This window comes from Bicyclus anynana, chromosome 22 (assembly GCF_947172395.1).
Source record: "Bicyclus anynana chromosome 22, ilBicAnyn1.1, whole genome shotgun sequence".
Lineage (NCBI taxonomy): Eukaryota > Metazoa > Arthropoda > Insecta > Lepidoptera > Nymphalidae > Bicyclus > Bicyclus anynana.
The window spans coordinates 2,536,046-2,608,134 of NC_069104.1; the positions used below are offsets into that span (position 1 = coordinate 2,536,046).

Here is a 72,089-nt window from a genome sequence, read left to right on the forward strand (position 1 = left end):
GCAACTCAGGCAGGTCATCTCCTCCCGGACAAAAATCCAGGTGGGGGTACGGGCCTCGAGGCTACGCCTCCTTGCCTGGGTATGGCGCGGGGGATCTTGTTCCCCCGGTCATGTTCTTCCAGCCACTTTCGGGGCTGAGACCTTTCGGCCTAAGGGTAGTAGACGATGTCAATCAAAGTTCCCCGCGTGGACTGCAATTACTCGCTATCCTGCGCTGGGGCGGTGTCAAGTCCGGTATGTGCGTCATCCATCTCGTCGCCATCTTCGTTGCCGTAAGCGTCTGCGCCTGCAGGTTCGGCCACTAGAAGAAGCTCGCGAGGTAGGGGACGCCCGTTCGGCGGTCTCTCGCGGTGGGGTGCGATGCCATGGAGATGTTGGTATGGTCCGTTATCTGCGCGCACGAACATACGGTGCGCTAGATTCCGGACGAATTCTTCCACGGCGGGCGTCCTGGTGTCTCGGTGTATGACGTCATTCCTGACGTACCTTGGAGCTCCGGTGGCAAGGCGCAAGCACTTGTTCTGCTGGACCTGGAGCCGGTTCTTCTAATACGCGGAGCACAGGGCGTACCAGGCTGGCGCCGCGTACGTGAGACGGGAGCGGACATAGGTGCTGATGATCTTCAGCTTGGTCCTCAGTGGGAGTCGAGATATTAGTACCTGGTGCAACATCGACCGGGCCGCCGCAGCCTGACACACAGTGTGGTCCACCATGCGGATCATATTCAGGCTGGCGTCGATGTAGCATCCCAGGTAACGGACTGAGGTCTGCCATGCTATGCCCTGCCCTCGTAGCTGGAGATTACGTAGCGGCCTCCGAATGTTGAATGCTATGGCGGCCGTCTTTCCCACATTGACTGCCATTCTCCACTTGTCCAACCATTCGGGTAATAAGTCCAGCAACGTAACTCTCATTTCAGTTAAAAAAGTTATATACCGTGATCACTAGATGGCGCATTCTAATTAGATTTATTGGCTACCCATAGATGGCGTTCTCTCTACGAGTACAATCTATATTTTAGTTGTATGACTATTGCTGTTTGTTTTCCTTAATTCTTATATATTATTAATGAAAAAAATTTAACATAAACATAATATTTACAAAATCACCTATTTCACTAAAAATAGTAATCGACTAAGCATTCGCGCTCGCACCTATAGTGGACTTTCGATGTGTCTGGCAAGATGTAAAAACCACGAAAACTGTCCGGCTATTGAGGTAACATCTTTTTATAAGTCCCCAAGTAACATATATAAAATTTAGCTTTTATACTATAACGAAAGTATAATTATAATTTATTAAAGTTTAGGGGTGTCTGGCAGGGGGTAGCAACTGTCATAAGTGTCCGGCAATGGATGACGAGATTTTTAAAGTTATCCCGAAGGAAATATTAAAAAATTGACCTTTATACTTTAACGAATTTTAAGTACTATTTTATACACCTTTACTACCTGTTACCTGCCCAGGTAACCACAACCCAAACTTTATAGTCGCTGGTCGTTCTTACCTGTATAGGAGACATCTACAGAGAAACTTTCAACTTTTATAAAATAACGAAGGTCTGGCTGTCGTGGGCTCTTGCTCTATTAGGAAATGTATGAAAACATATTGTGTCAAGTTGTAGGGACTGGTGTAAAATGACGTATTATGCGAGAAATCGTCTTAAGCGGGTCCTACTATATTTGCATCTGATAAACTGGGTGACAAAACTAAATACAACTTACAACTCCCTAAGCCGACCTACATCAGGTGTCTATGAACTCGCACAATTAATCAACGTTCCATAATCCGAAACTAATTAAAACACGCATGGCCCGGTCCACTGTACCATAATACCGCGGGGCCTGAGGGACCCTATCAAAATAATTGGTAAGACGCCGGATTATCTGTAACCCTTTACGTCAATTAATTTACATCGACTTTTTGTGTGTTAATTACCTACACTAATTGAGGGTTATACTGTCTGACCTCATGTGTAATGTTAACTCTATATCACATTTGCTCGTAAGATAAAATATAATAAAAAAACATTTAATTATTTCGTTTTGATAATATTGACAAAAAATATCAACCATTTACCGGTAAAAGAAACACAAAAATATTAATTTATTTTGGTGTATTTGCCTAAAAAAAAAGCACGCATTGTAGTGAAATTCGTGCTTTTTTTAGGCAAATACACACTATACAAAAATAACAAGCGTATCAAAATGTCGTCGGAAAACAAAGATGTAAATTCATTTTCAGAAAGTGTGTTTCCTCGCAATGTGTTATAAAACATCATATAGGTGCGTTTTGACAACTATATTGCTCAGTAACCTTCTCTATCTTTCAGTGAAAGACCATGTAAAATTGGTTTAGCCTTAGAAAAACTAGCCAAGCCAAACAAACAGAGAAACAAAATTAAAAAAAAAGCTAAATAAAATTGTCATAATTATTTGAAATCACAGGCAAACACTTCAACTCTATTTATATGTAATGATTTGATATAGGATTATTCTTGATGAAAATGAAATGAGGATTAAAAAAAAACCAAAAAACCAAATGCCAGTATTGGACAATTCAACCTCTCTGATATGGAGCCCAGGATGTTATTGTGATATACCTAAATATGTAGGCATTTCAGTTAATTTGAAAGGCAATTAGTTAAAAGTCAATTAAGCAGCGATATCGCATCTGATAGCAACAAATCCTCTTAGCTGTACAGTAATTAATTCACGATAATTAAGCAAAGTTCGCGCTAAGTCGACTTTGTGATGCGATGGGGTTCATTCTACTTGACGTTATTGTGTTTTGATTCTAAGCTTCTAGTTGTATTTTTAACCGCCGAAGCAAAATGAGGGGTGTTATGAGTTTGACGTGTCTGTCTGTCTGTGATACCATAGCTATCAAACGGATGAAACGATTTCTATTTAGTTTATTTTGTATGAAGGCTGAAATAAATTGTTCCAACAAGCTTTGACGATTTTCCGGATGCGGTAAAGAATCTTCTAAAAGATACCAATTCACGAACGTACATAAGCGGAAACTAAAGAATTATTTTTTGGGACAGCCTGTGTAGCGTCGCAGCACCGGTTCACTCACACTTTTATTTAACTACCCTATAATGATTATTCTTGGTATTTATCCTCTTCTGTTTGTTAATCTGTTTATTTATCCTCTTCTGTTTGTTAATAATGTTCTGTTTGTTCCTAAATATTGTAATATGCAATAATAACCAGTGCACAGTAAAACCAACTGTGGTTTGTGTTGCACTATGGTTAGGCTTAATTTAAATGTGTAGTTTGTTGAATAATAAATAAATAAAAAAAAAAAAAAAAATAATGAAAGGTGACTCGTGCGAATGTTTCTTTCGTCCTACAACTAAGTTTTTACATTTAGACGCTAAATGTCTAAGAAAGCCAAATACCTGGTTAAAAATATTTACGGTTTCTCTGTGTTTAAAAATTTCATGCTAAAATTTCAAGCCATAAACAAACGGTTAAAAAAACAACAGACAGTTATTTGCAAGCGAAGTTATAATTGTCGCTCACATCAGAACTTTAGTTAATATCTAACTGTAAGATGCGGAAGTTTCAGCAGAAACGGATTCCATGCTGCATAAACTAGCGAAACACATGAAGTTTATTCTCTAAATATTCTCCAGAGACAAGTCTGGCTCTTTTGTACTGAGGTGATATTCCCCTACTATTTGCAATCGACTCATTTTTGTATACTTCTTGAGGATCTACTTTGGATCGAGATTTTTAAATAGCAGCTATGTATATTTGTTTGCAACGGTCGATCACAATGGAATGGAACAGAAGAAAGGAGTTAAATTTGGTCTTAGTACTGATGCTGCACGAGTTTGGTTTTCGAGGAGAATACCAAAATAAATTAGGTATAACAATTTCTCACAGTTTGAGGTTCAGCCAACGGAAAATCAAGCCAACTAAAAAAATATTAGGTTTCAAGATATTTTCAGTAAATAGTGGCCAGGAATTAAAACGTAGGTACGTATATTACTGTATGTACATCTTCACGTTTAAGCACAAATCACCTAATCTACGAGTATCTATTTTTTTGTATCGTTTCATTCATTTATCCGGTCCGTTGGTATATACATCAGACCAAGTCCAGCTGACCTATTCACTATTTTGGTTTTCATTATCATTATCAACCTATTGAATTAGATAACAAAGTGTACATACTATATGATATCCACCGTAAGCACCGGAAGACATTCGTAATTTGTATTATATTATGTGGATGACATTTTGTCAATTTATTTGTTTTTAATTTGGCGGTTTGATAATAAATACCAAAATGGGAAATAGGCCTCAGAAGCACCTTTAAACTGTATATTATTACTCGAATTGAATTCACTCTGAAATAAAATCGAGAACTCAAAGTAATGGTGTTCCATACTATTATCATATGTCCCTGGGAGTAACAAAACGTTTGTCTTTTTAGCACATTTGTTTAAGCGATAGTTGTATTTCTTCCTCGCGTATATTTCCTTGAGAAATAACAAGTAGAACAAAAAGAAGACGGTAAGGAATTGGACACTCAGTCTATGTAAATAAAGATAATATACTCCCGTGGTAAGAGAAAATATGATTTTGTATTTTCTACCTTGAAGTTTTAAGGAAAAATTTCAGTTTATTTCTTTAGGTAAAGTTTATTCCTTCATAAGCTTTCCTTCCCAAATCATCATCATCATCATCATCATCAATCCATATTTAGCTCACTGCTGAGCTCGAGTCATCTCTCAGAATTAGAAGGGTTATTCCTTAGTCCACCACGCTGGCCCAATGCGGATTGGCAGATTTTACACACGCAGAGAATTTAGAAAATTTTCTGGTATGCAAGTTTCCTCACGATGTTGTGTCATTGGTCACACGAAGCCGTGATAGCCCAGTGGATATGACATCTCCCTCCGATTCCGGAGGGTGTGGGTTCGAATCCGGTAAAAGGGCATGCACCTCCAACTTTTTAGTTGTGTGACTTTTAAGAAAGTAAATATCACGTGTCTCAAACGGTGAAGGAAAACATCGTGAGGAAACCTGCATACCAGAGAATTTTCTTAAGTCTCTGCGTCTCTGCTGGGATTGGCAGACTTCACAAGTCTGCCAATCCCAGCGTGCCAGGGCCAGCTTGGTGGACTATTAGCCTAACCCCTCTCATTCTGAGAAATAAGTATGCCCGGCAATTTGAATTTGGAACATAAAGTATGATGGAATTGTGTGATCAACGAAAATCATCACAATAATCGTTATAAGCAGTACGCAATTATCAGTCACAGTAGGGTGACCACGACCATTCAATCAGCGGTGGGACATAATCGTAAACCGTCGACTCGCGTCCGACGAACGTTCTCGCAGACATTTATAGCTTACACGCGGATGTTATGACGGTAGGGTGATTGTAATTGTCGGAGAAGCGGTGTTTTGAAAATTAATACACATTACTATACATGTATACATACGCGATCGTATTTTTTTTTTTTAATTCTTTACAAGTTAGCTCTTGACTACAATCTCACCTGATGGTAAGTGATGATGTAGTCTTAGATGGAAGCGGGCTAACTTGTTAGGAGGAGGATAAAAATCCACACCCCTTTCGGTTTCTACATGGCATCGTAAAGGAACGCTAAATGGCTTGGCGGTACGTCTTTGCCGGTAAGGTGGTAACTAGCCACGACCGAAGCCTCCCACCAGCTAGACCTGGACCAATTAAGAAAATCTCAATCTGCCCAGCTGGGGATCGAACCCAGGACCTCCGTTTTGTAAATCCACCGCGCATACCACTGCGCCACGGAGGCCGTCAAATATGCACGATAATCTAAACAGTAACTGTCTCGTTTATCCAGATCAGTGCCAGGAGGTCCTGCATTTTAGTTCTAGTTTGGTTTTCAAATTACTGAGATTTTCCTCCATCCAAAATATTCGAAGTTTAAAAGTTTGTAACATAAAAACTTTACAGTGTTTTAAAGACCATATTACACAACAATCGGTACTTTGTCACCCTTGTGTCAGTTTACCACAGTGTATAGTCACCTTTTCATACATCATATTACAAACATTACTATCATTCTAAGACTGATGACCATTGAACGAATTGGTTAAGGCTACCAAGTCGTTATGCCCCTTTTCTATAGGAGAGAGGCGGCAAAGACCGTGCAGAAAACCATTAAAAATTTGCTAATAATGATGATGATATACTGTTAAAACACATGAACAAACATCTCAATATTAACTGAGGCCGGTTATAACAAAACTGACATCGTTACGTTTAACACACAGGGGTATTGTTAACCATCATAGCGGAGATTAATAAACCTAGGTTCCCTAACAATAAACCTTTTACGATCCGCGCGCCGTGCATTCGTAAAAATATTTCGGAAACGCGCTCATGACGTCATCATCCCCCTGACGTTTATTGGAGCGTCCGTGCCGTACGTTTAACGTTTTATCGATAGTCGTAATTCACGCTACACTGCCCTATTTTCGAGTTCGTTTCGAATAGCTTTTAATAAGCATGTGCCTTATTATGTTTTCATTATTTTTTTTTTCAGATTCATTTTTGCTGTCAATTCCTAATTGAACCTGTGGTTTTATATGATTGAAATGAGGGCAGAAACTCTGCCAGTGTTGAGTTCGGGCTAATGCAACGATTGTGGACAGTACTTCTCTCTAACACAGACAGAGTTTTTAGGTAAGTAAGGTATATATTTTTTTTGATTATTACGTATCCTGACTTATTAGCAATACTTATATTTTTGGCCGACTACTCCCCAGTCATGACTCCAGTTATGTGTCAGAATAGCTATAGGTTATGGATGGTCTCACGTTGCCTCCTTTTATGGTATCGTCATCGGCTTGAAGGAGGCAGCAGAGCAGCAGAGAGAGCGGGCGCCTTATGCTGACCCGCTACGCAGAAGAAGAACGGGTGGTAGAAGGCGTTGCTATGCACATCTCCTCCCACTCTTGTATACACCACTGCATGAAACGACGAGCGCGTCGGGATATGAGTGCCTGCACTCGCGATCCTTTTAAGTACATCTCAATAGGACGCAGATGGCCCCGCTTGGTTTTAGTGGGTATTCTGGTTCAGTAAGTCCCACATACCCAGCCGTAGCTCTGCCTGTGCAGCCTCCAGGCTGGATGCGTAAACCCATTTCCCAGCGAAAAAAAAGCTAATTGGATAAAATTTGGATGTTAGATGTTAGAATAAGAAAAGGACAAGTTTCAGCTTACCTTAAAATATCTACCCAAAAATGTCAACCAGCTTTTCGATCATAACTGACATAGGTTCATACACATGCGCCAATTTTGAGGGTTTCAAATAATTAAGGGTCAAATAAACAACAAACCAGCTCGTAAAACATAGAACAAAGCCACGCCTAACACATAGTATAACGTTAGTTATAGCAATTATCTATGAGCCTTTTGACAAGAATCTGACAAAGGACGTACGTAATTAAATACCGGAAACACAAATGCCTGAAATCACGAATACACAGCAAATGCCACCTAATGAGAGGACATGCAAACAAACAGTCCAGCAATTTCTGTTCACTAATTAAGTGTAATTCAAAATGATCGCATTCAAATCGGGTCGCAAATCAAAATGCCCGTATCTTCGAGCTATGGGCGCTATGGGAAAGTGGACGGTGAATAGATGATTATTATTTGGGGTCATTTGGGTGGGACAAAGAGATGGACGGCGCACACCCCTTTTATTGAGATCAGTTGGGATGGAATGGAGTCGCTCAAATGTAGTTTATGTCAAATATTTGTGTTTTATTTAAATATTTTTTGTTAAGAGTTACTAATAATAATTAATTGATTATTAGGTTCACCGACAAAAAAACCGAGAGTCTTTCACCTTCCCAATGGGAAGACCAGCTAGTAGAAAACAAAAAAAAATGTTTTTTTTCACGAGAGTGAAAGTGGCTGCAATAGAAACCGGTAGAGTTTTAATCTTCACAGGACTACGATCTTCAGAAATTAACGAATGTCAAGAAAGACAGAGTAAGTATGATATTATGTTACATACATCATACTTACTTACTTACTTATGTTGGTACATAATCATTATGAAACTAAAAGTAAAGTCATTGTTACAGAGTGTCTTCGAAATGGAAAAAACCTCAGCTATCAAATACCTGCGGTTCGATATTGCTTTGTTTGTCTTTGAAATATAATTAATCTGAAAGTAGATATAACCTTTACTTCTAATTTCATAATAAGACTCGAAATACTAATAATACTAAAAAAAACTTAAATGTAGTACGGAAGCTTCTCAAAGGATTTCTCTGTTGTAAATTCCTAAAACTCATTCACAACAACCAATGGAGTGGACAGTTTTTTCCTATTTCGCAATTGATAGCCAGCAAAGAGCAATTAAGCGAGCGCGCGCCGCATATTTTAAACATTCCTTTTATTATGTAGATTACCGTATTGACTCGCCACGCCTAATATCGTCGGACTTAACGCAACTACAGTGACCTAAGTTACAAATTAATATTTTTAACAAAAATTAAATTTTGCTCTTGTGTAACAATATTTTTAATTAATTTTGACACAATCGTCTGTTATCGCCGTTTAGTGTTGGAAATAGTAGTCTGTGAGTGGAAAAGGGGAGTGTTTGTATACAGTCAAAGGTACCTTTAACCCTACACACATCGTTCGCAAGTACGTGACTCCACTCAAGGTCATTCTCTGCCATTCTAGGGTCTTATTTTGGTTACAGTTTGATTTGTTAATTAAGTTGTCCTGACTAATGTTGTGAATCATAACCTTTGTTCGACATTAGTTTTCTTATATTTGTAATCACCTTTTGAGTCCTATAATACGTCTGGGATATACTTAGCCTCTGTTTCCAAGAAAAACCTATTTATTTCAATTTGGCTGAGTTTAAGCACTTTCAAAACGTCAGGTAATAATATTATTAGTTGATGGTGGTAATAATTGGTCGAAAACTTAAAATTAATGTTACGAGGGTTCAAAATACTGTTTGTACTAAATAGTGATTTTTTTAATACAAAATTAAATAAATAAAATGTATCTAAAGTTTCTGTTTCAAAATAATGGTTAATTGATTCAGTCCATCAAAATCAGGTCTGGTTAATAATAAGCAATCTCATATTGCGGTATACCTGACTGACTGACTGAAAGATGTCTGTACCCTTGCTCTGAAATTCTTGAAAAGCTATGAGAAAATAAATTAAGATAATTTTAATATAAGATTAAATATGTGATGTGGACATTTTATAAAACGCAAGATATTTCCATAAAACTCTCTTTTTTTTTTCAAAATTGTTGAATTCTGACTTAGCTCACTTTTTCCATAAGTTCGGTCAACTCTTTATACTTCTGACCCCTGTTCCATATGTTAATGTTGACTATAATTGTTCATGTATTTACATACATACAGTCTAATTTAGCACAACTATTTATTTTTATAATGAGACACACTTGAGAACTTTTATGTGTAATCTTAATCAGAACTTAAACCATTAATTAAAGCAATAATGTCTTTTTATTTATTGGAGAAGCTGTGTGATTAATCGAGAAAATTATTATTTTATTGTGGTTTGGATTCACCGAATAGAAAATTATGGTCGTGGACAGGTGCAATCTTCCAAGTAGATGACCTATGGATATGAGATAATATCGCAAGCAATGGGTCTAATAAAAAGCCACTTAGCGGGAAATAGAGCGATGGGCTATACTCAAAGTATCCTTGTACTGAGTGAATCAGAATGAGAAGAAGAGAGAAAAGTTGAATGAGGAATGAGGAGTAAAACACAAACATTAGGCAAAGGGTTAAATATACCTTGTAACCCGTCTAGATAGTTTTGCACTGTAATAAAGTTTTTTTTATTTGTCACCAAATAAGATTGCTGTGTTTAATACAATGCTGGTAAATTACAACATAAGAACACCTACGGTAAGGTGCCATGGCACGTTTGGAACCCTCGTAACTTTAATTTTAAGTTTCGACTTAAATTACATTAACTCATGACTTAACTTGACGTGCTTGTAAATTATGCCTAATTGTGAAAAAATTAATTAAGTCTAATTGTGCAAAAAATTAAAAAAACCTTCATACCTGAGAATTTTCTTAATTCTCTGCTTGTGGAAAGTCTGCCAATCCGCATTGGGCCAGCGTGGTGGACTATTAGCCTAACCCCTCTCACTCTGAGAGGAGACTCGTGCTCAACAATGAGCCCAATATAGGATATTAATAATGATATGATAATCGTTGGCAGTAAGAAAAAAATAAAGACATTGTTACGTAACAATTTTTTTTTATTTTCACGCTACATTGCATTGCAAAAAGCTGACCACGTGCCGTCTTGACCTTAAGAACACGTGAGTCATAACAATACTATGCACCCTTTGCCGTGTCTTACCGACCGTGAATACACCTGGTCACCCTACGTATACCATACATACCATTTAAAACTCAATTTCAAACAAGATAAAGTTCATTTTCAATTAACAAAACTTGTTATTGAATCTTAGGCATGGAAGATACTTTCATTTTCAATTTCAGACCTTATAAAATGGGTGTTAAAGTATAATTTTGTTAATTATGATGATCTAGGTTTTGACAGGTGTGAAGAACGGAACTAGAATAGTCGTTGTATTAAAATAGGCGCTGTTTTTCAAGTAATTAATTATCTATAATGTTGGGTACGGAATGCTTAGGAATTAACTAATTGAAAAGCTATTTAAAATATGTATTTATAAAAAAATATTTATTTAGTTACCAGTGACACATACATCTAATAATGATCATTTATCTCATGGTTAGGTACAATTAATCATTAAAAATTTTGATTTATACAACGTTCTAAGACAGACTAAATTACTGTATGTAGGTAACTATGTCGTTATCAATCCATATTCGGCTTACTGCTGAGCTCGAGTCTCCTCTTAGAATGAGAGGGGTTAGGCCAATAGTCCACCACGCTAGCCCAATGCGGACTGGCAGACTTCACACACGCAGAGAATTAAGAGAATTCTCTGGTATGCAGGTTTCCTCACGATGATTTCCTTCACCGTTTGAGACACGAGATATTTAATTTCATAACATTTAAACATGTACCTTAATAACCATTAAATTTGCAATAAGGAAAAACTATTATTGTTAAAAAATATATGTATACTAAACTATAGTTAATATTGAACGTTAAAATTAAAACCTAATTTATAACGTTAAGTTTTATATAACGAAGAAAAACCGCCAAAGAAAAGCTTGTTAACTCGTGCGTTACGTCTAACTTTACCGTAGCGCAAACATCTGTCCTAACCTTTACCCGCTCGACCGGTCGCACCTTGCTTTAATGACACACGTTATGTGGGCAAAAACATGGCAGAAAGTTATACGAGAAATTATAATTAGTACTGACCTAACTGTCAAGAAATTACCGTATTAACTCAGTGGTTAAAGTATGCGGCTTTGAGTCGAGAAGTCCTCGGTTCAATCACTTGGTCAAGCTGTTAAAAATCGTCGTGTATTCTACGTAACGTAAATGTAATTTTGTAACTACCCGCATTTATAATAATTATTTGTATGTATAATTTAAATCTAATTAGATGTGTATACTCGTAAATAATTATTATCTTAATTGAGTTAATTGTATTTCTCATATAAGCCTCCTCCTAATTTTATGTAATTCTTTTGAGAAAATTAAGATTAAACCATAAATATAGATGAAACTATAATTACTGCTGCCTTAATTTCCACTAAGTTACCTTGTTGGTTCAGTGGTTACACTAGACTTTGGATCATGTCCAGGTTCCAGCCCCGAGTTGGGCTATATAGAACTCTCATTTTTTTCTAATGCGATTTGAGTGCCAGCTCGTAGTAAATAATCTGGTTGTCATTGTCACTAAGTTACCGCGTAGGTCTAATGATTACACTATTCAGCTTTGGATCGTGAAGTCTTTGATTCAATTACTAGGTCGGATTATAATGTGTTCAGCTCTGATTTTCTCAAAATTGTAGTGCCAGCTCGTAATTGGGAATGGTTCGTAATAATATCTGAGAACAAGGTACAAACAACCTGGAACATAATTAATAAAGAATCAGGCAAAATTAGACCACGTGATATGAGTTTTGAATTAATTGTCAATGATAAAAAGATAAACACCGATAACGAGGTTGTTAATGCCTTTGAAGACTTTTTCCAGAATGTTCCTATCTTGTTAACAGATTCACTGGACTCTTCTGCTACGGAAGCCCAGAGGATATTAAGAGGCCATGTTAAAGAGTGCAACGTTCTTTTTGAATTTCATCATATAACTGTATCAGACATTAAAAAAACTTTTAAACTGTTAAAATTAAAAAGAACTGGAGACATGTGGGGCATGTCAGTGAAAGTAATATCTAACATCATTGATGTCATTGCTCCCCACTTAGCTATTATTTTTAATGAATGCGTGGATTTGGGTATCTTTCCGAACCTAATGAAACATGGCAAACTGTTACCACTTTTTAAATCAGGTGACAAAACTGATGTTAATAATTATAGACCAATTACAATACTGCCAACACTTAGTAAGGTTTTTGAAAAAATCATTTTAAATCAACTTTTAAGTCATTTTAATTTAAATAATTTATTTCACCCTGAACAGTATGGTTTTACTAAAGGTCGCAGTACAACTGATGCAGGTGCTAAACTTTTAAAACATATATATGATGCATGGGAAAATGCTAAGAATGCTATTGGTGTATTTTGTGATTTGTCCAAAGCATTCGATTGTGTTGACCATAACATTCTTTTACTTAAGTTAAGCCACTATGGCATAAAAAGTGTTGCACTCGATCTCATCGCCTCTTATCTTAGTGATAGAACACAAAAGGTATGCATAAATGATTCAAAGTCTCGCGGTTTTTCTAACACAATGGGCGTCCCACAGGGTTCAATTCTGGGTCCTTTTCTATTCCTAGTGTACATAAACGATTTACCACACCATGTTAGCGGCATCTGTGAGATAGTACTGTTTGCTGACGACACATCCCTAATTTTTAAGAGTGACAGAAGTAAAGATAATTCCGACGATGTAAACCGTGCCATATCGCATGTGTCGCATTGGTTCACTGTTAACAACTTACTTTTAAATGCAAAGAAAACTAAATGTATTGAGTTTTCATTACCAAATGTTATAAAATTAGATAAGTCTATAATGATCAATGGTGAAACACTAGAAATAGAGAATTCCACAGTTTTCCTGGGAGTGACCTTGGATTCTAAACTTCAGTGGGGTGCTCATATAGAAAAACTGTCAGGTAAACTCAGCTCAGCTGCTTTTGCAGTGAGAAAAATAAGACAGTTTACTGATGTTGATACAGCTAGACTTGTTTATTTTGCGTACTTTCACAGCGTAATGTCTTACGGTATTTTGTTGTGGGGCAAGGCTGCTGATATACATTCTATATTTGTACTTCAAAAAAGAGCAATTCGAGCAATATATCAACTAAAATCACGCGAGTCCCTTCGTCAAAAGTTTAAAGAAATAGGCATTTTAACAGTAGCCTGTCAGTATATATATAACAGTATAGTTTATGTGAGACAAAATATTAATTTGTACAAACGAAAAGGAGATCTAAACCCACGTCTTACTAGACACGGGCATAAGTTAGTTATTTCTGCATATCGTCTCCAAAGAGTTAAAAAATCTTTTGTGGGTTTGGGTGTACTCTTCTATAACAAGATCCCCAAGACTGTGATGGACTTGCCAATGCACAACTTTAAGCAATGTGTTAAAAAACATTTACTTAGTCAAGGTTACTACACTATTGATGAGTTCCTTAACGACAAAGGTGCATGGAGGCCATTGGATCAGCTTCCACCTTCACACAGGAAATAAAACTATAAGAAATTGTAATTTAATTGTTATCAAATGTAAATTGTAATACTGTATGACTTTTTCAAAAGAGCAACTGTTGAGTTTCTTGCCGGTATCTTCTCAGCAGAACCTGCCTTCCGAACCGGTGGTAGAATCTTTACAAATAGTCAACTGACGTGTCAAAAGTGCTTGTAAACTGAGCCTACTTGAAATAAATGAATTTTGAATTTTGAATTTTGGAATCCAATTACGATTTTTTAATATGTTTACCGCTACCTATGTACCTACACATTTGCAACGCATTTATAAATACTCAACGTAGGCATGTTAACTTCTGTATCGGATCATCAATGATGTCGAATAACAGCTACACCATATCTATAGCAAAAATAATCCACAATTTAAAGCAAAAGCTACATTCCAATTTGAACTTAGGGGATTCAAATTCTACGAAGTACCCGCAAAAATGCAAAACACAAAGCGCGCAATCAGCAATCCTGCCCAGATTAGTCGCCCCACTGCAATCCCATCCCAAATTAAATCCATCCCAGAAAATTGTGACAAACGCCATCCGTCATCCAACCCCTCATTTGCATGAGAAAAACTGTTGAAGAACAACTATTTATCAAATGGCGAGAGGACTTCCGGCGGCCATGACAGTAGGCGCGACGTGTTTCCGCCCGCCATCTTTGACGCTGCTACGCTGAATGCGTTTCTTCCGGCGTTTCTGAAAATTTTCGTTGTTAATGAAAACTAGAAGTGGCATTGCAGTTAATTAAAATTCTCTAACACATAAAATAAAACGAATAATTCCAAATTTCGAATACAGCAGCTAATTCTACCTTGAAACTTGAGCCATATACGTTTGAGATATTATAAAAATTAAAAATATACTTTTTGTAAGTAGTCCATATAAAATTTTGTACAAAATAATAATTAAATATCTTGATTTTTACTTAATCATAGCAGACAGTCAGATGTTTTTAAAACCCGCGACTCCATCTGCTAGTGATTTTGTTTTTATTTCTTTTTTTATAAAGAATATTGCCGTATTTTTAAATATGACCAATACCTATTCCCAATCTTCTCCAACTAGTCGGAAAAGACTGTATTAGGCGTGGGTACGACCATAGACCCCTCGATGATGAGTCCGACCGCTCTTACCGTTGAGCTATTGAAGCTAAACGGTATGTCACATTTTTTTCTAATGTCTAACATTAATATTAATCAAACAAAGCCGTTTCATTCTAGACTTTAATCAGTCTCCCTGCAAAAACCATATAAAAATAAGCTGTTTCGGAGAGAAAAATGAAGTTAATTTGACATTGATATTTTGAGGTCCTCAGCTCATTTTTGATTGAGGCCTTTAAATTGACGTTTTTTTCTAGTCTCTTTATTCTCAACTTTTACTAGTAGTTGTAGTACTTGCCACTTCTAGACACTTTATCTCATGTAGCGTTGATTCTTGTGATTGGGGAGCGATCTCCATTTAGATAATTTAGTGGTTCTCTCGCGATGAAATATTCGCGCTGTGGACCCTGATTGCGGCCTGATGTTGTTATCTTGATGGACGCCATTTTGTTTCTACCTGATCTCCTAATCGGACTGATTTCCTGTAATAGACTAACAGATTTCTCAACTGATTTAAGAACAGATATTTTACTTCTCACACAAAAAAATTACACATTACAATATTGGTCACATCGCGTTAATACTTTTATTTAATAACTAGCGGACCCCGCGACTTCGTCCGCGTTTAATTCAGTTTTTCACAAACACCGCAGGAGTCATCAATTTTTCCGGGATGAAAAAAAGCCTATGTGTTAATCCAGAGTAAAATCTATTTCCATTAAAAATTTTAGACAAATCGCTTCAGCAGTCGCAGCGTAAAAGAGTAACAAACATACACACTCACACACATACAAACTTTCGCCTTTATAATAATAGTGTGATTTTTTACATAGTTATGTGACGGTGTAAAGTTAATTTCGTTAACAAAAATTTACACTGGATGTCATAGAGAAACAAGAAATGTATCTAATTCTAAGCAAACGCTATAATAACACTATACTTTCGAAAGCAGATATTCATAGACCGGCCTAGTATTTGAACCGAAGACCTCATAATCAGTGGCAAACATATTGTTAATCACTGGACCAACAAGGTAATACGTTTGTTTGATTACATAAAATCATTATATTTTGATACAAGTAAAATATTTTTATCGCCATTATGCAATATTTATCACGATTCATGAACCACATTCACCTCAAGTGGAACAAACCCATTATATAATTACGTAAGTAAATTAACCACAATTTCGGCTGTGCGTTCAAGCCTTCGATAGCTCAGTTGGTAGAGCGGTGGACTGTAGTTGGTAACAAATTGGTAATCCATAGGTCGCTGGTTCAAATCCGGCTCGAAGGAATTCTTTTGTTAAAATTTTAATTTATTTTATTTCTGACACAAGTTTTTGTTTTGATTGTACAATTCATCATCATCATATCAGCCGATGGACGTCCACTGCAGGACATAGGCCTTTTGTAGGGACTTCCAAACATCACGATACTGAGCCAACTGCATCCAGCGAATCCCTGCGACTCGCTTGATGTCGTCAGTCCACCTGGTGGGGGGTCGGCCAACACTGCGCTTACTAGTGCGGGGTCGCCATTCCAGCACTTTGGGACCCCAACGTCCATCGGCTCTTCGCACTATGTGCCCCGCCCATTGCCACTTCAGCTTCGCAACTCGTTGAGCTATGTCGGTGACTTTGGTTCTTCTGCGGATCTCCTCATTTCTGATTCGATCACGCAGAGATACACAATTGTACAATTACTAACACATAATTGTACAATTATTAAAAAAATACATTTCCCGATGTATCCCGTGTTAAAAACAAGCAAAGTCGCATTATACTACTAATTACTTATTCGTCTTTTGATTGAATTTCTAGAGATAAAAATAAAACACGAAAATATTAGGTAGGTACAGCATGACTAAAAATCTAATTTACCTACTTCGTTTTAATTCAAAACCGTCTCCATTCTTCCTCGAAAAAAGGAAACCACAATTAAATTATCCAGTATTGAATACAACAGAAAAGATTTTAACCCTCCAAATGCAATGGCATTTCTGACTCTTGGAACCGTGTGAATCAATTACAGGAAGATACGAAAGACCCTATTATACCGGATGTCGCAGTAAAAAATTTTTTTTTTGTATATTTTGTTACAGTTTTTTTTTACATTAAAGGTATATTCATAATTTTTAGCCTATTTTAATGAACTACTACAAATAAGAAACAGGCTACCTCCCTCCTATAAAAAACGGGAATTTGTTGTTACAACCCTCCTCGCAGCAACAGTTCAAATTGGTTAGTAAAATCTAATCTAATATTTGTAGTGACGGATAATAAAAATATAATCATATGTAGGTCATGACCTTATCTATATTGATACCGTATTAGTTGGTTCCACTGCAAAATACAAAAACACAATTTTACCGATAGTAAATTATTTTATATATAATTGAAACCGATGTGAAAAATCTAATATTTTCTTGATTTGAGAAAAAAAAATTGAACGCAAGAAATTCAAAATATAGAATTATGTACCGCTAAATTAAAGTATACAATAAAACAGTTATTATTAAATGCAAAAAACAAAAACAAAAAATCCCTAAGTACATAAATATAGGTACCCTTAAAACTTCCTTAAGCTTGAATCTTTACCGTATCTGAATCTTCTCGTGACTATAAAAAACTCCAATCTCGCCAATGAACAAGACCAATTATACGCAAATGAAGTTAACCCTTTAGATGCTTTGTAAAACTTTTTAATTGCTGCTAAATCGAAAAGGGATCTCACAAAAAGCGGGCATTGTTGGTCGGTATGTCATTAATCTATGTGGGTGGGTACAATTTCATGCCATCGAGTATTGTTACAGTGATTCTTGATTTATTTGATGATGATGTTCAAGAATTTCTACCAGTTAATGTGAAATAATAAAAGTAATTAAATAAAACTTTAACAGGTACTCGTATCTATATAGAAAACTAGTTGGTTTAATTTCATATTGTACAATTAAAAAAATGAAATTTGTTCAAAGAAACGATTAATTATTATATAGAATAGTACCTACAGGCTACTTTATTTTTAAGGAAATGGGATGTAAGTGAATGATACCGTGGGATACTACTTAGTAAATATTTTAGTAATGTACTAAATATTTATTTTAAAAAGTAAATGTAGGAAGCACAAATTAGCTCCACGATCTAACGACCCGACTAATTCGAGTGGTTCAATTATTATGCTGTTGGAAATACTTGTTATTTCTTTCTAATTTTTCCGTTCTACTTAAATTATTAAAATGTTATTAAAGTTTTTTAACACTATAATATTTATATATTTACTAAAATATTTACTAAGTTTTTTTTTAAAGTATATATATCAAGCATAATTAGCTCCACGATCTAACGACAGGACTAATTCGTGTGGTTCAATTATTATGCCATTGGAAATACGTTTAATTGTTTTTAATTTTTTAATTATATTAAGATTTTTATTGAAGTTTATTATTAAAGAAGGTTCTACGTTTCACTAACTAAATAATTTGGTATAGCTATTCAAAGGTCTTAATTACTGTAACGTGTCAAAAAGAATCCCAGCCATCAGTCATGTGTTGGGATACAATTAATATGCATAGAAAGGGTTATCGTTGGCCAGATTCGCCACGCATTCGGTATTAATATCTTGATCCATCAGCGGTGACGGGTTAAGATGAATCAGTGGCAGTGCCAGGATACAGAGATTTTCAAACTTTGTCCTTTTTAATTTAATATTTTTCATTATTTCTTTCTTTAAGTGCCTCCCCAAATAGCGAGTTTTAGAATAAGCTTTAAGAAAAAAGCTTCATACTCCCCAATATTTGCGAGGTATTATTCTGTTCCGTTCACTAATAAATAAAACGATTATATTTACTCTTCTAAAATTCTAAAATTCTATTTGTTAACATTTCATTGCGGCTTGGAACACCATTACGACATAAACGGACAGAGAAAAAAATATTATATTATACTCTTTATAATAATTATGGCCCCATGTTAATATTTAGTGATTTTGTCAAAGTGTCAGCCATATTAAAACGCACGATTTAATGGTGTTTTAATATTTTCCTATTCTCTCGGGTACCTATTTGGAAATATTTATTATTTTAAATGAAGCAGTATTTTCTTTTGTTACAACATACTGTTGGTACCTATCTCTTTTGAATGTTTCGTCACGAATGTTTGGGAAGCACTGATGACTGGTGATTTATTTGGCGCAACAGACGAAGGGTTAAGTCGCCATTAATTAACGGGATTCGCGCATCACTTCGTGAAAAGAAGGGATTATAACTGTAATTTGATAGAAACTTTTTTGTTATTATATGGAAAAAATGTCATTTCTCGTCTAAATAATTACAGGGTTGAGAATCCTACCTACCAGTGTATTATTACAATAATTCTGTGGCTATAGTATTCAATTAAAGCCCATTTTGTGTTTGAAGAAATGACTGATAGTAATGAAGTCCAAAATAGTCATTACTTTGTATTTATACCATATTTTATGAGATTTACATTACTCTTAAAATACGTTACATTTTACAAAAAAATATATTAACGTTAATGGAGTTATTCTACAATTTCAACTTAAATACTATTTATATAACATTATTATTCTAAAATTATTATACATCATATTTAACATTGATAAAAAAACTAAAAAAACATTTCAATTGAGTAGAAAAAATGACCCTCTATTACGAAAGGGTTAAAATGGATCATTCACGTCTTATTAAGAACGGGAATTCGATATAACGTATGCAAATTAGCTAAATTAGAGTGAATTTGATTGACTGGCTCGTTACTTGGCGCATAATAGACCCGCATGATTTGGAGTTTGCTCATTAAACTACTTGGTCAAAACAATAATATTTTTCTATTTGTTTTGGAGGAGCTAACATCAAATTATATAAGATAAAGTATGATATCTATATAAATTTACACAATAATAATAATTAGTACAATAATAACACACAGAGAACCCTAGGCTTTCCGCATTGTCGTAAAGCTATTGAGGTTTTTGCAATATTGTCAATACATCAAATTGAAAAAAGATTGACACGTCGTTTAATTTTTATTAAATACATTGAATATTGAAAATGCTAATCTAGACGTATCAAATGATACCAATTTGTGATGGATGTCAAAGAAAAATTTGAATGATATTGATATACATAATTCATAATTTATTTATTGAATGATTGATGATGTTTTTGATCCCTAACGCACACTGAGGGTTAAAATAATAGTATAATGTAAAATTATACTTTATTGAAATCGACTTAATTTAATTTAGAAAAGTATCAAATTAAATCAAAAAGCCAAGATCACGCGGTGTTCCCTAGCGGTCACCCATCCAAGTACTGACCGCGCCCGACGTTGCTTAACTTCGGTGATCAGACGAGAACCGGTGTGTTCAACGTGGTATGGACGTTGGCGATAGAAAATCTATAAATAAAGAAAACAAGACATGGAAATGCTAACAGCATGAAAAATAACTGGAGAAAATCTCAAAAAATAAAATCAAAAATTTAAAATGGTTTAAAAATACCTACTATCAAAAGTAATTTACCAATTATTTAAATATTTTATTGCTCAAAAAACATAAATATTAGCGGTAATGTACTTACTAAATACATAATATTATTTTATAGTATTTAATTTATATTTATTTCAGACTAATTTTCAGATGGTAGTTGTGGTCATAATGCCAATAATTCCAAAAGAAAATTGTCTACTATCTGCTGCTCCCGTTTTGATGAAACTATGGTTAAATTATCCTGCGCATTTTAGTAAAGATACCAAGATCAAGGTATATGTATAATCAAGTAGAAAGAAAAAATCTGGTGTGCCTTTAAAATTCGATAATAATTTACTTTAATTTATTTAAAATATTGTAAAAAAAATATAAAAAGGTTCGCTCCGCCGTAACAGTGTTTCTACACTGCCGTGACCAGGATTCGAACCTGGGTTACTACGGCCACAACGTAGGGTCCTAACCACTAGACGATCACGGCTATCGGAGCAGTGAATGAGCTGGCGAAAATGTCGTCCTCTTAATATTGAACTTTCTAACCAAGTTTGTATACCTACCTATATCTTTCTAGTCGATAATATTATTCACTAGAAGACGTCCGCGACTACGTCCGCGTGAAACAAATGTTTTCCTTGGGTTTGTGGAATAAAAAGTAGCCTTCCTGCTCAATAATCTTTAGTCATTTCAGCCGTTCCACAGATTATCCCGGACCAACAGACAGACAGACGGGCAAAAGTTAAAAAAAAGCTTGTATGTATTTTGGTATCGTGATAATTACTAAGTATACTTCAGAACTTGGTAAAACACAGTTTTATTTAGTTACTTATTTTAAAAGCACTGACCATGTTATTTATTTGTATTGAGTACCAGCAGACGCCCGCGACTTCGTCCGCGTGGAATTCAGTTTTTCACAAATCCCCCAGGAATTATGGATTTTTCCGGGATAAAAAGTAGCCTTTGTGTTAACTCCTCTACTACAAATTTCCAGTGATTCGGTTCAGTAGCCGAGGCGCGAAAGAGTAACAAACATTTATACCATCAAAATCGTCAGGTTTCGCAAATCTCGGGAATCCATGGATTTTTTCGGAATAAAAAGTACCTATGTATTAACCCAGAGTAAAATCCGAATCCGAAAGCCGAATCGCTTTAAATATAGTAGCGGCTTTAAAGAATAACAAACATCCTGTATGGATGTTTGTTATTCTTTAACGCCGCTTATAATATTAGGAGGATAAAATTGGCCTGTGCAGGGAATTGAACCCAAGATGTCAGATGAGAACTATATCTATCTACTATCTATCACTATCAACTGCGGAGATGTAGTCGAGCATTTCTTTCTTCAGAGAAATTGTCATGAATTTTCAGCCCAAAGATAAGTAAGTTGTCTTACACCCTTGTTCATCGGGCAAGTTTTGACGGCCTCCGTGGCGCAGTGGTATGCGCGGTGCATTTACAAGACGGAGGTCCTGGGTTCGACCCCCGGCTGGGCCGATTGAGGTTTCTGAATTAGTCCAGGTCTGACTGGTGGAAGGCTTCGGCCGTGGATAGTTACCACCCTACCGACAAAGACGTACCCCCAAATGATTTAGTCATAAAAAAAATAAAACAGCGACGTCACGGTCGTTGGATGAATGGACCCCCAGGAACTTTATCTACAAACACTGTCATCTATTCTATACTTTTGATCATATGATCGCCAACGTCCATACCACGTTGAACACACCGGTTCTCGTCCGATCACCGAAGTTAAGCAACGTCGGGCGCGTTCAGTACTTGGATGGGTGACCGCCTGGGAACACCGCGTGATATTGGCTTTTTGCTCTATTCCGCAATACATTTTAATATCGTGTCTTGTTTTCTTTATTTGCAAAGACATTGTCGCCAACGTCCATACCACGTTGAACACACCGGTTCTCGTCCGATCACCGAAGTTAAGCAACGTCGGGCGCGGTCAGTACTTGGATGGGTGACCGCCTGGGAACACCGCGTGATGTTGGCTTTTTGCTCTATTCCGCAATACATTTTCATGTATTGTTTTCTTTATAATATGACATGCCGTGAACATAACAGTTATCTTGTTTGTTAGAGTTTGGGTAATGAAAGTAGAGACTAAAATCGCCCACCAAAATTAAAAAATCATTTTAACAAATTAAAAAAACATGTGTTTTCATACATTTTGTTTAAATTCTTTTTTGTTTGTTAATACATTACTACCTATACTATAAGTAATTAACGTCAGTTATTCCAATATTTGCACTTTAATTTCTAATATTTACTCCGATTTTTTTTAATGTGTCTCTATATTCATTAGCCAAACTCTATTATTAACAGATGCATCATATATTAACCCCACCCACGCAATAAAATTATCCGTTTTTATGTAATTTTAGCGTAGTATTCAAATTATAAAACTAAAAATATTTAAAAATATTCAACATCGGTAAGGCTATATCCGAGTTATATCATCTATGACGTATCGCAAACGTCAAATAGACCGAGACGTAAACTACTGTTATAAATAAAGGCAGCAAAATTTATCGAAAACCATTGCTTCTCTTTACCTATCACAGCGGGATGGTTATGGGCCAAAGTTGAGAAGCTAAAACGTACCTATACCAACTTTACTTTGCATCCATCAAACTCCACACGACACCCTTGCTACAATGTATAATAGAGATCACATTGCAACAACTGAAGATGCAGCTGATGGTAATAAAACATTTATGCGACCAACTTTTCTTTGCATTCCTGAAATATTGTATAGAACTTGTAATGGTAATAGAAATAGAGGTGATATTACAAAAGCAGAAAATGATTCTAATTGTAATGATGACTTTGTAGTGATATAATGTGTATCATTTATAACGTATTGTGTTTTGATTGTACACGTCACTGCAGACTAGTAATGTTCGACGGATGGCGCTCATATGAGAATAGGAAATGGTTATGTCTTGAGATCTACGGCGAAGTTTTGAAATGTCCAAATAGCTGGGTGTTATCGCTACGTTAGTTTAGTTTATTGTCTTTGAGTTATCCAAGCGATCTAAAGGCTATAAGCGTTGTTATTTGTGATAGATTTATTCTTAGCACAGAGAATAAATCTATCTAACAATATCAAATAGCAAGTTCAAGGAAAAAGACGAAAGTGCATAGGAAAATCCGGTGTCAAACATTAAGAATAAATAAATAAGAATTAACTGTCTTTAGCCCAAAGAAGTTGAAAGATTTTTCTTTACTCTATACTTTATGCTTTTTGGTTCTGTGCTTGCTTTGTTTTGTTTTGTTTCCTTGTTAATTGAAGAATTTTTTTAATAAATAAGTTATGAATTTACATCTTAAAATATGACATTCTCAAGTCTTCTTGACCTGCAAACGTTAACGTTAAACGTTACTTTTTATGTGTATCCTTGTAGGTAATTGGATATTTGACAATTGGAAAGTGTATTTATTTACTGTAAATAAATTTCACCCTGATAAAAGATGTACTCCCCTTCAAAAAGTTTTTTCATTAAAAAAATATTTCATACCGACGGCTCCTGCATTGTAGAAGCAACAAAAGACCACAATCCGCAGCCTTGGATTAACAACCGTATTTATTTGAGCGATTCAATTTTTGATATCGGTTAAGTTTTGGCACCGAATCCTATACAAAGCACACCCCTCGAAGTGAACGAAGCAAGTATCATTTTAGATCAAACACGTGATAACGGCCATAAGAACACCCCTATTATTTGATACAATAAAAGTGAAGTGTCGACATATTCCGCATTCTACTGCGAAATTACTGGTAGGATGATTGACCAAACTGATGATAGATACAAAAATGAAATTGAACTTTATCATCCATTAGATAAAGTTTAAATTGGCGTAGTATTTGAGGAGATTGATGAAAGATTTTGGGGTGACAGCATGTTGGTACCGCGATATCGGTAGCAACGTAAAGGTCGGTAGGCAGCCAGATACGTACTAATGGTGATTGAGAAAAATATTGCTCTCGTATACAGGTCCCGGATAACTGGTGGATGTCTTCATGAATATTGAAGATCTATCTCCGATATTTTATTTGATTGCACTTTTAGGACCACAATGTAGTGCGTTAATGGAGATCGTAAAGTTGGACGTATTCTGAATCTTTATTTATAATATGAAACTATATGGAATGAAAGGGCAGTAAAATAAAAACAATATTTATATTTTATAATATGAACAATAATGCAGTCCGGGCAGATTAAGTAGGTACTATAAGTTCTGTGGTTTTGCTTGATCAGTGATGTCGATTAAGATGCATATTAAGTAAACTAATTGTTAATATTATAGTGTTTATAAGATAGCTGATACCCGCAACTTATTTGATTTTAAATCGTTGAAGACTATCCTCCAGTGATATCCATCATAGATGCAAAAATGCACTGTGTTGCAGAAGGACGTTTCCATTTAGCACTATTTGTAATGTGTACAGTGCATACCCTAGTTATATACCTTGTGCACACCACTGCTATCCTCAGATTATTAAATTACATTTTCAAGTGTAGTCTAAATTACAGACTTGATGCAAAATAATTTAAAAATACAGTAGAAAAATTACATAAATCTAACCAAAGCAAAAGCTGCTTAAAATTACCCAAATAAAAATTACAGAAATTCTATTATTTAAAATACGGGTAGATATTCATACACACATACACAACAAAAAGGTCCCAACATTTCTACGCAACTCATCCATATATGACACAAAACATTAATCGTCGAAGATTACCCTCGGATTATTAATATTCAGTCAACTAGCCGAAAGGGGTGAATACATTGGAGCGACGCGTCGCAGTCAGAAATGCGTGAACAATCTCGATAATTAATACGTGGATTTATATCAAAGAAATAATCAGCGGATTACTTGAGGGTTAAGAAATGAATAACTATTTATCCATTGATTAAGTTTGGGTGTGTTTGTTTGGTCCTTCTTGACGCTGTATCTAATAAACCGATTTGGCTGAAATATGGAAAGGAAATGAGAGAAAATGGAATATACCCCGGATTAATACAAAAGCCACTTTTATCTATGGTTACAATTTTTATACATTCATGTCGAGGTATACGATTTGTTAATAACAAAATTTCAAATGAACGCAAAATGTTTCAAATGCTATTTTAAAAACGTAAATTCGTCGATACCGGACATTCGTTAGCAGTCGTTATGCCTAATAATCATAGTTCAGAGTTTAACATAGTTATCAAGCTTAATAAGACGAAATCACGCCAATTTAGAAGAAATTAATGCAATTAGAGAATTTTACAGAGTATTTGTTGAAATTTAACGTGAAATGTGTCACTTAAAAGTGTTACTTAGATCTTTATTTGGAGAGCAAATCTAAATTCACTAGGTAGATAAAAGTTAGTTTTGTATTAAAACAAAGATTAATGGAAAAGTTGGCACCGTTACCATTTGCTTTTACCGATTATTCTTCCCAAGACAAAGAAGCTAGAATCTAAAGTAAATTAAAAAATATTGAGATCTAATATATATTAATAATATATATTATATAGATTCCCGTGATATAATAAATAAAAAAATATATATTATATAGCTTCACTACAATACCGTGGTATTTGGAAATCCTTACAAAAAACCTATGTCAGTGGATGTCCGTAGATTGACGATTAAGAATTAATTGATTCCTTTTCTGAAGAAATGGTGATAATCGTTAAGATCTTTGAAGGTGGATTTTTCTGTCTTATTGCTAAAAGCGTTAGCGTTTTCTGTTAAGTGGTCTTATCAGAGTTTCTTTAGTACTTAATTCATTTCCTTTCTCAAACGATGAAGGAAAAACATCGTGAGAAAACCTGTATATCTGAGAATATTTTCAATTGTCTACGTGTGTGAAATCTGCCAATACGCATTGGGCTAGTGTGGTGGACTATCAGCCTACCAATTCTAAGAGGAATTACGTGCTCAAAAGTTAACCTAAGATTGGTTAGTAATCTGCAGGAACAAGGTTCGTAACCTATAGATCTGAGACATTCCAATCGTAGCTCCTTCAATTTAGCTACTATTTGTTGGTCAGTGATTAGTCTGCTACTAAAGTAATGAGCAGGACAATCAACAATGCCGAGTAAATCTAGCCACAACTAGCAACACTGTGAACAATTTAATATGTAAGGACCGAATAATCTAAGCCCAGTTTAACTCAAATGCATTGACAATGTACTGACAATGGTACATGTCCCAACAATTTGACTAATTAAGATTTGTACTGGCACTTGTAACAAAGCATAGCTGGAACATGTATCTCGAATTGCGACATACAACCGAATCTCCTGGTGGAATTTGGTTATCCAAATCAGGACAAGTCCATAATTAGATTTACTATCAGAATATCCATACTAATATTATGATTGTCAAAGTCCAAAGAGCAGAATATTAATTTATACTTTTTATCGTAGAAAATACATGGCTCCTGCTGGATTTGTACAATAGTAGTCCATATCCATATCTAATTTGCATTTAAAGTAAAAATGTTTATTTGTTTATTGGTTTGTCTGCCGTTAACTACTGAACCGATCACAGTGCAATTTTTAAAGTTTTCTTTCTTCAACGATTGTCTGAAGCCTTTGTGTTACGAGTCATGGCCTTTTATTTAACTCTAGATTTATATCGCTTTTAGCAACGACATGTGTTAAACTTTTATTATAACTTTGATTTATGTGCTAAAACTTCCTCTACTTCTTGATGAGTGTAAAACAAAGGATAGTTGCACTTTAAATTGGAAAGTTACGCGGCATACCAAACCTTGCATGGCGAACATTTTAAAGTGCTAAGTTGCCATGGCTAAAGCCAAATGCCATATAGGAAAACGTAATAGAAATTATAAATCCTGGCGGGAATCGAACCCAGGAGTCTTTTTCTAATGCCATTATGAGCTTTTAAATCCTCTAACGCTGTAACCACCAATGGGGTGACAAACCAAACCCTCCTCGTATTTTGATTCTTTTTCAAACATAATCTAATTAGAAACATAATACGACCACTCCGCTTTACCGAAATAAGTGCTCCAAATTGGAATCTTTTTTCCCGACCCCATTTGAAATTTGAATTATTGGTTTGATCTAAAAATCTGTCACTTATATCATATCATCAACTGCCGATGGACGTCCACAGATGGACATAGGCCTCTAGTAGGTATAGACTTTCAAAAAAATAAAAAATTGTTCTCTTCATAATGAATTCTTTGTGTTTCAGGGGTCAAAGAGAAGGCCTGTGTACTAGGCCGAAGATAATTTTTCTGTATATCGCTCTCTCACTTTCGTTCTATAGCAATGAAAGAGAGAGCGTTATTTATGCCAACTCTATGGTTGTTGGGACGAAAAAGAGAGAGCACAATATAGACAAATTAATGATCTTGTTATCTCTTTGGCCTACTGTAGTGCCGTGATAGCCCAGTGGTCATGACCTCTGCCTCAGATTCCAGAGGGTGTAGGTTCGAATTCGGTCCAGGGCATGCGCCTCCAACTTTTCAGTTATGAGCATTTTAAGAAATTAAATATCACGTGTCTCAAACGGTGCAGGAAAAACATCTTGAGGTAAACTGCAGACCTGAGAATTTTCTTCATTCTCTGCGTGTGAAGTCTGCCTATCCGCATTGGGCCAGCGTGGTGGACTATTTGGCCTTAATCCTCTCATTCTGAGAGGAGACTCGAGCTCAGCGGGAATCTAATGTGGGTTAATGATGATGATGATGAGTGGACCATCAAAGAAAGAGATTTAGTTTACAATAAATACAATAACAAAATAAATTGTTGTAGTATAGGTCACATGTCCAACAACATTCCTAACTCAAAGCGTACACATTTCCGAACTGTCATGGGGTGAATATATTACGGATTCCAATTTGAAAATTGTCAGACCCAATATAGCTTTCGACAATCGTACCGTAACGCTGTTACAGTGCGATTATTTCCAATTAGTTATATGATAAACAATTTGACATCGGCTGTTGGGGACTCTTATTTGATTATGTGATTTAAACTAATTCTATTTATATTTATTTTATTATTATTATTAAGGGATTTATACCCTTAAATAATTGTTATGGTGGTTATTCTACCTACCTTAATATCTACTTACTTACCAAAAAAAAATTTAAAAAAGACACTCAACAGTTTACTTTTTAATTTTTATGTTAAAAACCGCCCGGGAACACCGCGTGATGTTGGCTTTTTGCTCTTTTCCGCAATACATTTTAATATCGTGTCTTGTTTTCTTTATTTGCAAAGTCACTGTCGCCAACGTCCATACCACGTTGAACACACCGGTTCTCGTCCGATCACCGAAGTTAAGCAACGTCGGGCGCGGTCAGTACTTGGATGGGTGACCGCCTGGGAACACCGCGTGATGTTGGCTTTTTGCTCTTTTCCGCAATACATTTTAATATCGTGTCTTGTTTTCTTTATTTGCAAAGGCACTGTCGCCAACGTCCATACCACGTTGAACACACCGGTTCTCGTCCGATCACCGAAGTTAAGCAACGTCGGGCGCGGTCAGTACTTGGATGGGTGACCGCCTGGGAACACCGCGTGATGTTGGCTTTTTGCTCTTTTCCGCAATACATTTTAATATCGTGTCATGTTTTCTTTATTTGCAAAGGCACTGTCGCCAACGTCCATACCACTTTGAACACACCGGTTCTCGTCCGATCACCGAAGTCAAGCAACGTCGGGCGCGGTCAGTACTTGGATGGATGACCGCCTGGGAACACCGCGTGATGTTGGCTTTTTGCTCTTTTCCGCAATACATTTTAATATCGTGTCTTGTTTTCTTTATTTGCAAAGTCACTGTCGCCAACGTCCATACCACGTTGAACACACCGGTTCTCGTCCGATCACCGAAGTTAAGCAACGTCGGGCGCGGTCAGTACTTGGATGGGTGACCGCCTGGGAACACCGCGTGATGTTGGCTTTTTGCTCTATTCAGCAATACAATAATATTTGAGTTGGAATTATAATTTTTTGTATTGTCTGTTCACTAGCCAAAGCATGCCTATCACCAAACAAGATCTAAGCCAATTTAGAAATTGTAAAATTTCAAAACTAACCCGAACTGCGAATCAAATCTAGGACCTCTCTGTTTAGAGCCATATAAGTTGCAACTGCGCCAGAGAGGTCGTCATAATGACAGAATACCTAATATCATCATCATTATCATCATTAACAACCCATATTCGGCTTAATGCTAAGCGCAAGTCTCTCTCAGAATGGAGAGAATTAAGAAAATTCTCAGTTTCGCAGGTTTCCTCACAATATTTTTCCTTCACCGTTTGAGACACGTGATATTTAATTTCATAAAATGGACAGTGTTCATTTACACGAGCAGCACGGTAGCTGTTGTTGCTCGTGACTGATTCAAACCTACGCCCTCCGAAACGAAGGCATAGGTCATATCCACATCCACTGGGCTATCAAGGCTACAAGAAGAAGACTGAAGAAACAGGTAGAGCTGTTTCTTCAGTCTTCTTGTCGCTGCACTCTTGATAGAGCGGTCGTGGTACCTGTAATGTGGTTACAATTATTAGGTAGTTATATACTAAACCAATGTGAATGTAGGGTAGACACACAATGTCTGTAATGAACTGTCAGTCGCACGGAATAACTACTCACGCGTCCACAGTTGCGTCACAATATTGTTAATCAAGCGATATTATCTAGCTTAATTAGTGTCCAGTATCAGTCGCTTAATTGCCCCTAATTAACCAACCTTATCTTCAATATCTCTTCGATAATGTTGTTACTTGTAATATGACATCTCTCTCAATGCTATAGTTGATTTATCTATACTTAATATTCCAAGAGGTAAAGTTTGTGTGTTTGTATGTTTGTAGGGGTGTAATCTCTGGATCTAAGTAACCGATTTTGAAAACACAAATCCCGCAGAAACCATTGATTTTTCCTGAATAAAAAGTAGCCTATGTACATTTTTAATATTTAATCGAATCATGCAACGTGTATTTAAAATGTCAGAATATTTTGAAATATATTGAAACTTTGAAAAAACACAACTATGAAAAACATATATAGACCAAAAAGCCAACATCGCGACAGTGCCTTCGCAAATAAACAAGACACGATATTAATATGTATTGCGGAATAGAGCAAAAAGCCAACATCACGCGGTGTTCCCAGGCGGTCACCCATCCAAGTACTGACCGTGCCCGACGTTGCTTAACTTCGGTGATCGGACGAGAACCGGTGTGTTCAACGTGGTATGGACGTTGGCGACAGCAACTTTGCAAATAAAGAAAACAAGACACGTATTAAAATGTATTGCGGAAAAGAGCAAAAAGCCAACATCACGCGGTGTTCCCAGGCGGTCACCCATCCAAGTACTGACCGCGCCCGACGTTGCTTAACTTCGGTGATCGGACGAGAACCGGTGTGTTCAACGTGGTATGGACGTTGGCGCAATTACGTTAGAATAATCAAAAGACAAGAAAATTATTTAAGACTAGCAGACGCCACGCGTTTCATCTGCGTAGTTCTCGTTCTCATAAGAAAACAGGTAAGTATAGCCTATAGCAGCTGGGGCTAGCGTAGCATCCCAATGGGGTGTGCTTTTAGCGCGTCTAAACAGATTTGCTTATTGACTATACTAGTCGATCAACATTGCTATCTGTATTCTCTTCACCTTCATCTCTCCCTGTCTGACACGATACTATAAACAGAAAGCGATAAATACAAATTAGCATAACTTTAGACAGAGAGCAATAGATACAAATTAGCAAGTGTAATTGGAATGTTTGCTTTGAGCATGCTTATTCAGGAGCATACTTAAAAATAGAATTTTTATTGCTATATATATCTCCGAAACTATTTAACGAATTAACATACTGTAAAGAGCAAATCTTTTCTCCATAATATTCTTGTGATTATTAAATAATTTATTTTGATAAGGTTTTAAGTTTAGTAGTATAAATAATGACATAAACTTAGGTATATAAAATTAATATTTTTTAAAACACTAAAGGTGCTATATCTGCTAAAATATAGAAGATAGATATATGGTGTGGCGGACTTTTTTGCAGAACTTTTAAAGGTACATAAAGCCTCCATACATTGATTTCAATTTTACACAATGGATAAGGCAGCGCATGCGAATAAGTCTGTTTATGATGAATTTCGGTCCGACCTGTATGACATATGTATGATAACTCTGCTAATATATATGATACCAATATAAAATATAGCCTATAGCACTCCCCAATAATGTAGCATTCTACTGGTGAAAGAATTTTTGAAATCGGATCAGTAATTCCGAAGATTACCCCGTTTAAAAAATGTTACAAACTTACAAACATACAAACTTTACCTCTTTATAATATTAGTATCGATATAGATATAGATTACCGGAATGATTACTTTATATTATAAAATCTTTGTTTCCAAAGCCAATGGCTATGACTAAAACTTACACATGGTCATAAATTGTCAACGTCACCCAACCATTTCATTAACTCAATCACTCGTATCCTAACCCTTGTTAATGCACCAGATATTAAGATACGGCTAATCTTCACATAACTTAGGATCAACGCAGTTACGGTCACCGTTGACCATTGTCCCGTTTAATTTAAACCGGGGGTATTCTCACAATTGTGGCTTCGTTGAACAATAATACACACGTCTGTTTCACTCATTTAAAGCACATTGCTGCTTTAGCTTAATACATCTTTTGATTGTTGACATAAAACCAGCAATGGATGTTGTGTAATTCGATTGTGCAATGTCGCAATTGAATTCAGTGCGTTATTTAGTTCCATTCAGAGCAATGCTGTAATGATTTTACTAAAGTCCGACCAAGTTTATTTTGCCGTTCATATCTTTGGTTATAACTCTTATTCTTATTAAATAAGGTTGATATTTAAATGGCAATTAGTTGGTGAAGTATTTTTAAATTGTTTAGTATTGTCGTAAGATTTTATGTTTGTCTGTATTTATGCAAAGCGGTCCTTGGGGTGGTGTTTTTGGTTTTTGGCCGCTATTGAAACTTGACCCCGTCAATTTCGCCGTTTCCTTATTATTCCATAAAGGATTATTATACGCTACTGTTCATGTCCGTTTTAATATGAGTTGAGATTGTTATCATAATGGGTGCAATTATCGTTTATGTAAACGGTATATTGGGTAGATAATAGGTAACTTTGCCTGCAACTCGGTAACTTCAAATTTCACTTTAGCTTGCCCAGTAGTTAATTGTCGAAATTAGGTTACTTTACCTAAATCGTAATTTCATACCTTACCAAAACTTTGTATTTACGTGTATTTACGTTAGCTCTAGTTAAAGTTAACTTAGGTTTAGTTTTAAAAATCTGCATAGCAGGTTCATTCAGTAACTTTGCCATATATTACTTGACTATGACTTGAGATTCTTCATTCTATTATAACAAAATGTCTTCCGGTGTCTAACCCTTTGTGTATATCATACAGTAGGTTAGGTAGATGACATTTCTCAGTTGATTTGATAATTATTTTAATACGTTGTTAATCAAGACAAAGTTAGTAAAATAGGCCATTTACCTACCTATGAAAATTCACTAAACTAGTTCGTAATCAATTTATTGGTTGACGAAGAAGATTAATTACATATTTTGTGCTGAGATTTTTTTTAATCACTTGATGAATGATCACTTTTGACGGCCTTCGTGGCGCAGTGGTATGCGCGGTGGATTTAATGCCGGAGGTCCTGGGTTCGATCCCCGGCTGGGCCGATTGAGGTTTTCTTAATTGGTCTAGCTGAAGGCTTCGGCCGTGGCAAGTTACCACCCTACCGACAAAGACGTACCGCTAAGCGATTTAGCGGTACGATGTCGTGTAGAAACCGAAAGGAGTGTGGATTTTCATCCTCCTCCTAAAAAGTTAGTCCGCTTTCATCTTAGATTACATCATCACTTACCATCAGGTGAGATTGTACTCAAGGGCTAACTTGTAAAAAATAATAAAAAAAATCCAATAACAAATAGGTTTGATTAAAAAGTCTAAGCAAAGATGTTTTAATAGATATTATGTCACTAGTGCGTCAAAACTAAAAGGCAAACAAAAGCGGTTTTATTCATTTATTGGCTTAATAAACAACGAAAGTTATTTATAAGTATAAATAATACCTAAATATTGTACACAATGTGGAGTTGTTTGTTCAGAAACTGTAAAAAACGTATAAACATAAATATTTATAATGGAATTAAAAACAAAATTTTGCATTTGTACGCTCAGTGGACTAGATATTCGGATCACTTTTGCGGCGATTGTGTTGGCAGGTAACATATCTATAGAATAAAACATCGCTGGGTCTAAGGGTAAACAAAGTCGCGGGAATCTGATTATAAAAATACGTGAATCTGTTATTTCATATAAAATCGTGAATCTGTTATTTCATTTGTTTTAGTTATGAAAATATAAAAAATATATTTGTAGAACATTTCTTATGTAAGTAAAATAGTTAATAATTATTGCATTTGTATATTTTTTCAAGAGAGCCGTGACAGCCCAGTAGATATGACCTCTGAATCCGATTACGGAGGGTGTGGGTTCAAATCCAGTCCGAGGCATGACCCTCCAACATTTCAGTTGTGTGCATTTTAAGAAATTAAATATCACGTGTCTCAATCGGTGAAGGAAAACATCGTGAGGAAACCTGCATACCAGAGAATTTTTTTTAATTCTCTGCGTGAGTGCCATTCCGCATTGGGCCTATTGGCCTAACCCCTTTCATTCTGAAAGGAGACTCGTGGTCATCAGTGAGCCGAATATGGGTTGGTAATGATGATGATTTTCTTTAAATCGCATCTTTTAAACCACCTACCTATGTATCATAATCCTTAAATAATTAATATATTTTTGGAAAATTTTATAATTTTTTATAGCGGTTTTGTAGTTTCAGAGCCTGTTGAAACAAACAAACAATGAAATCTTTTGTCTTTATAATATTACTTTAAAGTTCTTAGTTTAATTAAGTTCTTAACTACGAACTAAAAATATTCGGGGTCAATGACCCCTACACGAATTGACCGCCTATCCATAGTCAGCATAATTTCGCACAACAACAGTTCTAAGCACAGATATAAATGACCATTATTAATAATACATTGTGTTGATCTTATTAACACTGTCAACAAATTCAAGTGGGTCATATGACATGATTAGAAAGAACTTTACTCGTATTGTAATAAAGTTTAAAATTGTATAGCAAAATTAAAATTCGCATTTACAATGAGCAAAATACTATGGAGTTATATAATGCGTTTGTGATATTTTTCAGGAACTCTATTCGTATGACATAGAGTTTAAAATTGAATAGCAAAATCGAATTTCGCATTTACAATGGGCAAAATACTATGGAGTGTTAAAATGCGTTTAGGATATTTTTCTGGAACTCTATTTCTATGAGATAGAGTTTAAAATTGAATAGCAAAATCCAATTTCGCGTTTACAATGGGCGAAATAGTATGGAGTGATATAATGCGTATTGAGATACTGTCCAGGAGTTAATAGTCGAAATAACAAGTTCCTTTTGATGATTTCGTATGATTAATTGAAGACATATTTTACTGTATTATTCGCGTTATCAATGGGTAAGTTGATAAATATACACAGAGTAATAAGTACAGAGATTGAATGTATAGATTAAGATATTTAATGACATCGCATCATATCAGGTAACAAAGTTTTCTTAGCTTGTCCTGTTAGTATTTAATAAGGATAAATTTATTACTATATCTTTATAAACACGGGTGTATGTTTGTTATGATTTGACACCTACACCACTAAACCGATTTAATAAATTATTTTACCCAAGGGAAGCTGCATTATCAATGAATAACTTAAGTTATATTTTATGCCCGTATTCTTACGTGATGGTAAGTGAAACGTGATAGCCCAGTGGATAACCTCTGCCTTCGATTCGGATGGCGTAGGTTTGAATCCGGTCAGGGACACGCACTTTCAGTTATGTGCATTTTAAGAAATTAAATATCTCAAACGTTGAAAAAAAACATTGTGAGGAAACCTGCATTGCTGAAAATTTTCTTAATTCTCTACGTGTGTGAAGTCTGCCAATGCGCTTTTTGGCCAGCGTGGTCTAATTAGGCCTAACCCCTCTCATACTGAGAGGAGACTCGTGCTCAACAGTGAGCCGAATATGGCTTGTTAATGATAATGATGATTCCTACGAGAACGGGAGATATGCGCGAGAAAACGCGGAGGTACGCTAATACTTATTTTTATTAATTTGGCAAATAAGCAGATATTTCCAATTTCCTTTCTCTAAAATAAGCTATTTTATAAGTGGGTACAACAATAGTCCACCGAGCCAAACGGGGCTCGAACCCATAACTTCTCGTAGTTCAGTATCCTTAACTTTGGAACTTTTAAAGTTATTGAACTATAAAAAAAACTAATGAATATTCATACAGTCCTTCGTATATGTGTAGGATCCCTAGGTAGTGATGTTGCTTCATTCTTAGTTTCGATAATTACACAATTTATAATCCCAAGCAGAGATTATAACCCCCCTTTGTTACAAATAGAGATGTGCTGATAACTTATAATCCCGCGCGCTGACAAATGGTGTTAATAAGAAACCTGTCGCGGTGGGATTAGGCCGTGTTAATTGCAGTTTACCGCGCTTGCTGCTAGTGATGGGCCCGTCATCGATGTCGATATTTACATCCAAATCCTACTAATATTATAAACGCGAAAGTTTGTATGTTTGGATGTTTGTTACTCTTTAACGCCGCTACTACTGAAGCGATTTGGCTGAAATTTGGAAATTAAATAGATTTTACTCTGGATTGACGCATAGGCTACTTTTTATCCCGCAAAAATCCATGGTTTCCCGAAATTTGCGAAAACTGATGATTTTGATGATATGAATGTTTGTTACTCTTTCACGCCTCAACTACTAAACCCTAATTAGCTGAAATTTGGTATTAAGATATATTCTAGCCTGGATTAACACATAGGTTACTTTTTATCTCCGAAAAATCCATGGTTCCCGAGGGATTTCTGAAAAACTAAAGACGAAGTCGCAGGTGTCCGCTAGTATCTACTAATAAGATAAATACTAGTATTATTATTAAAATTATTGACGGATGTATATTTATTTAACTACGCAAAACCTGAATGGAACTTTAAATTAACTTGATAAAACGTCTGTATAGGTGAGTCATTGAGTCAGGTGTGTCATTGAGAGCACAAATCAAACTCGAACTTTTTGGAGTAAATATTGATGAAATAAAATAGTACATACCTGAAATTATTAATTTAATATTATAAGTATCTATTTTAATTTGTAATAATAACTTAATTTTTTTTTGTTATCAAACTAGCTTTATATATTAAGCAACAAATACAAAACAAAGTTGCAGGTTTCTAGGTTAAGACAAACTATTCGGACGTATTTTTATAAAATTATTTCATTTAATTCGATATCGATATCGATATTGCTTAACATTATTCATATTGAGCATCACTACAAGATAATTTAAAATCGGCATTACAACGGAGTGTCGTAAGCGGATTACTTTTAAAATTAAAATGGCGTCGCGTAATTAAAATATGTCATAATATTTAAGGGGACCGCGAAATTAAATAGAAAATTGTTAGCAATGTCTTCTATACTTTAGTACTTTAATAACTTTGGGTGATGTAGCTAAAATGAGAGGGAGTTTTAGGGTAATTAATAGGGTTCATTTATGGTAATCTATATGAACACAACTGCCTTATTTGTTCAGTGATTTAGTCCTGGGTTCGAATCCCTTGGTCGGACAAAAAATAAACGTATTCCTCAGAAGCAGAAGAAATGGTCAAACTAAACATATCTTAAAACAAAGTCCATTGCCGAGTCTGTCTGTCTGTATGTTGGCGATAAACTTGAAAATTACTGAACGGTTTTCATACGGTTTTCACCATTAGATAAAGGATTCACGAATATCTTAGCATTCGGGTGCGGGTCCATCGTGTGGCAGATAGAAATACTGCGAGCAGAATCCTGGCCTGGTGACCTGGGTGTAGGGTTAAAGAATATATAGCTTAAAAGGAGTAGCTCACGTCCGCGTGGTTTTCGTTCCCACAGGAATACGGGGATAATATATAGAATAAATAGGCTATCTAACACTGAAAGAAGTTTTCTAATCGGACCAGTAACTCCTGAGATTAGCGCGTTCAATCAAACAAACAAATAAACTTTTCTGCTTTATAATTATAAAATGATAGAAGGATTCTAATTTCTACGTGGACGAAGTCACAGGCGTCCGCTAGTAAGAAATAAATGAAATTGTTAGCCAACCCTCACATCAAAGGGATATGATTGAGATGCGTCCAGTTAGACAAATTCTCACTATTTGTTCTGTATCATTTGTGTTGGCCAGTGATGGAGTGAGCTATCACTGTGATGGAGATTGGGTTTGCTTGCGAGCTCCATTATTATGAAATATTAGGACATATACTAGAATAATATGCAAACCTAAAGCCGGGTTTGCATATTATTCTAGTATATTGACGGCATCCGTGGCGCAGTGGTATGCGCGGTGGATTTACAAGACGGAGGTCCTGGGTTCGATCCCCGGCTGTGCAGATTGAGATTTTCTTAATTCCAGGTCTGGCTGGTGGGAGGCTTCGACCGTGGCTAGTTACCACCCTACCGGCAAAAACGTACCGCCAAACGATTTAGCGTTCCGGTACGATGCCGTGTAGAAACCGAAAGGGGTGTGGATTTTCATACTCCTCCTAACAAGTTAGCCCGCTTCTATCTTAGACTGCATCATCACTTACCATCAGGTGAGATTGTAGTCAAAGGCTAACTTGTAAAGAATAAAAAAAAAAGAAATGAAAGGGTTCAGACCTGTGTAACGCGTAATGTAATCCACCGTGTAATGTAATGCGAATTCTACGTGTGGATAGCACTACGAGCATTACATGTAACACTCGCGCCGGCGTTCGGGCTGATCCATCGGCTGTCGGTTTTTTGCGCGAACACTAAGGCGCTCGCAAACATTGGAAACCGCTGTTTATATAGATTCGCGTATATATAGATCGTATTTGGTTAGGTTATATAGTTTCAGGTAGGTAATGAAATAATGTTTAGGTCTCAATACAAATCAACGTTTGAGTTAGAATTTGATGATGTCATTGAACAACTGAAACTCTGAACCACAAAATTAAGCTGCCGATACAAATTCATCACTTTCACCTTATACCCGCCAACCCGTATTGGAACAACGTGGTGGGTAGGTTACAAAACCCTAAACTCTCCAAATGCTATTAAGGTGAAGTCCGCTATTCAAATAGGCTGATAGACTCAGAGGCACAATTATCCGTCTACTTTAATATACCCGCGTCATATTAAAGAGGGCGGGTAATTGTGTGTCTTGACCAACCAAAAAAAACTTACAAATACTTTAGGTAGGTACTTATGTATAGAAATCTAAAGTCTAGTTATTGTATAAATAAGTAAGACATAATTTACACCGTAACTGAAATAGTATTCAATTGTTCATGCACCACAACTAACTAAAGAGGTATCTAGTAATTAAAAATCAAAATTCGTTGTTAATCACCTTCCGAATCCATGTAAAACCAACAAAAACCTTCATAATACGAGTTAATGATGTAAGGAACTCAAACCAACAGGCGGCCATACAACTGATTGAGGACTGAGGAGGGTCCAACAAAAACAAACTCACTTTCAATACACCGCGGACCCCTGTCAGCGAAACAAAACGCTTTAAGAATGAAAAATGAAATCAAGTGGACAGTGCGTAGAAAAACCACTAAAACAAGGGACTTGTAAAAGTTAAACCAATCGTAATAGTGTAATAGTAATCAACAAGGAGTATCGATGATTTCATAAAATAGGTATATTTATATTAAATAGCTCCGCTACAATAATAATTGTATTAATAAAGCAATAAAGCAATATATTATAAGCTAGCTGACGCCGCGCGTTTTCATCCACTTGGTTCCCGTCCCGTATGATTACGGGGATAATACGGGCCTATAGCCTTCCTCGATGAATGGGCTATCTAACAGTGAAATATTTTTTCAAATCGGACCAGTAGTTCCTGAGATTAGCGGGTTCAGTCAAACAAACAAACAAACAAACTCTTGCTCAAAGCTTTATAATATTAGTATAGATATAAAAATAATTAGTGTCTGGTTAAATATAAGATAACATATAAGTTAAGACACGATTTCGTAAATACCTTTTGCCTTGAAGTTACAAATCACATTCTGATTAGAAATCACGAAATCATTCGTGTGGTTAGACGCACATAAATGCGTATGAAAATCTCGTCTCGTAATGGCCAGTGGTAATTTTAGAAGCGATCTAACGTGTTAGAAGGAGGATGAAAATCCACACCCCTTTCGGTTTCTACACGACGTCGCACCGGAACGCTGAATCGCTTAGCGGTACCTCTTCTGCGGTCTTTGCCGGTGGGGTGGTAACTAGCCACGGCGAAGGCTATCACCAGCCAAAAATAATACTGATTCTTCTGTATAATGTCAGATAGTCTAATTGTCACATTCTTACTTTAATTCGCAAATAATGACAAAGAGAATACTTATGAATAAACTAAAACACAAATCAGAATGCTTGTAAACAAAGTCTATTTGAAATAAACAACTTATAAATGTAATAAAATCTCAAATTTCCAAGTAAAATACTATGTTTGTATTTTACTTGGAAATTTGAGATCACGCTAGTTTTGCAAGTGTTCCCAAGTCCCGACTGTACGTGGTGACACTGTCCAAGCTTGACCATCCATTTATCAGCGGCACTTAGCCGAATTTACATAAAATCCAGCGCATGATTAATGCTCGTACGTGATACGCGAGTGCCACCGATGCAGATTATTGTGTACTTGATAAATTATACACGTAAATAGGACGCCGGTTCATCAGGCGATTTGTATGTAATACGTGAATTCATCTGCCTCAAATTAGTAGTAGTTAATTTAGAGGATAATAGTAGTCCCGCACGAAACGTTCGCATCAACGTTTCTAGTAAAAGCTGCTAAGATGTGTTTCCGGCGCCATTGTTTCCTGACAGGCAAGAGTGATTAGGAAATTTTTGTTTTTTTTCCATCAGGCATGATTGTACTAAAGCGCACGTGACATAAAAGAAAGAAATCTCCTCTCATACCTTTGGCGTACTTCATAGACGCAAAAATGCACTGGGTATCTTGTGAAGTCATTACGAAACAGTCATCACTATCATTATCATCATTATAAAAATACCCATATTCGGCTCACTGCTAAGCTCCTCTCAGAGGGGTTAGGCCAAATAGTCCACCACGCTGGCCCAATGCGGATTGGCAGACTTCACACACGCAGATATAATTAAGTAAATTCTCAGGTATGCAGGTTTCCTCACGATAGTTTTCCTTTACCGTTTGAGACACGTAATATTTAATTATGAAACAGTATTGGAGAATTTCCCATTTTGTACAAATTGTACCTATAATGCTTTTCATATGCCTTGCGAATTTAATGCCCAAGTACCTACGCTATGAGTTAGGCATATCTAACCTTTAATAATTTATTTATTTATTTATTATTTGGACCACCAACAAAATTATATGTATACAGAATTAAAAAACTTAATAAATAGGGTATAGAAACACATATAACTTTACTTAAAGGTAGTCACATCATGCATAAAGTGTAGGTCGTACTAACAATTAATAATTCGTATTATTCTATCATTTCACACTCCTTAACGTCTACTTACTACAAGACTTAATCTATCATCCTATCGAATAACACATCTTAGTCGAATATAAAATAAGAACAACGAGAAAAAATATTTATGAAATAGAATTCCATATATATTTCCCATTGTTTCGAATCTGAACGCTCCTTTATTACGATCAAGTCAGTATTTCAATGTGGGAATGAATTATGAACGTCTTCATAATTCCTGTTGTATTTTTGCGCGTATCTCATCCATTATTTAAGCGCACGGAGGCTTTAATGTTAGATTTACAGTTTCCGCTTGCCAACGAGTTGTGATCGAGTGTTTGTCATCTTTCGAGTTATCGTAGTTTATTTTTTGCACCTGTTCGATTTGATTTTGAAAATATTTTTATTCAACCGTGTTTTTGGTTTTAAGTTCTTATCAGAGGGCTTCTTAAAGATCTAAGGTTCCTGTACGATGTCAACTTTTTTTTGGATACAGTTTACAGTACAGCGAACTGACGTCAGGAGTTGACTGACGAACGACGTGATGATGTAAGGAGAATGTAACGCTTATGACGTCACAACCTATCCCTCTCCTTTATCTGTCTCATATATACTGTCCCATTTATAATACTATGTATGTGTGTAAATATGTCTTTTGTGGTTAGAGTATATGTATACGAAGTATCTGTATATTATAATATGTTCTGGTTGTGTGTTTGTGTGTGTGTGTGAGTGCGTGTGTGTTTGTGTTCCTGAAAGTATCGTCATTTATATTTTATAAGTTTATTTAAATTTTAATTCAATTGATACTTACAGTAAGTATTAGTTGAATATTATTTTCAAGTTTTTATAAAAAACCAAATTCTAGCAAACAAAGAAAATTTATTATTTGTTATATCGTCGTCATCAACCCATATACGGCTCACTGCTGAGCTCGAGTCTCCTCTCAGAATGAGAGGGGTAAAGCCAATAGTCCACCACGCTGGCCCCATGGGGATTGGCAGACTGCACACACGCAGAGAATTAAGGTAATTCTCTGGTATGCAGTTTTCCTCACGATGTTTTCCTTCACCGATTGAGACACGTGATATTTAATTTCTTAAAATGCACACAACTGAAAAGTTGGAGGTGCATGCCACGGGCCGGATTCGAACCCACACCCTCCGGAATCGGAGGCAGAGGTCATGTCCACTGGGCTATCACGGCTCTTATTTGTTATATACTTAACATGAATACAACGGTAGGTTATTGTACCTACTCGTAGCATTTGATACAATTTCACCTATATTTAAAAGATCTAACATTTCGAATATAAATTGTGTTCAAATCTCTGTTCCGCTGACTGAGACACATAGATAATATATTGTATTGTGCCAAAAACAAACAACATAATCTCAACCACAGAGCAAACCAGTCTGTTTCAAATGACGTTCGTTTTTCTCACATCCGTTCTGTATTCAAATTTGACAATGACAAATCCCCCGGTCATTTCCGTTGCGGTTCGGATGTTCATATCATTTATATTCATTCGAGTTTCGTTCTTTATACGAGTGATAAGTCAGCGAAAAGATGTCAGTTGGGGTTAAAATTAAAAATGGCGGGGATTGACGAGTTTTGTTTTAAGTAAGTTACGGTAATTTGACAGCACAAAGAGCTATACTTTTCTTATCTCACCCGGGAAAGCCCTCCTGCATGGTTGTTTTCGACTCCAAGAAGCGTTTTGAAACACATAGTGCATTATGCACATGGTCACTATGGGTCTCATAAGTTAGTGCACTCAGCGGGCGATAGAGTGATCTATGTTCGGTGAGTGATCGAATCAGCAAATGAGGAGATCCGTAGATGAACCAAAGTGTCCGACGTACTTGTGGCTCAATGTTCAATTGGCTTTTTGTGTGCAATAAAGAATTTTTTCTTCATATGAACAAGAAGTATTTCTTCTTCTTCTTCTTCTCAACTCTGCACCGGAATGCGCAGTGTTGGTCGACACCCCTAGATGCTCGATGACATCATACATGAGACCATGTTGTTTGGCAGGCCGTACAAGAAGCTTTGTCCAGGCTGATAATGCGGATGATGACTAGGTTTGTATATTGATTTTATGAGACCTTCTGCGTAATAGGTTTAATATTAACTAATTAATAAATAAAAAAAAGATTGTCAGGGTGTTCCCAAAATTATTGTAAAATTAAAAAAAATCAAAAATATTTTAACAAAGATTTTTATAAATTAGTTTGAACGCCTATGCAAATCTAACAATTTCACGCATCGACGAAGTTATTAGTTAATATTAATTTATTTTTAGTATGGAGTGCTTTTGAGCAATCCACAAAAATGACCCTTAAAATCCCTGTAGCTCGGAAAGTAATAATCGCAGATACCCTATTACTTCTACAAAACTACTATTAGCAGATTCATAATTTAGGTACCTATACAATTGAAAAACTGTCATCAACCCTATTATGAGGATGATGATAATGATAATGCAAATGACTTAAAGCCGTGATAGCCCAGTGGATATGACCTCTGCCTCCGTTTTGGGAGGGTGTGGGTTCGAATCCGGTCTAGGACAGGCACCTACAACTTTTCACTTATGTGCATTTTAAGAAATTAAATATCACGTGTCTCAAACGGTGAAGGAAAACATCGTGAGGAAACCTGCATACCACAGAATTTTCTTAATTTTCTGTGTGTGTGAAGTCTGCCAATCCACATTGGGCCAGCGTGGTGGACTATTGGCCTAGCCCCTCTCATTCTGAGAGGAGACTCGAGCTCAGCAGTGAGCCGAATATGGGTTGATGATGATGATGATGACATGACTTAACAACTACATACTTCAGGATGAAGAGCGTAGGCATATTGCGTAGCGTAACGTAGCGTAGCGTAATGCACACTCAGATTTCGTAACACAGAATGTAGAGTTGATTTCTCCTTTCGCCCAACTTACACTCACTTGAAAACTAATAGCCGTATGAAACGAGAATATTCCAATATGGAAAAAAAATCGCTAGAAATGGAAAAGGAAAAACAGGAAAGCCTACAAGAGCCCGCATTAACGTGCTAAGCGACCCGTCACAGAATCACCCTTCGCGATCCAAACGCCCGTATGGAAATGTTATCGCGAATTTATTGTTATAACTCCTCCAGCTAAGTGATATTCGAGATTTCCTTCCAAATATGCTGCAAACATTTTCCTTATTTTATGTAAAACCCGACCATATAACATAGACACCCGTCTAAGAATCCGCTCATACAGAATCTTTGGAAACTGCAAATTTGTTAGAAGCGGTAACAGTTCAATTTATATTGGACGGCCGCTTACAGTTTCACAATGGTTTATTTAGAATTTGTACTGATTGCTCCGCTCGGCGCCATTTTCAAATTGAAGGTAATATTGTGCTAAATGAAAACTGATTGCATAAAGCTTGCAGCCTTATTGATTTCTGAAAATGGATCTTAAATTGATCACAGTTGAGTTGGTTTTACGAATTCATGCTTTTTAGGAAGTAAATGATAGACAAAAATAAGTGAGTGAAATATAAGAGACTGGTTAATGCAGCAGAAGTAAGGAGTAATGATGATTTATGATATACTCGTAAGATAAAAGAAATATCTAATGCGACTCGAAGAAATATGAACATTGCTTTAAATAACTGTCAGTTATAAAAATTAGTTAATTTGCTTTAGATATCTGTTAATAACTATCAATATCATGAATTGTATATTATAGTATTGTATGATTTTTTTTTAAATATACTTATGTTTCAGATGATTAAGAGCAAAAATATGTCCGAATAAAAAGAATTAAACAATCTCAACAATTCTTACATCTTACAGCAGTATGACTAAAAAACTATGTTAAGCATATACACAAAATTTACAACATAAAACTTCAAACATATGATAATGTAAATACACAAAAGATAAATGAAAACAATCAGTAAACATTTCAAACACAATATAAACATTTCCAACTGCATGCATTTGCCGACTTAAGCATCCATTCTAGTATCAATCGAGCCTCAAGTCGAAAACAGAAAATGGTATTCGAGGGTATTTGTGAACAAATTGCAAATAAAACGTTGGTCGTCCCATCAAAAAGGTTTGCGCTATAAATTAAAGGTAATATACATGTTAATGGCATAAGAAAATCTACGTCTTCCCCTTTGCCCCTGCTGACGCTACGTGGATTCAAATAGTAAAAACTATGGAGGAGGCATTTACAAGAAAGCATTAAAATTGACGACTCTTAATATTAAATTTAAAATAAGCTTAAATCAATCAATACTTAGCTTCTTAGCGTTGTCTTTGATAATAGTAATAATTATTGCCTAAATTCTAAAACGTCTCATAACATACCATCTTGTAATTAAAAGTTCAATTCGACAGTTTAAGTTTTTCAGTTTCATTTTTAAAATATTAAATCTGAAAGATGTACGAGATGGTTTTGCTAAAAATCCATTTATTTTTCTTTTCTCCAATATCCATTTGTTTTGTTCTGTTTATTTCCTAAATCATTTCTGTATCTATTGTACAAGCCAGTTATTTTTAATTACATTTTAAATCTTTTACTCTATCATGTATCTCACTCGTATCCCAGACCTCATATGAATATGTGCGTACCTGTTACAAGAATTGACTGTTAATATTAGTATCACCAGACCAAGTAATATACTAGGCATATCTGTTATACATTAAGTTGTAGGGGTCGAAAAATAGGTGAAAAAACATTGTATGCATGTATGTTCTTATAATTCGATGGGTTCTTCTTCTTCTTCTTTTTGATGACTCTGCAGGTCTTTAAGAGATCCCTGTATCTCTTGAGATCTATTGTGATCATAGGTCCTTAAAGGTCTTCGTGGACGAGAGTAGCATTATAATAATGTGGATAAATGTTGTTCATTTAAATGGTCGTATTTAAATGCCGCATCCATAAGTTTAGTAAACATTCTGAATTTTCCAAAACGTATCGCTCTTGTGCGGGCGGACCGGTGGAGTGAAACTAAAAGCATTGTAAATTTCATACAAATGCTGTCGCCGGTACATTTGGTGCCGTTCTCAAATCTCCACAAGATGTAGTGTTCCCTGAAGAAACATTTAAGTGCGGTGCTTATATGCAAGTAGATATTATGGAGGATGAGAAATATTATACAAAAAAAAATATAAAATGCATTTTTTTAAGTAACTTAAATTACCTGCTTCGAGAAACAAGCAAGTTTTAGACGGTTTAACTTTAACCTTTCTTGAACATTTGTGACAATTTTTTTCGTTTTTGTTACATTCAAGCTATTCATCATTATCAACCCATATTCGGCTCACTACTGAGCTCGAGTCACCTCTAAGAATAAGAGGGATTAGGCCAATAGTCCACCACGCTGGCCCAATGCGGATTGGCAGACTTCACATACGCAGAGAATGAAGAAAATTCTCTGGTATGCAGGTTTCCTCAAGCTGTTTTTCCTTCACCGTTTGAGACACGTGATATTTAATTTCAAGCTATTACAGGTATTATATTAAAGGTAGACACTATTTTTTTCATCAGCTGTTGAAAATTTTTCATCAAAGCATGAATTCGAAAAAATTAAAGGAGCTATACGTTGATCGGCAATGCAAGACAACTGAAAGTTGAAAGATGTTCACTATCATAATGACGTCTAAGTTTGAATTCATATAAAATAAATAAATAAATCTACACTAATATTATAAAGCTGAAGAGTTTTTTTGTTTGATTGAACGCGGTAATCGCAGGAACTACTGTTCCGATTTGAAAAATTTTTTCAGTGTTAGATAGCCCATTTATCGAGGAAGGCTATATATTATCTCCGTATTCCTACGGGAACGGGAACCACGCGGGTGAAACTGCACGGCGTCAGCTAGTTATTAATATTTAATATTTAATTTAATAAACTTCGCCAAGATACGCCTAGGTCTAAAAAACATCTTGTTATTATCATGTTTGTGTTTGAAGTAGGTTTTCAAACGAGTAATTTTACAAACAGTTTCCTACTAAACATAAACAGTTTATCTACCCCTCGTAAAGGGGTAAGAGCAATGAAAAGTTTATGCTAATAGCTCGCGATACGTTCAAAGTTTAAGACGACTGCGGTGAGAGCAGTTATTCTCTTTGACTATACGGTTAAGTGAGGTTCACTAATAAAGGCCTTTACTTTTGTAATTATTAAAATAAACAGAATAATACTTGCAAAGGAAAATTATTAATCTATACTGTAGAAAATACTCGTAGTAGTCTAAGACGGATATGACGTCGCTCGATCTTGTGTTGGCTCGTGCCGATAGTAGGTAGCGCGACTTGTTTCCGTAAAGAGTGGGGAGTTAGAGAGTGGTAGTGATCGGTTGGTGGGAACGGCTTGCGATATAAGGCGCTCGTCGTACGGTTGGCTCAGTATGCTCGAGCCGTCCACATTTGTTGTTGTGTAATTCATTATGGGTTACTTGGTACAGGCGGGGGGAGTGACTTGAGTGGAAAAGGGAAGTGTTTGTTAACTGTCAAAGGCTTAACCCTACACACAACGTTTACAAGTGCGTGACTCCACAAAAGTTTATTCTCTGCCATTCTAGGGTGTTATTTTAGTTACAATTTGGTTTGATTTGTTAATTAATGTTCCTCACAAATATTGTGAATCATAACCTTTGTTCGTTGGTTTGACATTGGTTTTTTTTTTATTTTTTGTAATCCACTGTTAAAGCCTTCTACTAAAATACTTATAATAAAACTGTAACAGGTCAAATTCTGTACATTGAAAATATTTTGAAAATTTTGTTGGGCAAAGACTGGTAATCTAAGGCCATAGTACTAGGTCATGGCTAGTTACCATGGCCTTAGCTTTGGCCATGGTAACTAGCCATGGCGAAAGCTAAGGCCAGCCAAACCTGGACCATTCAAAACAATCTAAATCAGCCGAACCGGGGATCGAACCTCCGTCTTGTAAATTCACTGCGCGTACCACTGCACCACGGAGGCCGTCAAAAAAGTATGTAATGCGTACTTGAAAATGACGTTGTGATGGACGCTGAGTTGTAAATTATCTCGACTAGAGTAAACTTAATATCGCATATTTGGAATTTGGGACTAATCCTCTCTAAATTGATATTAACGGCAATTCAAATTACCACGTAAACTCCCTCGAATTTGCATGTTTACCACACCGGCCATTATTCGATTTTGCCGCCCAAAGCTGCCTCTCCATCAGAGACAATATGAAGTATACGAATATATTTGATTGTTCGTGTCTACAATTTTTTAGCAGACTCAGAGGTGATTACAAAAAAAATGTCGAACAAAGGTTATGATTCACAACATTTGTCGGGACAAAAATCAAACTGTAACCAATATAAGTCCCTAGAATGGCAGAGAATGACCTTGAGTGAAGTTACGCACTTGTGAACGTTGTGTGTAGGGTTAAAGGTACCTTTGACTGTTAACAAACACTCCCCTTTTCCACACAAGTCACTCTCCCCGCCTATCCCAAGTAACCCATAATAATTACACAACAAGAGATCTGGATGGCTCGAACGCCACGAGCACACTGAGGTCGTGTCGAACTCGACTAAATAAGCAGTTTATGAAAAATTTTTTGAATGTTTGGAATGGAATTACTTAGAATACTGTAGAATTAGGTTTTAAAACCTACTTATGCAGCCGCGTTGCACAATCTCTCACAAGTTGCAGGATGTCACTGGATGCAGGCGCCTCAGGATCGTGGACTTTGGATGTCCTTACAAAAGGCATATATCCTGCGGTGGACATCCATTTGATATGATGACGATGAAATACTTAGAAACGGTGGTTTCCTAATACATTTATCTCACCGTCTGACGATGATGTGGACGCACCTTTAGGCCGTTTTAGGTGATAAATACATTGTCACTTAGCGCGATTAAAATCGATGAAACATCGGCGGACGCGCACGAATTTATTTTAATGTCCGCCGCGGCTATAAAGTCGGATTACTGACAATTCTGTCATAGCTTTTTATTAAGATCGTCCAATTTGCCGAAGCGAACGTTTTTGTCATATTGCATCATAACTTTATTAACATTGACGGTCAGTGTGTTGTTTTTTAGGACAATATATTAAAAACAAACATTCAAACCCGTGGTAACACCTATGGACGATGCCCAAAATTTTTCCGGTTGTGAGAATATTGTGGGTTGTTACAATTACAACCCATAACCTCTGAAGAATTAGACGGCATATTTTTAAAGAATATTTGCTATAATCTTTTAGTTATGCCCAAATTACCCTCAAATTTGTGGGAAAAGACTGTGTTACAAGTGGGTAGTGGGTACGATAATAATCCAGCGGGCGACAATAATCAATTTGACCCACGACCACTGAGATATTGAGGCTTCGAATTTTTTTTATTTTTTTTCTCAAGGAAAGCAGAAGATTAAAATTGAGTCATGAAGTTAAAATCCCGTGGACTTTAGCTTCTAAAATGTGTTAGTGTGATTTTAAGGCAAACCATTACCTCGTAGAACCAAAGAAGTGCTTAAAAAATTTAAAATGTGTTTTTGTCACTGATTTTATTTTTAGTGTGAAGTTGCGAGTTCGCCATTATCATAGTAAATCATTATTTTTATTTTCAGTATTCGAACCTGGGACTTCGTAATCCTAAGTCACATAAACTAACCACAGGGCCATCGAGACCACTTGTAAGGACGTAAATAAGGTTATCTAAGTACATATAACCCTCATATAACGCAATGTTAGTACTAATTGAATAGTAATCTAATTAGTGACATTACGGCCAGTGATCAGAGCAATTTAATCGGAATGCTGCGTGTCACTTCTTCCTAATTAGAGGTGACATCTGTTGACAGCGGCAAACCAAAACAGTTTACAGCAATGTATACCTGTATAGCTGTAAACTCGTACATGTATCAATAGGCTAGTCGACACTTTTTAAGGGTCTTAAATTGTTCATTATCGTCCTCATCATCATCATCATATCAGTCGATGGACGTCCACTGCAGGACATAGGCCTTTTGTAGGGACTTCCAAACATCACGATACTGAGCCATCTGCATCCAGCGAATCCCTGCGACTCGCTTGATGTCGTCCTGCTAGATTGAAAAAGAAACATTTTTTTCAAGACAATGAGCACTTGAAAATTAATATTTTTAAATTACGCTTTATAAGAAATCTTATATTTATTAATATCGATATAATTATATTTTGGACCCCTACGTGTCACCATCATTATCAACCCATATTCGCCTCACTGCTGAGTTCAAGTCTCTTGTGATTTTCTTAATGATAATAAGAACTTCTTATAGCGCAACTAAAGTCTCATAAACCGAAGTCATATGTTTCGGACTATGAGGCTGTAGTCTGGCTAAGAAAACCTTAAGCTACCCGCATATACAGTTCATCATCATCATCATCATCATCATCATCATCATCATCATCATCATCATCATCATCATCATTATCAGCCTATTTGAACAGCCCACTACATAGTCAGGCTTCCTTCCTTTAAGAAGAGGGGATATGACGGTTACACCCAATATGCTGTTTCAATAAGGGAGCCTGGAATTAGCTTTTTTATTTACAGGTTAAGTAATAATTCGTTGCGCTTTACTGTTGTTATCCAATAAAAATGTGAACACCACCAGAATAACAAAAGGCGGAATGGCAATCCACAAACCAAAAATGCCCAAAAATCCGTTGCTTATATTCTCATGTTCTTCCAACCATAATTAATCCAAGCTGAACCTCTATAAAAGTAGATTAACAGACGGCCACTCGGACAAATTGTGTATTAATATTTTATGTGTTCACACCGCGGCGGGTCATAAAACTGTCATCGTGGGAAGACAAAGTGCGGACTTCTTACGAGTGATTTAGGCGGGGATTATGGGCTATTGAGGCAGATGTAGTCGAGAGTTAGCGGGGAAATGGCCAGTGTTTTGTAACAGAGTGGTAACTATTGGTGGAAATATATAGCAAAAATATACTCAGAATACAGAAGAGAAAACATTGGGTGGGAAGGATCCAGTGTTTTGTAACAGAATGGTAACTATTGGTGGATTTAGTAAAAGTTTATATATTTACCACCATTTTTATATTTGAGGGCCTCCGTGGCGCAGTGATATGCGCGGTGGATTTTCACGGAGGTCCTGAGATCGATCCCCGGCTTGGCCGATTGAGGTTTTCTTAATTGGATCAGGTCTGGCTAGTTATCGCCCAACCAGCAAAGACGTACCGCCAAGCGACGAAAAGGGTGTTGATTTTCATCTTCCTCCTAACAAGAGGAGATTCCATTATAGATTTCATCATCAAAAAATATACATCTTAATTATATTGACCTAAATCCTCAATTTGATATTTTGCTAGTATATTCTTTATCTGTATTCTCTTCGCATGAGTGGTTATAATTAAGGTATAATGCTTTCCTATTGTACACATATTGAGTAACCCTAACAAATCTATCTACATCTAGTATATCTACAAAATAGAGAACTATTCACATTTATCAAACACAAATCGCCGGTCGCACGGTCGATCTGTCCATTTCGCCTCAGGTTACAGATCTAATTAAATGTCGCCATGCGCTATGTAGGCATTCACTATCTAATTCCTAATGAGCGTTCAACCCTCACGTGCGTATTGATTTGAGCTTATGTAGGAGCCCTATCTTACGCAGATTGTCGTCAATAACTATGTAATACATACGGTATGTAAATTATCTGCGCTTTAGTGCTAAACATTTCGAGAGTACTTCGGTCCTATAGAATCGTTTTATAATTTCTAAAATTTTATAAATTTATTTTCGATGACATAATTTTAACATTTTTTTTAATGTCTTTTACTCAATGACAAGTTAGTCCTTGACCGCCACTTCACATGAAGTTATGTGACGATGCAGTCAGTCTAAGATGAAATCGGGCTTATTAAATTTGGAAGAGGTAAATGTTTATTCTATCCTATGAAGGTTTCTACGCAACATCGTACCGGAACGCTTGGCAATACATCTTATCCGGTAGGGTGTAACTAGCCACGACCGATTTCCACTTTTAGAAAATATAAAACCTAACTACTGAAATTTCATTTTGTAAAGTGCGTCAATTGCGTCGTTGCGTTGTCAATTTCATTATGTATTTTTTTGCTAGAAATTAAAGTTAATTTAGTCAATTTATATTATTTTTGACTTTTCTAAACGTGCTTAGTCTTAGAAGTCTCACTCTTTCTCTTCTGGTTTTATTATTCCTGTCGTTGTCGTGTTAGGTAGGTATTGTAAGTACTCAGTTACAAACAATAATGCATAATTGTTGTGTAAAACAATTCTTCACTCATAAAATATTCATAATTTCACTCTTTTACAGCATATAACAATAAGCTTCCTTGGCACTTTTTAATTTTCTACCAATCATTTTTTTTTTATTCTTTACAAGTTAGCCCTTGACTACAATCACACCTGATGGTAAGCGATGATGCAGTCTAAGATGGAAGCGGGCTAACTTGTTAGGAGGAGGATGAAAATCCACACCCCTTTCGGTTTCTACACGACATCGTACCGGAACGCTAAATCGCTTGGCGGTACGTCTTTGTCGGTAGGGTGGTAACTAGCCACGGCTGAAGCCTCCCACCAGCCAGACCTGGTTAAGAAATCCTCAATCGGCCCAGCCGGGGATCGAACCCAGGACCTCCGTCTTGAAAATCCACCGCGCATACCACTGCGCCACGGAGGCCATCAAATCTAATCAAATAATATCATACAATGTAACGTTTATAGTTACACTTTACCATATCAAATGTCACAGTCTCATATACGGAAACCGCATTCTGTTCCTATACCCCATAATATACCAGTTCATTCCCCTTACAACTGGTTTAAACCGGATCTCACCCAGTTTATGTTGGTATCAGGCGTGCCTAACTTTACGCAGCGAGCTAAACGTTATTGAAGGCAATAAATTGAATGGCAGGGCTCAAGTTTGGATGGTTAGGTCAGTCTTGCCCGCAGCAAAGTGGACAATGCTTAGGCAGAATTGTGAAAGGCCGTCTTTGTTTCTCACAGACAGTCGAAAGCTGCTTTGTAATATAAATAATATTAATATTTATATAAAATTTGTCTGTTTGTGATATCCAAATAAATATTATACGTAACGAGTAAATACTCGTTACTAAAAATATTTTTTAACTTTTAAAAATTCAACTTCATTCTATCTCTGCTTTATCACTTAGTGTAAAAATATAAGCCTAATTAAAATAAATGCTATTTATAGAACGCTTAAAAATGTCGGTTTTCAAAATGTGTGTCTCGAAACTCAGAAAATAATTAAATTCATCATTCATTCAATGAACAAGAAAATGAGGTAATTTTGTGTATTGCGTAATGATAATTTTTAGAAAAATAAAAAAAGGCTAAGCTTGGTAACAACAACACATTTCATTGAAAATTATAAAAAAAGTTTTAACCGAAAGTTAACATAAGATATTTCTGCTATGTTAGGTTACTTGAAGATATTATATACTCTGATATATCTATATCTATATATCTATCTATATATTATATATCTATATAGATACTCTGACCTACTCGGAGATTTTAGTTACGGAGTGGGATTATAACTTGACGGTAATATCTACATATTTTTTACACGGTAAACATAATATTATATTTGTAGGAAAAATGTACCTAACTCATTATTTAGTTTTAATATTTGTAATAACAGACAACCGCGAACAAAATCACGTGCAACCGCTAGTATCAACATTATATAACATTAAATAGATTATGGCGCTGGGAGCTTAAGGAATGTCTCTTTGTGTTTTGTCCAGGATTTGATTAAAACGTGGTCACAATTATTATGAGGTGGACTTTGTGTTCCAAATTTGGCATCGTTTTTGGGAAATTCTCGTCTCGTACGAATAAAACGGCTTTGTTTGTGAGGACAGAACGCGAAAATTGGATTTCTAATTTGAACTGTACCTCAGCGAACTGTGTTAGTACTGGTTCACACTATTGTTGTTTTGTTTTATAGCTGGTAAGCCGAAGAGGGGGGAGTTTTGTACTTTCTTAAATGCTTTAGATAAGAATAAGTAAGGGAGAAACCTCTCTTGTTGTAGAATTCCTACACCAAATATGAGCCCTCAATATTAGTGGGTATGCTTCATCATCGATAATAGCCTTAGACCAATTATTGTATAGGACCTGCCTCGCTAGACGTTACTTTTATGTGAAAGTATTTGATCAATGATCTAATGCCTATAATATCAATGTTTCATAGTTGTGATCGTGTTAAAGCTCCGTAAAACCTTTATGTGTAGTTTATTGGTGTTAAAAACTGGCAGAATCCTCTAGTTTAGTATGAGATATAATACCAAATCTAAGTTCGTTTTCCTGAGGAAATGACAGACAATTTTGTTCGTGAATTTGGGTACGATACTGGTCCTCCTATCATTGGTCTGAGTTAATAGCCGATGGACGTCCACTGCTGGATATGTGCCTCTGGTATATACAACACCACGGTCTCAAGCCGCCAGCATCCAGCGGTTCCATGCAAAATGCTTAAGTATGTCCTCGGTCCATCTAGTCGACTAATGCTAGCCACAAACGGTCAATTATTCTCACGTTTCTGTAGCGTAGCACCCACGACTTTAACTAATCGTGTGTTGGTCACTGCGTACATGACGGCTCGACTTGAGCTGCGTGGGTGCTGCCGTTTTTACTGCAGAAACTTGAGAATAATTGACCGTCAATGGTATATAACACTATACTTTCCGATTGAAAAAAAAAACTTCAGAAATACTCAACCCACGCATCAGATTACGGTAAGGTGGATTAACAGCTAAAAAGTGTGCATTTCGAAAATCTGATTTGAGCACCTTTATTTGTACAGAATAATGTGTAAATGCCCTTATTGCACCTACAGAACTATTTCAGACTGAATGTGTCGTAGAGCGGAAGGGAATGCGTTTTCGATGCGCCTCCCATGCAAAATTAGCGCTTAGATGAGTTTCATTGTGTAGACTGTAGATATTTCGTGTTTGGAGTCGGTATAACAGTAACATTTGTATGGAAAACCGTCAATTAATTAACCGAAAAAAATTGGAAAATATGACATGAAATTAATCATCAAGTTGTGTTGAGACTTATGTAAGAAACGCCTGCGTCTTTCTTGACTAAAAATATTTAAAAAGGAAAAAGACGACTTCGATACTAAACTAAGCCCTTCAAACAGCGCTTAGATGAGCGCTTAGTTTGAGATGTTTGATTTGATTTGAGATGTTTAATTAATTTTTAAAAACTGCAAGACATACACTCATAAAATATAAAACTTTATATTTTGTACATACACACGAAACAAAAAGAACAGAATTATGTTAACATATTATAAATTAAAAGGGGAGACGATAAAAACAAAAAGAACACAGTTCACTTTTTAAAATTCTCATCATACATTACTTTCCATAAAAATGACCAAAAGTTGTTAAAAACACCGTCTTAACACCAATGCGGACGACAATCGAATGAATGTAAAATTAATGAAGTGTAACAATTTACGGGCCCTCGCGAAACAATTAAAAGTTACGGAACAAAGTTACTTAGCGCGTGTTGAACGGATTTGCATTCGGAGGCAGTTAGCGGCGCCATTATTGAAATTTTATGTAACTTTGATTATTATTCAGTAGACCGCTATTAGAGGAGTGGACAGAGGTTCAGAGGCTAACTAAGTATGGATTATATCATTATCAGCGTCCTATAGGGCCTGGCCTTACAGGAGAGCGAATATGGACCTAAGATTTACCACGCTAATCTAATACTGGTTGGCTATCAGCTAAAGTTAATGATTAAACCGAGGCCGTCGTAACGTGCTCTCCGAGCTACTTGTAACACCATAAACTTCTGCTGAGAATCCGTAGTCTGAACCAAAACTAAAACCTCGTAATTCAAAGCCATAGAGGCTAACCATTGAACTAAAAGGCAGGTAATATGAATATGTCTTAATAAAAGCCAAAAAAAAAACAAAAGACAAGTAGACGCAAATCCTAGCGTAATCATCATCATCATCAACCTAGCGTAAAGGATTACATAATCGATAAAAAAGAGTTTGAGTGAATTGATGTAAAGAATTTATTTATTATTTATTTATTTATTTACGTACACTTACAATATACATATAGAGACATACACAAATAATATATGACTAGCTCACATTGACTTATATGTACATCTATGACAAGTGCACACAACATTCACTAAAAACTAAAAAACATGTAAACAGTCAAATATCACACAAGGAACAAAATAACAGATATAACTTAACTTAATTATTATGGGGAAGAACTCACCGACAGATGATCAGTGAGTTTTTTTTAAAGACATTATAGGAATTGGACATTTATATATAAATCATTTAATATTACGTTGAGATGGTGAAGATAAAAATGTTTTCCTGACTGAGTTTATGATGGGCTGCTTCTCAGGCTGGTTGCGTATGGAATTTTCATAGCTTTTGATTAAGTTTACGTCTTTAGTTATTACCATTAATATACAAAAATGTAAAAACTATTATGAATGTAAATTTTTAAGCATATTATATTTTATAAAATGTCATATTTGTCATATGAATCGATAACTTTTGTTTTCTGTAATCGACCGAGTGCGAGTACAGGCATTGAGAATGATTGTAGAGTTGGTATCCATACTTACTTATCATCAAGTAAGATATCGCTGAGTTATGTAATGGAAACCTGGTAATTGCTTTCAAAGTGTTAACATACATAATTTATAATCCGCGCTATGTGCCGCTGTCATACATAACACTGCATGTTGCATGGATCACTTGTAATGTGGATTAATTGCATACAGTGAATCCCTTTTCGGGTATGAATTATTTAAATATTTGGCTGTGTGCTTACATATTCATGTCCTATGACGCCAGCCAACGATATTTTACTTAGAATACACTGGATTCGGCAATCTTAAGCGGCTCGGAAATTCACTACTTATACCACAGTAATTCCATTACAGTAGTTTTGGCATTCTTAGATAAAGGAGAAAATAATTTAAATATATCACACCAGGATTTATTCAGAATAATTTCTCAAAAACAACTCTAAAGCATACAATAAAAATAACATAATTAAGCATTTTTTATTTGCTAAACGAACACATTTCAAAACGATACTCTTATATTTTAAAAATTACAGTGTACTTACTCGTCTTTTATAAGCGAAACGGCTGCATTTCGAATTAAAGCCCTTTAGCTCATAAAATTCAATCATAATTTTACGATGTGGCCTTTTAGTTTAAAAGTGACGAGCGTTTGTACCGACTTTTGCGGCGTAACTAAGAAGATGACCGTTTTGCTCTGAACTTAGTTGCCAAAGTGTGAAAATGCCAATAAGGCGTATGCGTAACTTTGTGATTTCTAAGCCGATTTTGACGAGTGTCTTCGCGTTATATGAAAATAATAGGCAATTATGCCCCATTTTTGAAATAAAAGTGATTTCGGTAGAATTTGATTAGTGGCCCTTTTGTTTTTAAGCAGCGATTTGTATTAAACTAGCTTCGATTTCTCAAAAAAATATTGTTTTAGTTTGTCAACTTTTATAAGACAGTTTGACATTGAAAGTGTGTGGGTGAAAAATAAGAACCATTTGCTAATATTGGATTTGATTCAAAGGATGGTTTTAGGAACTTCTAAACTAAACAAGGTAAAATTGATTAAGCCGATTTGTTTTGCAGTCCTACATGTTAAGAGATATACAGCTTTTAATACTTTTTTAACATTAATTTATTACAATGATAGAGGTGAGGATGCAATACTCCCGGTAATCGCTTGAAAATTAGTTTTCTCAAATACCGTGGGAACCGTTTCGGTACATGTATGACTTTCGCATTTAATAGTATGGATGAATCAGAAGAGATTTGGACACAAAGCAGACTGAAAAATGGAAATATACTTTAGACCATTGAGCTTAGACCGACGGACGAACAAATTCGCTTCAAACCTATTAATATCACCGTAAATCGCAACGATATAGAACGATCGGACCACCGCCCGATTTCCTATTCCACAAAACGCTTGTCCACAGTCCATCCTGATGGATGCCCACACATTGAAAACTGTTAAAAGACCTTTTACTTGCACCACAAAAATCAACTTTATTCCAAACGCTTAGAACTGAAATTAGAATGGATTCAAAATGAATGGCGGTAAAGAAAAATCAGATAAGGTCGTTAAAAAGCGAGAGCAATTACGTGAGACTTATCTTCAGAGGTTTCCAGTCTTGAGTCACGATCAAATCCTTGTTTGAATTGCTAAAAAACAGAGCGTCAAATGTCACAGTAATCTGCCAATTAGAATGTGGATCCAACGCTTGGGGTGGTCATTAAAATTCGCAATGAGATACCTAATCATGGCGTCAAGTATCACTCTGAAGGTTTATTGTAAATAAAAATTGCGGTGTTTTATACTAATTCCGTATACTGCGTTTACCTTTAAAACCAGTTTAATTTAAAATCTATTACTTATGTGAATTTAAATTATGCATATATAATTCTTCTGTTTGGATCTGTAAATATGTATTCGTTTTCTTTGCTGAGTACTTAAAATTAAATCAAATCAATAACTAAATCGAATTATAAATACTATGTATTGTATTTTTTATTCGATTTTTGGTGTATTTTCCACGAGTTACCTTTTTCTTCAGTTAAGACAAAACCTCGCACTTTTATTACTAAATTACTTACTTCTGCTTTGGATTTTCAATTACTGCAGCACAATTACATTAATTCAATATTTGTCAAGACAATTTTTTAACAAATCAAACTGTAACCAAAATAAGGCCCTAGAATGGGAGACAATGACCTGAGTGGAGTCACGCACTTGTGAACGCTGTGTGTAGGGTTAAACGCGCCTTTGGATATTTAACAAACATTCAACTTTTCCACTCATGTTACTCTCCTATAAAAAATTACACAACAAGAAATGTGGATGAATTGCCACGAGGATACTAAAGCCAACCGTACGACAAGCGCCTTATATCACAAGTCGTTCCCGCCAACCGATCGTTACCCCTCTCTAACTCCCTACTCTTTACGGAAACAAGTCACGCCACCTAGCGTCGGCACAAACCACCACGTGATTGAGCGACGTCATATCCATCTCTGACTACTATTTACTACAATATCTTATTCTAAAACATTGGTTGTTATGGCTTTTTATAGCTCTTTAAACGCTACCCCATTCACAAGTTCGCCCATTACCAGTGTATCGTTTGCCAGTACAAAATCATGGGCGGTGGCATCATAAATCTTCGCAGATGTATGCAAATTTCCGTCCGATACATCGCCGGTCAAGCGCCGGACCATCTATTACCCGTGGATGCTCATCATTCATTCGCTGGTGAACTTTGTGTGTTTCTTGTCCAACTGTTTCTTTTTTTATGTCTTTTCTATACTAATATTATAAAGTAGAAAGATTTGATTGTTTGTTTGCATTAAATAGGCTCCGAAACTACTGAACCGATTTGAGTAATTCTTTCACTGTTAGAAAGCTACACTATTCTCAGGTTATAATTTATCTCTGGGAACAGGAACTACGCGTGTCGTCTGCTAGTATCAAATACAAATAGGTTGTAATTTTCTTCGTTGTTCAGGTAATGTTGTTCGTTTAAGTTTAAAGTTTTCTTCTTTGTCCAACTGTTTGTTTTTCAATATCTTTAGTCGAATGGATTTTACAAATGAAACTGGTTTTTGCCTCAGAGTAGAGAAAATATGCTCTTTAGAGACCATAACGTTTAAAATACAAAAATAAAGTTTATATAAGTTAGTTTTTTTTTTTTGGTTTATTTAACTAGACTCAACTAATACGTAAGCGTTATTTTTACGATACGTTTTTGTTAACTATTTTTTGTGATTCTTGTTTTAGCTTTCATCTAACGTTTTTGATAAAATTAGTTTTATACATACTAACAAATAAGTCAAAGGAATCTTCCCAGTTGATCCAGTAGTCGCTAGATATTGGATCAATAATAAAACAATATCAATAATATATATAAAAATACAGCAGTTAACACGTATCAACCAAAAACAATAAAATTTCCAACAACAATTGCACATACAAATCAGACAAATCACATATAAATATTTTCATAAATGCATCCCCTAAATCCATCCCCTAACGACGTCTCATCACCCCACGCCCCGAGCGAGGGGTCCCATCGATTGTCCAAGGTGCTAGGGTCAGTGCTCGACAGTTTCAGGATATTGAACTAATATTGCAGTCGAATAATCCAATTAGTGTACTGTCGGTATGCCCTTTGATGTGTAAGGTGTCTTCGCATCCGTTTCAGACGTTGCGTTACTATTCAGCATTGTAATGGACTCCTTGTGTTGTCTATCATAGATATGTCATCTATGATTTTCGCATTACCTACCTCCAAATTCATATAAATTCACTAACTGAACCAACCAAACGTTTTTATAAACTAATATTATAAAGATGTAAATTTCGTGGTGGTAAGCCGGGATAGCCCAGTGGATGACCCCTGCTTCCGATTCCGGAGGGTGTGGGTTCGAATACAGCCCGGGGTATGCCAAATTTTCAGTTGTATGCATTTTAAGAAATTAGATATCACGTGTCTTAAACGGTGAAGGAAAACATTGTGAGGAAACCTGTATACCAGAGAGTATGTGAAGTCTGCCAATCCGCATTGACCCAGCGTGGTGGAATATTAGCCTAACCCCTCTAAATCTGAGAGGAGACTCGAGCTTATCAGTGAGCCGAATATGGGTTGATAACGACGAAATTTTGTGGTGTTAGGGGGTAACCTCTGCTTCTACTGAACTGGTTTTGAAAATTATTTTATCACTTGCATACCACGTTATTTGCGAGTGTATATTTTATCCCCGTTTTCTCACGAGAATGAGAAATATGCGGGCAAAGTGCGAGGTGTCGGCTAGTTTTAGTATATACGGAATTAGATAGAATAGGTCAGGAATTTATAATTATTGTCTTTGTACTTTCGTTAGTGCTTCTATTAATTTGCTTGAAGTATGAAAAACTTTAATGCAAACTTTTATACCCTATTACAAACTAATATATTAATAATTAAAACTTGTATATTCATATCGTAAAATAGCCATTATTCAAGGTTTATCTAAATAAATAAAACTAAAATCCACAAACTACGAGTATGTAAATAAATCCTATTAGTTATCAAATTCACTCGTCAAAAAATATTCTCACGCACATAGTTATTGTCGAATTACTTGAGATTAGACTTTTAAATATGACAAACGACACAAATCTACTCATCTGTGAAGACGCGTGTTTAAAATTTGACAAAAAATTATACACAACTGCGTACATTGAACCTTATTACTTTGCAATAAAGGTTATAATTGCTTAAAAAGTTTTCAATTTGAATCAAATTGAAATGTAAACTACAGGGCGTGTTGACTTGTATTTAGCGATGTTTAATGGTTTCTATAACACTCAATTGATCGTGCATGGGATCACATATATAATGGGAAGTGCTCATAAATTATAAAACATGCCAAGTATGGGAACGTATGCAAGTACTTTAGGGTGCAATGAGATTTTCGTAATGTTTTGAGTGTGTGAACTTCTGGACAATTTAATTTAAATTATTAACAGGATTTGAAGGACATTAATTAAATGTTTAGAAACATGGGATACACAATAATTAATTGTTTTTTTTTTATTTAAGCTTAGGGATCGTTTTTACTAATTTTTTATTTATGAAACAAGCAGGTAGCTACTAAACTTATACGAAACTAATGTTGATATTCTCTATACTTTTGTTGACTGATTCTGGGTCTGTTAGGTATAAAACAACCTAAAACACAAAAAACACAATAATCGTGTTGATTTTAAGAATTTACATTTCAAATAAATCATATCAATAAATAAATCAATAAAAGATAAGCATTTCGAAAATCTGATTTGGGCATAACGTAAAGGAATGAGAGGGTTCTAAAGTTACCAAATAAAACCCTTATATTATCAAGCCACGAGCGCGGTAAATTTTTTACTTATTTTGAATGAACTAATCTCCAATCTATTCAGCTGATGTTTTATGATGATTTCAGTAAGCCGAAATAATAAAAATTGTATTTAAAGTCTGTAGTTTTGTTTCCCATAGCTGAAAGCGAAAAAAGAAATAACCATTTATTCTTTCTATCACATAATCTACCAAATTTAACCGATTCCCATGACGCTTTAGTAACTGCAAATTTAGCATCCCGGGCTCCAGTACTATTCATTATTATACCCGTGATAGAAGGCTTCACCTGCTTCGGGTGTAACATCAACAACCCAACTCCGGGCTGCTAAGTACTGAAAATATTTTAGAAGAAAGTAAACCAGAGCAAGATAAAGGATTCGAACCCAGGATCTCATGCTATGGACAAACAAGGCAATGCTCTTAATGGAATTTATCATCTAATGAATTGTAGATCGTAATATTATAAGCATATATTTACAACCCTCAAACGCGAGAAGCGGTCTGTTAGACCCAAGTTCGGTCCAACTCACCGACATCGATCAATGTCGCAACTAATTCCTGGCCGCGGACACGATAAACTTAAATGCAAGCTACGTGACGTTGAGCGAATTGGATGTTTTTCTCTCCGGGCGGGAATTATTTAGGATCGGACAAATAGTTTTCGAGTGGACGTGAGAGGGTTTAAGATAAAGCTTGCGGTTAATAGGTTGGAGAATTAGGGCCGATCTGATTGCCGGGTACTTTATGTCCCATGGAATTGAGTTGAGAAAATATTATTGAAAGTATTTTAGGGTTAGATTCTTGAGATTGGATAGCAAATAGATATTATTGGATTTTCAATGGATAGATTTTAATTGAATCTGATATTTTTGTCGTCGAGATTTTTAAAGTAAATTATAGTTTTGTTTTTCAACATCTCGTATTAGGAAATTTAAGTGGAAACTGCAGATAATATACGGATACAAGCGGACGCCCGCGACTCCGCGTGGATTTTAGTTTTTCACAAATCCCGCGGGAATCATGGATTTTTCCGTGATGAAAAGTAGCCTATGTGTTAATCTAGAGTAAAATATATTACCATTCAAAGTTTTAGCCAAATCGCTTCAGTAGTAGCGGCGTTAAAGAGTAACAAACGTACATCCATACAAACTTTCGCGTTTATAATATTACTAGCGGATGCACGTGACTTCGTACGAACGAACCATGGATTTTTTCGGAATTAAAAGTAGCCTATGCTAAAGTCAATCCAGGCTATAATATATCTCGATACCAAATTTCAGCTAATTCGGTTCAGTAGTCTGAGCTTGAAAGAGTAACAAACATTAATATCATCAAAATCATCAGATTTCGCAAAATTCGGGAAACTATGGTTTTTTCGGGATAACGAGTAGCCTATGTGTTAATCCAAAGTAAAATCTATTACCATTCCAAATTTCAGCCAAATCGCTTCAGTAGTAGCAGCGTTAAAGAGTAACAAACATCCAAACATTCATACAAACTTTCGCGTTTATAATATTAGTAGGAAGTAGGATGACCACGATTTTAGATCTATCAGTTGGTTGATTATGTTATGACAAGGTAATGACCACTGCCATACGAAAAAATGTCACAAAACAACACAAAACGATTCGTTTATTCAAAGCAATCTTCCCGATTGCACCGAACAATGAATCAGGTCGCAAACAAAACACAGCCATAAATAACAGAGACAACGCTGAATAATAAAGACTAATTCCAAACTTTGGGCGTACGTAATGGCGGACGCAAATCCGCGTTCGACGCTCGCGTCGCATCGCATCGCAATTAGTAGCGAATGTTTCGCGCGTCGCCTTCCGTACAAAGCCCATGATCCGATACAGCTTTGCGACAGGCAAATCCTACATGACGGTTGGTAACTTTACACTGGAAGAGACACTTTTGTACTGGAGATGCTTTAATTTAAATTAAAAACTTTTTGTTTTGAAAACTTTTTAGTCATGTTGGGCACTTAAGCTAAATCATTTCTGACGTGCAGTCTTATGACTGACAGTTTTCGTCGTTATCAACCCGTATTCGGCTCACTGCTGAGCTCGAGTCTCCTCTCAGAATGAGAGGGATTAGGCCTTAGTCCACCACGCTGGCCCAATGCGGATTGGCAGACTTCACACACGCAGAGAATTAAGAAAATTCTCTGGTATGCAGGTTTCCTCACGATGTTTTCCTTCACCGTTTGAGACACGTAATATTTAATTTCTTAAAACTGACTGACTGACAGTTTTAATTTTGTTTAAATATCGTAAAATTATAAACAACTTAATTACATCTCAAAGAGTTCTGTTGACTTATGCACTGTTGATTTACTTACATTTACGTCAGACAAGTCGAGTGTTCAATTTGCAGCTAAGACAATTAAGATTTTATAAATAGACTCAGGTCTGATCCGATGACTTGGCCCGTTTTAAGTCTTATAATAACCTACTTGCAAAGACGTATCACCCGTTAAGCCCGATATGATATTGTGTAGACATCAAACGCATACAGAGAATTAATCTTTCAAATAATCGTATACCATCAGAGTATATTATCGTCTCTCAACATTGGGTGACACCATATATTTCAGTATTAACTTATAGAATAAAGTCAAAAAAACTTAAAGAAGAGTGAAACATATTATCCACTGATGCCTGTTCAATTCATTTTGGTTCTGTGTATTTGAATTTGTAATTATGGTGTTTTCGCGCTTATCAAAATTAAACCGTGAGCAAACTGCGCTGAATTAAAATGTGAAATTCAATCCTACAGTTAACCTGAACTATTGTGAGAGAATTTGTAAATTTTATTGTTATATACGAACAATGCAATTGAAAAAAAATACTAATGAACGAGGAATATAATATCTACTACTACCAAATATAAAATTCTCTCTGATTTTACAGTTGCTCGGAAATAATTTAACTTTTAGCAAATTATTTCACCACGGCGGCATCTTTTTTTTTTATTCTTTACAAGTTAGCTCTTGACTACAATCTCACCTGATGGTAAGTGATGATGCAGTCTAAGATGGAAGCGGGCTAACTTGTTAGGAGGAGGATGAAAATCCACACCCCTTTCGGTTTCTACACGGCATCGTACCGGAACGCTAAATCGCTTGGCGGTACGTCTTTGCCGGTAGAGTGGTAACTAGCCACGGCCGGAGCCTCCCACCAGCCAGACCTGGACAAATTAAGATAACCTCAATCGGCCCAGCCGGGGATCGAACCCAGGACATCCGTCTTGTGAATCCACCGCGCATACCACTGCGCCACAGAGGCCGTCAAATCTGGTGTCAGGAGAGCTGCCCCAATTTTTGCGCATTTCAGTGTGCAGACTGCATTCTTGCCACTATTCTACGTGGACATATTTTCTATAGTTTATTTATTTAAATATACTTTATTGCACAAAAGAAAAACATAGACAACAAACATGTGCAAAGGCGGTCTTATTGCTTATAGCAATCAATATCTGCCACACAACCTTATAGGAATTAATTTAATTTAATGCGGGATAGTTCAAAAATATAATACTTATTAAAATAAACTTACGTTTCGTTGTATTAAATTTAATTAAAATATTATGTTTCAGTGAATAATAATTTCGTCTGTAATACCTCAGAGCCTGAAGACATAGGTCTTCGAATAGTGCGTGTTGCCAGTGAATGACTGAATGAACCCATGAACTATGGGCAAATAGTTCACCACGCTGGCCTAATGATAATTGGCAGACTTCGCACATGTAGAGAATTAAAAAAAAATCTCAGGTATGTAGGTTTCCTCATGATGTTTTTCCTTCACCGTTTGAGACACGTGATATTTAATTTCTTAAAATGCACATTCCATCGGCTGATAAATGATGACAATATAATGGATCTCGATACAACTTTATGACGTCCAAACTCAGATTATAACAATTTCTGAAAAACGTCGATTTTTTTAAAATTACATGTGCTGTTACCAAAAATGAATAAAAATATACTCAGTGATACCTCAATTACTTATTACTCTCAAATATTGAAATTCGAAAGTTATCAATTTTCGATTGTCTACGAGGAAATTGCAAAAAATTAGAATTTTTGATCAAATAATATCAAACTGTCACTTTGAATTGAACAACTAAAGGAATACTGCTGATGGATCACCAACACGTGTCTAAGAACATCACTTCCGATGACGCAACGAGAATGAATGATATGAATGACTGAAGAATGAATGATAACACGATGATGAATACGATTACAAAATCGATTCCATTCGATACACAACTCAAAAACGATTCTAAGTGGTGGACCAAAGAATTGAAAACTTGTATTACGAATTTATTCGATTATAGATTCGGTTTTGATTGATCATTTAGTGGAGATACGATTGGTTGGGCTTTATCTTTTATGGAAAATGTATTTTGAAGTTGCCCCCAATAAATATTTTATTAAATTAGTCATAGGTTTCTTTTTGTGATGATGATAAATGTTATTTTGAGTTGAAAACATTATTTCTATGCTCTTGCTAAGCTTATTTTAAATAGAGAGTAATTATGCTCAGAATAATGGAGAATCTTTACATACTACATACTAGAGTAATTTAAAATCTTTACATACTTAGTAGAATAATTTATGCTCCTCAAATCATTAATATGAAATTCGGTTCAGAAGCCACTTTTTAATCGACGAAAAAACCTGGACCATAAACTCTAATAATCCACAGACAAGATATCTACGCAAGTAAAACGATGGAGCATACCTAGCTAATTACATAAATAGTTAATATCAAAATTATATAACAACCTACCAGATGAAACATAACAAAACATTGTTATGAACTACTTAGCAGCGTTATCCAAAACTTTGATTATCTATCAATTATTAATCAAAGCCTCCCAAACTGAAACTATGAGGATCTTACGAACTGTAACACCTTCGCAAGTTTACAAAGCCTATTCATCAAGTGCCCTCTAGAACTGCGAACAATACATCTGTGACTACAAACTGTCAAGCGTTTTAACAATACGTATGCAAATGGACGCCCATTGGCGGGGTTATTGTTATGGCGTGATGTCAAGTCTATGAAGGCGTAAGATGATGGGACACACGGCTGTGGAGTTTGGACAACCATAACCAAAAAGATTTTTTTTTATTTTATTTAATCACTGTTATTTTAGAGTCCTTTTACGAATGACAATAAGACCGCTATTACCAAATGAAAATGAGCACCCTTTAGGCATAAGCGCCGCGTCTGGGAGATTTCGTTCATGAAAATGACTTTAGTTTGTAAAGGACAAGATGATCATCACATCAGAAAATGTAGCCCACTGCAGGACAGGCCGTTTGTAGGGACCTCCAAACATCACGCTCCTGAGCTGCCTGCAATCCTGCATCCAGCGACTCTCTAGCAATATGTTTGATAGCACAAGTCTACGTAGTCAATAGGCAATTAACAATGCATTTTCCTATGCAAAAGGATTGAATTAAGCTGAAACATTAAAAACACATTGTAAAAAAAATGTCACCACAACTCCTGAACACTTAAACAGGTCAACTTAACGACCTCCGTGGCGCAGTGGTATGCGCGGTGAATTTATAAGACGGAGGTCCTGGGTTCGATCCCCGACTGGGCCAATTGAGGTTTTCCTAATTGATCCAGGTCTGGCTGGTTGCCACCCTATCGGCAAAGATGTACCGTCCAGCGATTTAGCGTGGAGAAACCGAAAGGGGTGTGATTTTCAACCTACTCCTAACAAGTTAGCCCGCTTCCATCTTAGATTACATCATCACTTACCGTCAGGTGAGATTGTAGTCAAGGGCTAACTTGTAAAGAATAAAAAAAACAGTAGAAAAAACATAAACACAGCCAAACATAGAAACATAGATCTCCTCTAAAAATGTTATTTATTTCCTTTAAAGACTTAAAAACCATCCAAGAATCATCAAGAACTTGAAATTAATCGTTCGTTTTAAAAATCTCTTTTATAGAAGTCGGGTAAAATTTTTATTTCTAGCTTTCCATTTAAGACGACAGTGTTTTTACATTTAGCCAACCATATCAAAGTGCTTCGGATCTCGATTGCTAATGCTTAGGAAATTCAAAACAGGCAGTTTAAGCGTCGATGAGTGTCGAGCCGATTTATTGAAGTGATTCTACGCGGAAATTTCGAATTCATCTCATTTGAAACGGCGCTCAGGACGATTTTGTTTGCAACGCAAATAATACTTAATATAACTTATAAGACTTTTGTATGTGTTTTTTTTTAGTTTACGGCCAGTTTATCGCAAGTAACAGTCAAAGTAACGTCATAAATCAGAAGTGACGGTCTTATTCACTGAAAAATAAAGTCTTCTTTACTACTTACTACTTTACAAGCAACAATACTTTTTAGGCAAGCGGATTTGACCGAAGATAGCGACTTCTCTTTGATCACTGCCAATTACTGCCAATTATAATATTTTTTTTCCGACTGAATCGTTTTTATTGGTTTCGGTAACCAATATTATTTTGAGATTAACCATGTACGCAGCAAAATATTATAGTGCATAGGTGTGTGTGCAAGCACAGGCCCACTGACTATTCCCTCCTTTCATAGTCCGATGGGACGATAGGAAGGCAGACCGACACGACCGGTGAAAGATCATGCTCAGAACTGACATTTTTACGTGGTCTTCGAGGCACGGGGGTGACCTGTTGTGACATTTAATGTTGTTTCGTCGCCTATTAAACAAGCAACAGTTTGCAGGGTATGCAAGAAACACATCTTACAAGCCCTGTGTCTATTAGACTAGATGTAGCGTCAGTTTTAAACAACACCGATAGTCACGTTCTGAAGGACATATTCATCATGTCTGTTTTGGTGTATGCATGAATGCATACACCAAAACAGACATGATGAATATGTCCCTCAGGACTAGCTAAAAATCTTATTAGAATAAATCTCTGGATCTATTAAACCGATGTTTAAATTCTTTTACCAATAGAAAGGCACGTCATTTGTGAGTGTCATAGGCTATATTTTATCCCCGTATTCCCACGGAAACGGGAACTACGCGGGCAAAACCGCGAGACGTCTGCTAGTTTACAATAACATTACAATCACTTGATGAACGTCTCCAACTCTCAAACATTTACGTACAAATAGTACGCGATCAATCCTCCAGAACCATTGTGACAAATATCAAAATGTTCACAACAAACTGTGCCATTAGTCAAATTAATTATTTACCATCTAGTTCCCGACGTTTTGTTCCTTTCCTTTGACCATGCTAGTGTTTGCAATCTGCTAAGAGGCAAGTTGTCGATAGACGCCATTTATTCATGAGAACCAAATCCGTCGGCTCCCGGTTGTAATGGATGGTTTAAGTTTTGTTTGGAGCCTGCATTTACATCGATAGTGATAACCTAATGGGTATTCTGTTTGTGATAAATTATTGGGTTACTATATTCTAATTTTGAATAAAACATTTTATTTTATTGAAAAATATAGCTACTTATACAAATCATGCCCGCATGGAATGATGACAAGAATACTTTGTTTTCTTTTGGCTAACCTTTTCTTATCAACCAAAGCAATTACTCACAGTAAAACTGTTAGTTTTTTTACACTGCGAGGAAATCTTAATGCTAATAACAGGATTTAAATTATGAAAGTTTCATAATTACCCAACTTTTACTTGTTGCTTTTTCGGCTTTCTTGATGAAGTAAAGTTTGAAATAAAAATATGATCTGACGAATATTTTTGTTGGGCTATGAATATATTGTTTTTTTTTTCTTTACAAGAAATTCTCAATAGGGAGTTCAGAAGCTACTGGTATTATCTCCTACCACGGTGAGCATATTAAGTTACATATTAAGTTATCGACCGCTATCATCACGTTCACCTCACTATAAAAATCAACAATCACCCTGAGCCCACCAACTAACATTATAATAGAGGAGGTTAATTTAATTGGTTTACAGCACTTAATAAAAAAAGATAGCTTCGAGTATGTTTGTTTGCCTGATAAGTTCAGGCAAATAAACTCAAAAACTAGTTTAAGTACATATAATGTTCATACAGTTATTACCAACAAATGCAGTGATTAATTGGGAGAGTCTTAGCATATAATTGAAATTTTTTTTGATTATTTTTTAGTTGCATTTATGGTGTAATTTTGTAAAAAATTTAGTAACTATATTAAAACAAATTGAGAAAATCTCGTTAGAAATTCAAAAATCTATCTATCGTCTATTCAAAGTTAATCGATAGTCGGAGGACGGAGGACGTCCTTGTCCCTATTGCGCTGCAATTTGACATCAAAATGCATTCATAATCCTGTCTGCCACGAACAATACAGGAGAATACATTAACTACAAGTCAACAACAAAACCACCGTCTTGCGTCCTCGCAGCCTTTGACGGTTCCACCGTGAAACGTTTCATCTTAACCGAGAGTTAGGGAGCCTTTACATAATTTTCAGCATATTTCAATGACCCACAATCCATTTACTCTAGTGATATGATTTCTAATAAGACGTCGAGGAACATGTTAGAAAAATGACCTTTTAACTTGGATGGTTAGAGGGACGAACCCTTGAAATATATAATGAAATATAATAAAAATTTTAACGACTTCAAAACCTAAAAACGTTATCACTAAACTAAAAAGCGAAAAATAACATCATAATATGTTCTACCTGCTGATCAGTATCAAGGCGGTGCTAAGCCGGTGATGTATTAATGCAAGCCATGTGAGAATATCTCATAGATTTAGATTTTGCAGACAGTGTTGTTTCATGTGGTCCTGTCAGCAATGGCTTAAATTAAGACAATACCGGCCAAGCACCGCCTTCATACTGATCAGCAGGTAGAACATAAATGCTGTAAATCGCCGAGGAGTTCCCTCGTCTGTTTTATGGCTCCATCATCAGACCGATTTTAAACCTTAATGAAATTGTAGTGCTTAAAAGTACTAAATGGAAAAGTTTACGAACTAGACACCCATATAATTTTTGAAAGTTCCCCTCCTTTTCTCCAGGATTCCATCATCAGATTTTGACATGATGGCAATGGGACCAAATGGGGAGTACACCGTTTCAAACAAAAAAAGAATTTTTGAAATCGGTCCAGGCGTCTTTGAGTAATCGGTGTACATACATAAAAAAAAAATACCGACCGAATTGAGAACCTCCTCCTTTTTGAAGTCGGTTAATAAGGAGGGAGCCCTCCTTATAAAGGAGTCCTCCACCCATCCTCCTTATATATTTCAAGGGTTCGTCCTTCTAACCGTCCAAGTTAAAAGGTACTTTCCTATCATGGTTCTCGACGTAATATTAGAAATCATATCTCTAGTAGCCAGTCACTTACTTCATAGCTTTGCGACAATTCACAGAAAACATCGACTAACAATGGGTTGCCATGAAGCTAAGTTTCTGGCGACTGAAGCCATAATTTCTCATGGTATTCCATAAAATAATATTAAAAAGTTACTTTTTATATCAGGACAATATAGGATCTAGAATCTTGAAATCTTCCAAAGCCACCACGGCCAACAGCAAGTAAAACTATAAGAAATTGTAAATTGTAATACTGTATGATTTTAAAAAAAAAACAACTGTTGAGTTTCTTGTCGGCTCTTCTCAGCAGAACCTGCCTTCCGAACCGATGGTTGAATCTTTACTTGAAATAAATGAATTTTGATTTTTTAATATTGATAGATGACTCTATAATGGCGTCTCCTCTTAGACTTTTATAATATAATGCTAAAGGTTACTTTATAGTCCGCGGCTCACAATATACCAGATATAAAAGCTACTTAACCGAGTTGCATAATGTTACAACTTCAACCACACAATACCTTAATGGACATGTATGAAGAGTCCTATACTTCAGTCTTTTTCT

The 72,089-nt window shown here is 35.9% G+C and overlaps 11 non-coding genes across 11 annotated transcripts; 7 read left to right on the top strand and 4 right to left on the bottom strand.

Moving 5' to 3' along the window:
* The first annotated feature begins 16,181 nt into the window (after positions 1-16,181).
* Trnay-gua (transfer RNA tyrosine (anticodon GUA)) lies at positions 16,182-16,271 on the top strand. Its single transcript is given in 2 exon segments — positions 16,182-16,218; positions 16,236-16,271. It is a non-coding gene; the product is annotated as a tRNA-Tyr (tRNA).
* A 3,994-nt stretch (positions 16,272-20,265) lies between these two features.
* Positions 20,266-20,384, bottom strand: LOC112044555 (5S ribosomal RNA). Its single transcript, XR_002886755.1, has one exon. It is a non-coding gene; the product is annotated as a 5S ribosomal RNA (ribosomal RNA).
* A 507-nt stretch (positions 20,385-20,891) lies between these two features.
* Trnah-gug (transfer RNA histidin (anticodon GUG)) lies at positions 20,892-20,963 on the bottom strand. The gene has a single exon. It is a non-coding gene; the product is annotated as a tRNA-His (tRNA).
* Positions 20,964-22,177: 1,214 nt separating this feature from the next.
* LOC112044553 (5S ribosomal RNA) lies at positions 22,178-22,296 on the top strand. The gene has a single exon (XR_002886753.1). It is a non-coding gene; the product is annotated as a 5S ribosomal RNA (ribosomal RNA).
* A 66-nt stretch (positions 22,297-22,362) lies between these two features.
* LOC112044560 (5S ribosomal RNA) lies at positions 22,363-22,481 on the top strand. Its single transcript, XR_002886759.1, has one exon. It is a non-coding gene; the product is annotated as a 5S ribosomal RNA (ribosomal RNA).
* A 6,277-nt stretch (positions 22,482-28,758) lies between these two features.
* On the top strand, positions 28,759-28,877 carry LOC112044559 (5S ribosomal RNA). Its single transcript, XR_002886758.1, has one exon. It is a non-coding gene; the product is annotated as a 5S ribosomal RNA (ribosomal RNA).
* Positions 28,878-28,943: 66 nt separating this feature from the next.
* Positions 28,944-29,062, top strand: LOC112044557 (5S ribosomal RNA). Its single transcript, XR_002886757.1, has one exon. It is a non-coding gene; the product is annotated as a 5S ribosomal RNA (ribosomal RNA).
* A 66-nt stretch (positions 29,063-29,128) lies between these two features.
* Positions 29,129-29,247, top strand: LOC112044554 (5S ribosomal RNA). Its single transcript, XR_002886754.1, has one exon. It is a non-coding gene; the product is annotated as a 5S ribosomal RNA (ribosomal RNA).
* Positions 29,248-29,313: 66 nt separating this feature from the next.
* Positions 29,314-29,432, top strand: LOC112044556 (5S ribosomal RNA). The gene has a single exon (XR_002886756.1). It is a non-coding gene; the product is annotated as a 5S ribosomal RNA (ribosomal RNA).
* A 1,195-nt stretch (positions 29,433-30,627) lies between these two features.
* LOC112044552 (5S ribosomal RNA) lies at positions 30,628-30,746 on the bottom strand. Its single transcript, XR_002886752.1, has one exon. It is a non-coding gene; the product is annotated as a 5S ribosomal RNA (ribosomal RNA).
* Positions 30,747-30,811: 65 nt separating this feature from the next.
* On the bottom strand, positions 30,812-30,930 carry LOC112044550 (5S ribosomal RNA). The gene has a single exon (XR_002886750.1). It is a non-coding gene; the product is annotated as a 5S ribosomal RNA (ribosomal RNA).
* Positions 30,931-72,089: the final 41,159 nt, after the last annotated feature.